Source organism: Agelaius phoeniceus, chromosome 7, assembly GCF_051311805.1.
Source record: "Agelaius phoeniceus isolate bAgePho1 chromosome 7, bAgePho1.hap1, whole genome shotgun sequence".
Taxonomy (NCBI): Eukaryota; Metazoa; Chordata; class Aves; order Passeriformes; family Icteridae; genus Agelaius; species Agelaius phoeniceus.
The window spans coordinates 37,126,814-37,198,902 of record NC_135271.1 but is presented as its reverse complement, the minus strand read 5'-3'; the positions used below and the strand labels follow the sequence as shown (position 1 = coordinate 37,198,902).

General features: G+C 40.3%; 1 protein-coding gene across 1 annotated transcript; it reads left to right on the top strand.

The window, feature by feature from the left end:
• Positions 1-24,121: 24,121 nt before the first annotated feature.
• GYPC (glycophorin C (Gerbich blood group)) lies at positions 24,122-57,548 on the top strand. The gene is made up of 3 exons (XM_077181610.1): positions 24,122-24,421; positions 49,354-49,404; positions 51,642-57,548. The coding sequence occupies exons 1-3, from the start codon at positions 24,388-24,390 to the stop codon at positions 51,836-51,838; spliced, it is 282 nt and encodes a 93-aa protein (XP_077037725.1). The 5' UTR covers positions 24,122-24,387; the 3' UTR covers positions 51,839-57,548.
• The last annotated feature ends 14,541 nt before the right edge of the window (positions 57,549-72,089 follow it).

Sequence of the window (72,089 nt, the reverse complement as noted above, 5' to 3'; positions counted from 1 at the left end):
TCTTATGAGAGTACAGTTTCTGTCTCCCTTTGTTTAACTTTATTTTAAAAAGAGCTTTCTGTGATTTGCACTTAATGGTGATTTCTTTCAAATCAGTGAGATTATGGGCAGCTCATTTCATTGATTCCTTTTATTCATTAGGTTTAGGTCTGATGAGTGAAGAGGAAACTTTATTTTGCCTACATAGACTTTGGTTCTTTTCATCCTTCTGTTGAACACAAAAGGTTTTTATCAGTTTTTTGTTGTTTTTTGTTTGTTTGTTTGTTGTTTTTTGTTTTTTTTTAAATTTAGTACTACAATTGAGACCCTTGAATAAGGGAACTGAGCATCACTGGTTGTGACAGTTCTGAAGTCCTGGCTGCCGGATGCACCCCTTGGCTCTCTCCCCTGCTGCACACAGAGACAAAATTCTATCTTTCATTGCCTGGATTCCTCTAGAAGGACATCCCAACATGGGCACAGACAGGACCAGGAGTCAAAGACTCCTGTCCACTGTAGACATAGCTGTGGTCTCCCCATTACTGCCCTGAGTCCCAGCACCACTGAAGCATCACCACATCACTCAGACAGGAAGGTGATGCTCAGCTTTGGTACCCTGAAACACCACCTGGGAACACCTGTCAGCATAAACATGCCCAAAATATCCTTGTGAGGAAGCTCCTGTGGGCACAAGCCTCTCCCTGTGACTTTGTACTTCATAGGGGCCACAAGATAAGGATACAAAACTATGTTTCTGTGGCTCAGTGTGGTGTCTAAACATTTGGTACTTGCCAGAAATTCTCTCTACAAACAGCTCTTGAGCCTTCACATTGTGACTTTATGAACTTTTTCTGTATTTCTTTACAGTTTTCTTTGAAGTGCAATTTACATCACAGACAGCAGTGGGAAGCTAAGAACTCATGGATCCCACAATTTAATGTTAGTTTGCTTAGGAAAGGATGGAGGAAAAATTGCCTAAAAACTAAATAAGCACTTTGAGAATAATAAATATTAATAGCAGAGCTTTCTGCTTATAGAGCAGCTTCCATCTGGAGGTCTTGCCTGGCTTCATAAATATTAAAAATCTAGTTCCATCAAAATCTATCAGAATATTTCCACTGGGAGTCCATGAAAATGGGTCTTGGTGATAGGTTTTTATGGTGATTATCATTTTTTACCACTTCTGATTTCGTAATCCTGTTCCTCCTTGGATTTTGTCAGACATCGTAGCATGTTCCCTAAACAAGCCTCAGCCAGAACATGTATCTTTGATTTGGGAACTTAATTACCCCTGAAGTGATATTTTTTCAAGAGGTGGTGGCTTCCTATGCGTCTGTTTTTCCCTTCCTCTTCAAGCAGGAGGTAAAGCTGGTCAGAAAAGTGTTATCAGGAGCAAGCATATCTGCCTCAGATGGAAGTACAGGCTACTCCTGAAAAAAGGATCCAAAGTCCTTCTCTTATTTTTTGAAGTCCCTATCTCTTGAGTATTTCTCTGTTGCCAGTGGTTCCTGTGTTACAGAAGGGCTCTGGTCAGTAGCAGCAGTAACAGGAATAGGGGGCAGATCTTCATTAAAAAGTGCTCAGAATGAGAAGGTAGAAGGTGTTGCAGCACCTTGAAAGGAATCATATTTGTCAGAATTGGGCTTTTGCTTCTGAAGGATTTTTTTCCCTTGACTTTTCCCAACAGCAGCTCTTTCATAAAGGGTCAGAGCTCTGCAGAGTGAGGTGGCTGATGTGCACCTCTGGGACAGCCACAAGATCCTGGATAGTCCCAGAGGCAGAATATCTGCTTCCCATGACACAAGGTGACATCTGAGTTGTGAAGTCACCAAGAGCCCAGAGTTGCCACCGCACACAGAAGACAAATTTAGTCATTCAAATAACATTTGTTTTCTGATTAAGGTACATTTTGTTTCTTGTGCAGGTAATTATCTTGTTTTAGTCTCTCTTGCCTTTTTCCTTGCTTCCTCAAATATTAATTCACTGAATAATTTCTCTCAGGGTATCCACAGTGCCACAAGACTAACATAACTCTGTGGAGCAGGAATTTTCTGCAGTCTGGCTTGCTGCTGATGAAGGGTTTGCTTTGTTTTCATTTCATGGACTCAATGACTGCTCTAGAGTGTGACACACTGCTGGACACTTTCCTGTTTTTGCAGTTTCCAGTGGAAAGTATCTGGGTTTTAAATATTTTTTTAAGACTTTTGAGGGTTTTGCTACTAATTTTAAACAATTTGGTCCTTTCATGCTTGATTTACTTTACAGCAAAACAAATATTTGAGAGTGGATGTTAGCAGGGAAGACTGTGAGACTGTTTTCGCTTTTCCCACTTCCTTCATCATCTCTAAATGAACAAACACACGGTCAAGTAACAAGTTCACAGGATGACTTGGCACTTATTTTGGAAAAGAGGGCAATAATGAACAAAGTAGCATATTGGTTAAAAAGGTCAAACAAATCATGACTTGTGCATTCAAACAGGAATCTAAGAGTCAACACTGATTTAAACAAACATGCTAAAAAATGTTCTGAAGTAGTCTGATTCATCATGCTTTTAAAACAGAAAAACTCAGAGAAAAATTAATAAAAATCTTTTTTTAAAAAAATCACTTCTGGAGCACAAAAGCCAGAATGTTAGTACTGTCTGCAAGGTATTCAAGTTTGGAATGGGTTTCAGAAGCCAATATACTCGCCAGTAGGGAGGTAGTGCAACAATAATTTCAGTTCCCTTTTACTCAGTGCTTTGTGTTATTGTTTTGTCCTGAATAAATGGTTCCACAAGTGAGCTGGTGAAATAAATTGCCTTTAATTTGATTCACAGAAAATGAATTGAGAACAAAAGGACCTTCACAGTTTAAAGGAGAAACATTAGGTTCTGATCTTTCCTTCTTGTATGTGAAAGTCCTGAATATCTTGTAGAAAAACACATACAATATAAATGCTGCAGCAGATTTGTTTGCTCAGAGAATTTGCAGATTGACTCAGTATAAAGTGAATCCATTCTCAGCTAATACTCCAGCTGAGCCCAGGGGGTGAAATTATGTGATAACTTTGTAAAGTGCCTTCCATGGGTGAGTCTTGCCTTCCAAATCTAAGCATTTTACTATCATGTATCAGAAATTATATTTTATGAAGTGGTAGCTAAAACCAAGCCACCTGTGGCTCCCAGAACAGTGAACTGAAGCACAGAATGTTCAAAGAGGGGTTAAAGGATTTGTGCTTGTTTAGTGAAGCAAAAATGAGGCTAGGATTCTTGCTGGCAGTGGCTGCTGTAGGCTCTTATGATGCCTGTGCTGTGTCTTTTGAACAGGGGAACAGCAGCACACACTGGGACCAGGGGCCAATTGCTCAGGTAAGTGTCAGAGATCCAGAGGCACAGACAGCACAACTCAGCCAACCTGACCTCTCTGTTCCTTCTGCTGACTGAAACTGCCAACTTTAATTCACCCACAGAGCAGTCAGAGCAAGGAGGTCATTGCACAGACACTGGCCATCAGCTGCCAGGCACTGGCAGTTCTTCATTTCTACCCAACCCAACTCATTTCCTAGATGTGAAAGAGCCTGCACTTCACTGACTCTTCTGTGGGCAAGCCACTCCTGCCTTGCAAGCCTGCCTGGAAATATAAAGGCTTTAAAGTAACATACTTCTTTTAACTGCTCAAGATTTGACCTCTGACAGTAATAAGAGAGGCAACCTTACATGAAAGTAAACAGCCTGAACCTTATGAAGAGGGAATTCAATGTTGAAATTTCACTGTCAAGTTTCATACCACAAAAAAACCCCAGTTTATGTACCTCCCTCTGCTCTCAGAAGAACATTTTCCTCATCCTACCCAGTGTCCTGGTCATTTGGTAGAGTTTCCTCCTCAAGAATCACTTTTTTCCTTTTTTTTTCTTTCTCCTTTTTCTTAATTTTTTATTTCAGATTAAAGCAAGGAAAACACAAATCAGCTGAATGGCATTCAGACTGCAGGACCTCTCCTTTAGTCCCCCAGTGGGACATTTATACCAACATTCCTCCCTGGACTTCCTTTTTCTGCATCTTTGAAGGTTCTTCTAGCCCCAATAAACACATTGTGTCCCAAAGCATGGATTTGCAGCGCTTTGGGGCAGCAGCACGAACATCCACCCCTGGCACTCAGGATATCCTTCCCTCCCACTCAGGGCTACTGACAGCAGAGTGCTGTGCCACTCAATTGCTGTGGCAGAAGCAAGGCAAAGAGAAAAAGGAGGGTGTCAGAACCAAGGTTTTGCTGGAATGTATTTTCCTTCCTGGAGACCAGAGCTCCTCCTCCTCTGCTGTATTTACGCAGGGCTGACTCAGCTCTGTGGACGTAAGAATGGAAATCTCCCCTCACAAGACTTCGTGCTGAGCCACCCACCTACTCAGATGTGCATCCAGGGCTCCCTGAAGGTCTCCCATGTAGTAGAGAAACAAGTTTATTTTCTGTTTCTGGCCTTTGGGCTGGCAGGGTATCTTATGCTACCTCACAGTGTCAGAGGGACGTGCTTCCCCCAGCGCACCTCTGACCCACGAGAAGTCTGTGCCACAGAAGCTGAGGGCCTGAGCAATCCCTTTTGCCTTGCTGGTGACCAGAGCTCTTGTTTTACAGCTGCTCACAGATAGTGTCTTATCTTTAATCCATAAAGGAAACTGTTTGAGCTGCATCTGGGAGTTGTGGAGATGAATAGATGTTTATCTGAGTCTTCCTCTTTCAGGATGCCTTAGCTCAGAGATAGGGGAAGGATGCTAAACCTATTGTTTGTTTTCTAATGTAAAAAAAAAAAAATGCTCTGGGGGGGTTGAGAGACTTTAAACAAGAAGTAAGGAGGCTTGAGTGAATGCAAGGAGTTCTTCCATTTTTCTTGAAAACAAGAAATCAGAAACTGAAAGAAGCGGAGCAGGGTGAAAAGAGTAAACAGGTATGATAGGCAATGGAGAGAAGTAATGAACAAGACCAAAGCTAGACATAAAAAAAAAAAAGGAAAAAGTAATGATTTTTCAAAATGGAAACACAGTTCTACATTCTTCAAGCCATTATCTTTCTGAAGGGGAATACTTGAACAGCAAACAAAAAACAAAGATACTGGGATATCTCCCTTAGGATGTCTTCCAGCATATGACTGTGCAGCTCCATCAGTGGACTGTTGCCCTGTATGGACAGGGTATCCCTAGAAAGGAAGGATGACTGCCCATCTTCTCACCCTGGGAGTTTGGCTCTCATACAGGCTGGGGTTCCAGAGCTGCATAGGGAAGAAACTGGGATGACAAAATGGTAAGGATATTTTGGGCTGCCTGTCTTATTAACTATCCAGGCATTGCTCTATCCTTCCTCTTGCTCTTCCTCAGGAGCAAAGCAGCGGCTGCCAAACTCTCCTTCCTGCCCCAGTGACTGCAAAGCTCCTCTCAGTGGAATCTAAGAGGAGACCAGGAAGCCAGTGCAAGTGTTAGGGATCCCAGGACTTCATCCTGACCCCTTCCTTTCCTTTCCCATAGAAATGATTCCAGCAGCTCGTTTTGTGCTTCAGCTTCAGGGTCTTTGTGTTTGTACTCACCATGATAAAAATTAGCTCTTCAAGTACAAAGAAGAGAAGGGGAAGATAGTAATACTAGCAATACTAACAACAACAATAATAATCATCATCATAATTTGGAATATGTTATATTGCAAAATTTTTCAGAGATAAGACAGCTGGCGATGGAAAAAAGGTCAGGAAAATATTCTGGTGTGCTTTTAAATACCAAGACCTAAGATAACCAGAGTTTTTCCCAGGGAAAAAAACTTTCTACTTCAGTTGCATTGTGTTTTCTTCTCAATGCAAATAAAAAACCCCAGAGCTCCAGATGACACCAAGAGATTCTTCAAAACAAATGCTAATATGATGTTCCTCACTTCCCAGAGACAGGTTTAATTTTGAACAGAGTTTGTGAGTGTTCCCAGTTTCACCCCCTCAAACTCCAGAAGAAATTAATCCAAGCTACAGTCTGGAAAGACAAACACCCACTTTAAATTAAGGCTTTAAAATTATTCTCTGTGAGTACTCAAAATGAAACAGAGGATTTGTATTATTGTGATTATATGACTTGAAACATAGCTGGAAAATCTAATCTAATATGCCACACTGCCTTGCAATGCTGAAGTCCATTAAACCAAATTAATTAACCAAGGGGAATTAATTAATTCCTTTTGATACTACTAAGTTTGAGAATAAGTGTTTGGAGTTGTTTTTAAACCTTCAAATAGGCAGCTGAGAGAAATTATTGCTTTTAAACAAACATGAAATTTAAAAATATGCATGCTGAAAATAATGTTTTCTCTGTATTGATCTAAGACTACTTAGGTTTCTTCCTCATGTTGCAATTTTTCCTACTATTATCTTTTTCCCTCTACCATTCCAGATGTTGGGGTAGAATATAAACATTATTTTTATTGCCTTGCCCCAAAGTGAGCCAAGGCAATAAAATGTTTAGCACAGAACCTAGGTGTGAAAGCCTGTATGGAAGCAGTGAACTAAGGAGCCCTTTTCTTCTCCATTAACACTGACTGATACAAGACTACCTTTACAGCATTTTGCTTCTGTTACTTCTTGTCTTGGCCCTGCAGTCATGAAAAACAGCATCCCTCTATAAATTTGTATATTTGTGATTGTTTCTGCGCTCCATCTTTTCTTTAGCCCAAGGGCCTAAACCACCAATTTGTTTTGACCAACATTTAATTACAGGTTGTGTTTATTAGAGTAATGATCATTCATCCAATCTCCCCTGCAGTTTTCAGTTGCTTCACATCTTTTCTATAATGTAGTATAGAAAGCTCTGCATTGCAGTTCATGTGAAGCCTTGTCAATGCTCACATAACTCTGTATTTTATCAGTGATACCTCTGCTTATATGTTTGCTTTTCCCATGACATCATGAATACAACATGATTTGTTCAATTGTTATAACTCTTCATCTGTCTGAAGAACCTATTACGTATTCTCCACCTTGTCTTTGTGCTCTTAATTTTTGCTTTCTCATTCTGGCATCTCATTTCTACTCTTTTTATGTTGTGTCATTAGAGATTTTTCCCAACCATGTCACCAACATACCAGAATTAGTTTGAATTCTTATCTTCTTCTCTGGTATCTTTGCAAGTGCCTCTACAGTTTTAATAAACATAGATTCTATTGCACTAGGAAGGTTATTCATGAAAAATATTAAATGATCTGGGTGATACGCCTGCAGAATTACAGGCAAAATGTTATTCTTTTTGAAGATGGAATCACTGAATCACTACATTTCTCTCCCTTGATACCCACTGGATATGTTTCATCACAGAAGCCTCCCTCTCTCCCTTCATTTTCTTTTGCTATTTCACAAAGTCCCTGTGCATCCCTTTCTCTCTCTCATGTTTTTTTTTTTTTTTTTTCACAACTGAGGACAGAGGATAGGAACAGGAAAATGCCCTGTGAGGTTTGACTGTTCAGTGTTTCTCACTGCCTGCCTGAAAGTCTGCTGGACCTCGTTTCTCCTGCTTCTTTGCTTTGCTGCTAAGCTGATACAAAGTGCACAAAGCAGCATCTTATTTTTTCCTGGGGCCTGGTAAAATGCATTTTCTTATTAAAGAACATAAATAGTCTCCTAGTATTGTCCCACCAATGATGAACCCAGTCATTTCCTTCTTCCTGGATGTACAAAATAATTTGTCCAGCCATGCCAGCCTCCCCTTGTCTCATTATTTAGAGATTATGGGGACATGCTACTTGAGGGGGAGAACAAAACAAAAAATCTAGTCCAGATTTATTAGGAAAATTTATCAGAATAAAGAACTGAAGTCTAGGCTGTTCAAAGGCACTAATGCAGTAAAATCCCTTTTTTATTGTTGTGTGCCATTCACTGTGGTTTCCTTGTGACTGATATATTTTGTGTGTATATACTTGTGATTCCTAGCTAACATTTCCAGACCACATTTAGACCATGTACTGCAGCACTAATGCAGATTCAGTCCACATTATTACATCTCTTGCCAAAAAACAACCAGCAATATAAACACAGGTGAGAAGAGTCTCATCACAGATGAGATGCACATCAACTAACTTGTAAAGTCTTCAGGGTTTACACCCATGGCTGAGGTTTTCTAGACTCCCCTTAGAGACAGTAGACAAAAATAGGAATTTCTCAGTGGTGTTTTGTCACAGCTAAATTACATGTTTCAGAAGGACTAGATGAATCATGGCTTGCAAACACCTCTTGCTTTCCCTTAGCCATAAAATGAATCAATGTGATTGGTACGTGCATCAATATCCAGACCCTTCCTCAGCCTCACTGCCCTTCTTTGGAACTGCTCCAACACCTGAGCGTCCTCCTTGTGGGGAGGGGCCCAAAACTGAACTCAGTGTCCGAGTCACATCTTGTCCTACTTTTGTTTGCTGACCTCATGGGCATAAACACACTCCTGGAAGTGTCACCATTCCCTGGAGGCTGCATTAAGTGCTTAAGCCCCTTCCCTTCATGCTAAATGTCAGCAGAAGGGTAAGACCTAGCTGGATAATGTCAGATAACTCTGACTTTCAAAACTGGGTCACAGAGGACAAAAAATTAGTTATAAGTTTATTTGGCTAACTTTACTATAAGTGGCAGCATTCTGAGTTGCTCACTTAAGTTGGAGCAATGTTTTACCAGGAAAGTGAAGACATTTATCAGGCAAGGAAAAGTAAATCACTTGAAAATATCATAAAGCATGTCTTTGAAGGCATAATACAGCATCCTTGGAAATTCAGGGTAGTGGATGTGACTTACACAGTTTTCAGCAGGATTTAATACGTTGTTGTGCATGGGCAGGTAGAGAATGAGATCAGTGAAGGCAGAGAAAAGAGCTAGGAACTTGGTATGAAGAAGTCCAAAGAGGTAACATTCAGGCATTGCAAGGACACAGAAATCATTGCTGGCAAACACAGCATGAGAATCTGAAGAAAGGAAGGGTCTGTTGTTATTTATCCATGCCTTTCTTGGGCTTGGTTCTCGATTGGTACAATAAATGGTAGCACTGGAAAAAATGAGATTTGGTCAGGATACACAGGGTCAGACCCTCAGTTTGGAGCAGTCAAACTTTAATTGTACTAGTTGAAACAAAATATCATAAAATTGCAAATCATATTTGCTAGCTGGGGAATAACAAACTGATGAGGGGACAGATTTCCAAGATTTCAGAAAGCTGAAAAACAAACCCTCAATTAAGCAGAAACCCTCAATTTCTTTTAAAGGAACTGGTGGGGCTGTGAACGAGCAATTCAATAACTACATCCATGTATATTACTCAGTATTTTTCTGTTACAGACATCCAGAACCATTAACAGTGTCCAGCACAGAGCCAGGCCTCAGTAACAGCCCCTGGCAGATGAATGGATAGAGGGTGAACAGCCTCTCAAATGAGGAGAGGCCACAGAAAGCTCAGGAAAATAAATATGCTGAATATAGGGAAGAAATCTGCTAGGTGATTTCACTACCATTTCAGACACCCTAAGAGAAAGTGCAGCTCTTCAGAGTGACCCAGCTGGTTTGCCTCTGAGAATCCCCTTGGTCCTGCCTTTCATGGATCAGCTCCAAAAATAGAACGGGAAGGAAAGATCTGCTGGTTTTAAACAGGAAAAAACAGTGAGGACAACCTGAAAGCAGGCAGCAAGCACTCAGCTTGCTTCTCTAAGTGGACAACACGTCAGAGAGACCAGAAGAGGCATAAAAGAAACTCCTGTCATTTTGGGACATATTGTTTAGAAACATTTCCTTTCTGTCTGGACATTTAACGTTGTTCTGTATGAAGTGGCTGCATACTCTGCAGTGTTAAGGGGCACAGACTCTTCAGCTTCTGTAAACTTTAATGGCTGCTAGCAGGGTCTCAGCCAGCACAGTGCAAATGTGGGACTGAAGACATGACCACTTTGCAGCCAGTCACGAGACACAAGCGGGCAGATTCCATCAGTCCTCAGCACCTGGAGGGGTTGAGCTGTGTGGGACACGCTGAGAGAGGCTGCCTTCCCTTCTGGCCTTGGATTGTGACACCACAACAGAGAACAATGCCCCAGAGCTGGGACTTGGTCCCACTGTGAATGTGGTGTGTAGGACCCACACATGCTGAGAAGTAGAAGGAATAGTTGGATGGCTGGTGTGCAAATGCCACCATTTTTCACATGTAATAAGTGTGTAATTACACTCACTTTGTCTCCACATTATATCCTAATTGACTTATGTATCAGCAAAACTCAAAGATAAAATGATGAATTTCTGCCATAACATTCCCCTCAAAGTTTTCAGTCATTGGAGATCTTGTTATTTATTTCTTTTGTCTTCAGATATTTCTACATAGACAGGAATAACAGGAATTTCCACATGTTTGGTATAGAATTATCTAGACATAAGAGTTTTAAAATTATGAAAAATATTCATCACAGCAAAAGGAGTAATAAAAGGCATCTCAAAAGGCAAATTATGATCCAAGATTTTTTGTCAAGACAGTTTTTACTGCTACATTTAGATAAGCAATGGCATATCTATATATGAAAAACTATAGCAGGTTCCTCTGCATAAAGGAATAATAAAAAAAGTGCTCAGACATCAACAAAGCAGCCTTTTTCTAGTGAAAACATCCACCAGCACTAGTCTGGAGAATGAGTACTAAGATTCATCATTGGGACTGCTGGTTTGGAGCCCTCCTTTCTGTCAAAAGCCTTTCAGTGACAGTGCATCAGCACTGGTCTCCATCTTTTTCTTCATTGTCTCCCAAGGATATATTTTCTTCCTGAAGAAATGCACACAGACCTTTGAAGTCTGCTGGCAAATCATCAACTGCACTATGATAAAGGAGTTTTCAAAGGGGCTGCCATTTGTTTCCAGAGTCTGCAGCCCCATCCCAAGGCATATGGACCCACTTTGATACAAGCTCCTTCCAGAAACTTCAGTGGAATTGCACATCCTTTAATTCAAACTGAGGAAATTTAGGGACAGGTGCCCTCAGCTTTGAAAACAGATGCCTCATAAATAGCATTCAGATGTTAAAAATCCCAGGGACTCCAGAGGACTTCATAGAGCATAAAAGGAAGAAACATTATTACATTGTTTGGAGGAATCTGGTGTCAAAAAAGAGTAGATATTAAAAGCAAACATGAAAAAGAAATAAGAGCTGTTTTGAAGAGCTGCTATAGTGTTAAGCATTGGGAAGCTGTAAAAACACCTCAGTCATTCTTGTTTCTTCATTTTCCTACATTGTTACTAATATCCAAGCTACTATAGTGGTTTAATTTTACTTTATTGCACTGCTTTTCCAGCTCTTCTAATGAGATAAACATTTCTGACAGTGTTGAAAATTGAGGTGACAACAATTTTCAAGACAGACCAGACACAGAATATGAACCACACATATTATGAAGTTATAAAAAAGAAGGAGGAGGACAGGAAAAAAGAAGTATATTTTGCATTCCTTGGAGTCATACCAGGGAAGAAGGACTCCAGTTCTCACTGCTGAGAAGCATTTGAGGCAGTGGGGAGTAGGCTCGGTGCATGACTATCCATAAATTTGGCCCCAACACAAAACTGGCTTTCTGATTACATTAAACAAGAGGGTGGAAGCCTTTGTGGTTCATGTCCTTGAACTCTGTTCAGGAAGATGACCACACTGAACCTCCTGGTCAGCCCTTTACAGAGCACATAGAAGAGGCTTGCTTTGTGTGGGGAGGGCATGTCATGAAAATCTCATTCATTTAGTAGAGCTAGATCCAGCAGCAATAGGAGTGCAGAGCTCTGCCAGGGCTGCTTTCCTTTCCAGAACTCCCCATGGTATTGGCCCACCTACCCTGGTTCCTGAATGCTAAAGGACAGAGACAGACAGATCATCTCATTCAGATGTAGCCTTTAGTACACTCCTACACTGAACAGAATGGAAATAATCTCTCTCTTTTCCTCCTTTGACTGTTTCTAAAAGGAGAATTTATTCTCCATTCCTTTTTCTTCCCCTTTGCATCTTCCGAATCAGTTTACAACAATTTCATATGCTAAAATACTTCAACTACTACTATTTTTTATCTTGTTACCTTCCACTAAATCTCCTACTTCTCACTTTCAGGCACCAAACCGCCCCTGACCCCCTTGTTTGCCACATGTTTTGTCAATATAACCTTTGCAGGTAACACCACATCCGAGAGCGTTTTGGGAAAGGAACAACAAGCAGGTTATTTTTGGTAGAGCACATTTCATCACACCAGGAAAGAAGAGGTTGCACTGCAAGGACAAATATTTCATGATTTCCAGGGGACACCAGTCTGTTTAGGAGCTGTAGCTGCAGGTGCAAAGAGAGCCCATGGCATCGTCCCCAGCAGGGTAGCAGAGAGAGCCTGTAGTGAATGACTCTGCAGTGTGAAACTTTGATGACTTGGGCTCAAGCTGAAAAAAGCAGTTGTACTGAAAGCATGGAATAAAGCAGAAAACAATATATCTTCCTACTCAGTTCTCTCTGGGTAGTTTCTAAGTATTCTGAATACCAGGTCAGAATCTCTTTTATTTGCAAGTGAGTCCCTATTGCTTTAATATTAACAGAGAATTTGGCCCTCTCTTTCACACGGGGATGGGTGATATTAAATCTAACACCTAATATCACTCTTGGTTGCACAGTGATAAATCTGAAGTTACTCTACTCTTGAGCTTAGAGTACTGAGCGCAAATCCAACAGGTTTATCCCACTTTTACAGGGAGATAACAGAAAATAAGCTGAGCTTTGGTGCATTAAGAACAGATGAAAAATACTGCAAAATTACTAACTTTGGACATAAATTATTTGGATTATACAAATATAAGAAATTAAAATTTTCAAAGGCAAGGAAAGAAGAGTTAAGGCACTCTGCCCGGAATTGCAATCTATTTTCTTTTCCCAGTAGAAGCTGCCCTGGACCTGATATGCCAGCTGCTGTCTGATATATGTCTCCTGCCTCCCCATATGCTTCATGTATATGCTTACATATCACTTTGCAGTCAGCCAGCAGCTTGAAAATGTCACAATGATAGCTTGCTTGGTGACACCCCGCACCCTCTGTGCTCATGACTGAATGTGTAGGTCCCAAATCTACTTATATGCACAAAAAAGCAGAACAAAGAGGGTGATTTACAGTGAGATTCTTGAGCAGTGAGCTCTGGAGTGAGCCAACACAGATGGTTTCACCTGCCTGGGGCCTGTATGGAAGAGGAGACATCACGATTGTGTTGTTGGATACTCTGCCCTTTACAGGCCAGATTTTCAGCCAGATTTTCAGCCAGATTTTCACTGGCTGATTCACAGATTAATATCTTCAAGGCCACTCCGGCCACAGAATGATATTGAACTAATAACTTATGTTTGACTCATAAATCTTTCAGGAAGGTGTCTGTAAGACTTCAAGAAATAGAAAAATTCACCCTTTTTCTCAGTGCTTTCTTCCAAATCTTGATTGCTAAAAATTGTCTCTTTTTTATCCCTTGCATTGTTACAGAGTAATTGCACAATTGTTAACATTCATTAAAATTTACTCCACTAGATTAAAAACCTCTTTTAGTACCTGATTTTTGCTTCTCATTGAGATTCTTGTGAGTAATAAACATATTGCTTCTTTCTGATAAGGTAAACAGAGACATTTCTGCAGCAAGGCCCTGGCCTTGCATGACTCATGAGCCCAATATACTTTAAGATATTTATCTTCCATGCTTTAAAGATGGAAAAGAGAGAGGTCTTCCATGCTGTTGCTTCTTCTTCTTCAAATGTAGACAAGATCACAGAAGTTAGCTCAAGCCACCAGTTTCCAGAATAAGTGAGGTCAGCCATGGGTTGTCCATCACAGACTTTTTACAAAGAATTTCAGCTGATGAGAGATATTTGTAGGAGTGGAAAGACACATTCAGTTTCAGGGAGTCAAATGGCCTAGCCAGGAATTTCAGCCAGTATATGAAAGGGAGCTAAAGTCCCTGTACAGTCAACAGAGGAAAATTAAATGACACCAAAAGGCAAGTTAGTGAGCCTAAGAAACATATTCCTGTTCTCTCCTTAACCTCTGTTTCTCCATGGGGTTATCAGACCCTCTAACACTACATGGGTTCCCACATGGACCTCCCAGCCTGGAAACAGTGGGGCTCAGAGAAACTCCAAATAGGAATCCAAGGAAATCCTGTGCAGCAAACATTCTACCTTCACAATGATTAATGCACAACTCAAAACAGATGCCTGATAGTGGAAAAATCAGCAAAGAATGAGCTCTAACCACAGCACTATGCCATGACCCCAGTGGAAGGTTAACTTCTCAGCAGAGAGTTATCAATATCTATCTATGGCAAAGACATCAGTTAAGAATAAAGTGGACATGATCTTAATTCTCATTGTACTTGTACATATTTACAAGGAGACAGACCATGTTGGTAAACTTTTTATTCTGACATAAATTTTTTTACTTTATTTATGTCAAACTAATGTGACTTCTAAATGGAGAAAAGCCCTTTATAGTTCAATATTGCAGGTGTATTTCTCTTTATAGATAATATTTGCAGTGCAAGATGTTTTTAAATCTTTTTTTTCCCCAGTGATCAAAAAACTCAGCATTTCCAACCTTTTCTGGCAGTACATTTTAGATGATGTTTTGCTCCTCTAAGGGATCCAAATAATAAGTCTCTGCCTATGGCAATTTTGAAATATCAGCATACTGGCAGAGTACAGAGAATTGTTAGAAACACATAATCACAGAATCACAGAATATTTGGGATTGGAAGAGACCTCTGGAGATCATCCAGTCCAAGCTCCCTGCCAAGGCAAGGGTCACCTAGAGCATATTAGACAGGACCTTATCCAGGTGTGTTTTGAATGTCTCCAGAGAGGGAGGCTTCACAACCTCCCTGGGCAGCCTGTTCCAGGGCTTTTCCACCTCCAGTGTAAGGAAGTTCTTATTCATGTAGAGGTGGAACTTGCTTGCTTGTGTTTAAGTTCATGGCCATTGCTCCTCATGCTGTCACTGGTCACCACTGAAAAGAGTCTGGCACCATTCTCTTGCACTCAGTTTTGAGATATTTATATGTCTTGATGAGGTCCCCTCTCCTCTTCTCCAGACTAAACAAGCCCAGCTCCTGCAGCTTCTCGTCCGACCCCACACTGGAGCAGGAGTGAGGAGCCCTCCCCCTGAGGAGGAAGGAGCAGCAGTGATAGCATCTGATGGACTGACACCATTCCCTGTCCCCCTGTGCCACTGGTGGGGAAGAGAGAGGAAAAATCAGTAGTGAAGCTGTGCCCTGGGAAGAAGGGTGGTGTGGGTAGAAGGTGGTTTAAGATTTGGATTTATTTCTTAATATCCTAGTCTGATTTAATTGGCAAGATTTTTTTTTCCTGAATTTTTTTTTTTTTTTTGCCCATGACAGTAACTGATGAGTGATCCTACCCTGCCCTTATCTTGATGCACAAACCTTCCATTATATTTTCTCTCTGACCAGCTGAGGAGGGAGGGCTGGATCAGGTTTGCTGGGCACCTGGAGTCTATCCAGGGCTAACCCACCAGAGCAAGACATTTCAGAGGACATCTGAGAATCAGTTTTTGAACTTAAAAAAAAGCAGAAGATTGTGGCAGGTGAAAATTCAAATGGTGGAATATTGATAGAGAGTGTTAATTAACACAGAGTGTTTATTTGTGCTACATAGTGCATGTAATCAGTTACACTCACTAAATGAGGATTTGATTGCCCACTGCTCCAAAGCATACCAGCACTTTCACATCATAAAGACAGGGATTCTGCCCATTTGTATTTGCTAAGTACAAGCAGAATGGCCTCTGGGAGGAGCACAAAACAGTACCAGAATAGAAACAGCAAATTTAAATATTCGTAGAAATGCTACAACATCCTTTATGTCTGGATCTCAGCAAAGAAGGGTGTTGGCTTTTTCTTAGAGGAGAGATAAAACTTTTGAATGTGATGTAATCCATTGCACCCAATTTTAGCCAGAGAATGAATAATCTTCTGGAAAGCACAATCTCCTCCTTTGACTCCAGAGGGTATGCAGAAGACTAGGATAGATTATGTGACTAATATTTCAAACACAAAATTGACATAAAATGACACAACCTCCTTATCTTTAGAAAGTTTCTTCAATAGACTGACTCATTGTAGAGTCTAATTAGGAAATTTAATTTGGGCGATGTTGTAGATGAAGAGTCCATATATGAATATTTGTAGGAAGCCTTTGGTAATCAGAAAAATCTTTCAGCATGCTTTCAGCTTGTAACAAGACCTAATCATGTGTTTAAAACTTAGAGGAATCTTTGTGTTTTCTTAAATCTTGGTGGCCATAAGGGCATTCTTCAGTGCTTCCCCAATAAAGTTTGAGCTCCCAGAGATGAATCAGTAGTGCAGCACTGTGCTACACAGCATTGCTCCAGCTCTTATTTCAATGTTTGAAAAAGCTGACAGGATCCAGGGATCCTAAAGATGTCTGAACTAAGTTTTTTCTCAAGACTGCCTGATATAAACCAATTCCATTCCTGAATTCTCCCTGAAACACTTTTTTCAGCCTGACTTCACAAGAGAGAATTCATATTTATCTCCCTCGTAGAGAAAAGATATGTTTAGATTATTCAGATATTTTCCCTGTAGTTATGTTTATTGTTCTGAATTATAACTTCCTGGGCAGCTCTTTGATTTAATAAGGAAGAAAACTATTTCCAAATAAAGCATTGCGTATTTCATAGTGAAGTATATATATTTATCTCAGTTGAGTTTGCTTGTAGCTCACTTCAAGAAAGGAGTAATTTCTATACATTGTCTTTCAGCATCTCATCTTTCCCTTGCAGTTTAACATTTACCATGTCTAACAGGAACACAAGGACAATAAAAAGTAGATCTGTGTGAGTGTTGCTGAATTGACAGCTGAAATCTTCAACCACGTTTGTACATGCCATTTAAATAAGGTTCAAGGAAGTCCATGACATTGCACCCAGAGGGAAACCATTGTGCCCATTTGGACTCTGCATGAAAAGAAAACAAAACTCATTGTGCAATTTTGCCAGCAAAAGCATTCATTGTGTGTCCCAGTGCCCGAGTCGCTGCGAGCGTGAGCTGTTGCAGTTGGGCTTGCTGCCATCCCAGCATGTGCACTTTGAGATTTTTTAGCATTGTTTTGTTTCTTGCAGCTGTATATTCTCCTGCTGAACATCAAAAATCTTGAACTAGTGCCAATCAGATACAGCTGAATTGCCTTGACTGCAGTAAGAAAAATTATCAGCATGCAATTTATTATTAGAACAGACCATTCTAAACTTTTACTTCCATCACAGCAGACAGCTATATCCATTTTTGTATAAAAACTCACTCAGCACAAATAGAAGGAGCAGCAGATTAGCTGGCTTTAAAACCATATCCTATTTTCAACTGGACTCACTGGAGAGTGGACCTCAAGGATAGCCATGTCCAGGGCATTTAGTTGCACTTGGGGAGCTCTTTCTCTCCCACACCCTGTATAAGACCAATAAAACAAACTTATTATCTGTAGCTTAGGAACCTCACTTCGGTGAGATTAATATTTTATTATTTGAGAGAACTACAGCCACCCATTTAGCAGGGGTAAGCAGAAAACAAAAACTTATTTCTACTGTAGCTGTAAGTTTACCCCAGGGCTATGTGGATCCTATACCAATGGCATTTTAGGAGCAAAACAAACAGACAAAAACACCACCAAAAACAAACTAATAAAAAAAGCCAAACCAACACTACCAACACAAAAGTATTGATGCTCTGCATGCAGGATATGATAACCACTTGCCACTTCGGGAATTATCTCCAAGAGCCTAAGGATTTGCAAGTGTTACAGTCAGGAAGCAGAGGAGAAAACACCCTCAGGGACCTTGGGAGGACCAAGGTCTGTTCTAATCTCTTGTAAGCCCTTTCTTCCCCCCCTCCCCCCACAGGGCCAAGTTATTTGTGGGATTCTGAAGAACTCCATTAGGATTGCTGACTGCATCTTCTAGTTCTTTAATCACTTAACAAAGGAAGCAACCTAGGTCAGTAAACACAAACAAGTTGCAGAACTAAAGAAAAAATTATTGAAGTTTAAGGTTCTTTTAAAGTAAAACCAACACAAGTCACATTATTTATGAGAAAAATGAAGTTCGAGCCTCCCTTGGGCTAATAATTTTGCAGTTATTTTTAAAGCAGTGATAGGAGCAGCGCTAAGCAACAGGTCTTGGGGTCATCACACATATCCTCATGGAGCCCGAGTTTCATTCAGTGTAACTGTGACTTTACCACATGCCAGCTTTTTGCCCAGACAGAGGGTTGAAAAAGTAAACTTCACTGAAGTATCTCTGAAGAGAAGCACAATGTTTTTGCTCTTGCACTTATAGAAGAAAGTAATCTTAAACTGATGCCTTTTTCTCTGGAGAGAATAGTACATGCAGGCTAAAAGAGAAAATGCCTCAGTGTTATTATATTTTAGGAAATACCATCAGCCAAGTCGGCTGAGTCTGTTTGGCTAAGTGTTGCTGCAAGGGGGGAAGCAGACTCAGGAATGGATTTTAAGCCCACACCCTTAGCTGGATGTAACCCAGTTCGCACTGTGATTAGGAAGATCTCTGCTTTGGATGTATCACCTCTGTGCCTGATACATCCAGGCTAGAAAAGGGTAGAAAAGGGGCCAAAGCCCTTGCTAAAGTACAGGAGATCCAATCTCCCAGAGAGCTCAGACTGAGACAAGGCCATCATTATGTTACATGAGGACAGGCCAGATGCTGTACTAACAGCCTTTGAGAGTATTTTCACCTGCACTTAAATAGCCACGAAAGCAAAATTTAACACTTAGATAACAAAACACAGCAAGCTCCACAATCATCAGAACTCTTGACTTTCAATTTTCTGGCCTTCGGAGTTATCACAGAATCACAGAGCATGCTGAGTTGGAAGTATCATCAAGACCAACTCCTGACCCTGCAGAGCAGCATCCCCAAGAGTCACACCCTGTGCCCAAGAGCATTGTCCAAACACTTCCTGAACCCTGTCAGGCTTGGTGCTATGGCGACTTCCTAGGGAGCCTGTTCCAGTGCCCAGCCACACTCTGGGTGAAGAACCTTTTTCTAATATCCAACCTAAACCTCCCCTGACACAACTTCAGGCCATTCCCTTGGGTTCTGTCACTAAAGAATGATCAGTGCCTCTCCTCTTCCCCTCACTAGAAGCTGACTGCAGTGAGGTCTCTCTGCAGTCTCCTCTTCTCCAGGCTGAACAGACCAAGTGATCTCGGCCACTCCTCACTTGGCTTCCCCTCAAGACTCTTCCCCATCTTGGCTGCCCTCCTTTGAATGCTCTCTAATATGCAGCCACTAAAAAACCCAACTTATTTAAATTATGCTACAGTAACACTCCCATCTATGCAAGGAAGAGTAAAGATTTTCAGTCAAACTGAAGGTCCAACTACACCAGATCCTCCAGGAATTACGACTTTCAATGTTTAAATCTTCTTTGTGTGAGCAAGTCTTCCCTTTTGTTTTAAATTGCAGAATGATTCACTTTATTTATCATTCTGTTCTTTTGTTATGATAAATCCATGTGCCAAAGCCTGCTCTGATTTCTTAACTCAGCAAGAGCTGATAGTATGATTCACCCTCTCCACACCTACCCAGATGACATTACCACTGTTCCAAAAATGCACCATCAAACTGCATGTCAACATCCTGTTGACTGGTCTAGAGTGCGAGCAGATGTGCTTTCCAGTGGTGTTGGAAATTAGATTAGAGAGGAGACAGTGGCTCAAAGACATTCTGTGTGACCTTTATGATGACACTATAGAGTTACAGAGACTCTGCACCACTGTCTACTGAACTCCTGACCTTCCACATCTTCCCTCTATGGTGTCATTAAATGAACCACAGTTCATGGAAAGCAAGCACCAGGCTACAGGGAAGATGTAGAGCCTCCTTATATTTCCATTTCACAGAGAGATGGCACATTTTGAGAAGTATTTGCATTGTAGTGACACTGGAGATTCCCCCGAGTACAGACACAAATGGAGAAGAGTTTGGCCCAAACAAACTAATAGATTAAGTGGAAACTTAAACACAAACAGGCACACTACATCCTTTATCTGCAATAATTGTGCAATAAGGTAAAGCAGGGGATATATGTGTTCCAGGGATAAGAATATATTCCAAAGGTTCAAGCAGAAGTCAGGGGAGTGGTAAAAATAAAGAGAAATGCTTGGGATGCAAAGTAGGAAGGAGTTGATCTCTTATCTCCAGGGTAAACTCTTCTCTTCTGGCCTTGTATGAGGGTCAAGAACTAGTTCAGTGTTATGAATGCAGACAGAAAATTCCTCCTCTGGGTTCCAAGGATTTCACAATCTTGTTGCACTTAAAGTCACAGGCTGCATAGGCACCACATAAAACATGAGTTACACCAGCATCACAGTCCATCCTGGGTAATAAGTCTCTATTGATCCCTTTTGCATCACAAAGGTTTCATTCTCCATGACTTTACACCAGATCTGAGATGGTCCACACAGTCTATGGTAAATATTCCTTGCCCTTTCAGCACAAAAATAGATGGGAAACAGAAAGGAAACAAGGTGGGGGAGAACCCCACACACAAGGTAACAAATAAATAAACTATTATTCCTTACAGAGATGGACAGGAAGATAATCAGCAGAAAACAGTATTTCATGGGATGCCCAGAGCCAAATGCTTTCCTATGAAGAACCACTCCTTCAGGACCCAGCCTAGCAGTTAAATCCCTGATTGTGCTTGACCTGCACGAAGTCTTCAAAATTTGGGATTCCACCCAACCTCACCTAGCTCAGCAGCTTGGCATGTTTAAGACAGCCTGAAGTGTGTAGCCAGGAAAGGAGAGGAGGAAGCCAACCCCACCTGTCCTGCCAGCTGGCCAGGTGACCATGGCATGCAGCCCAGTGGTGCACCAAGCCTCTGGTTCATGTGAATGTGCCCACCAGTGCTGCCCATCTTGAGCTCACAGCCAGGCACAACTGCTGCTAAATCCTCTCCTCAAATGTCCAGGTGATGGATCCAAACACCTTCTCTGAAGCTTGCAGGCTGTGCAGGGTGGGCAGTGAAGGATATAACTGGTAGCTTTCCACTCAGCCTCTTTCAATCTTGCCATTGCCTTTACAGGATGAGATTACAGATTTTGCATTATGTTTTGCCATGAAAATCCATCAGATAGAGGGATTTCTAGTGTGATGTCCTGTTGTTGCAAAGCATAACTTCCTGGAGAGAGCCTCCTTCCTTTGTTTTATTTATTTATTTTCCTCCGAGTGCAGCCTAAACCCTCCCTTCCTGTTTGGAACAACAGCTGCTGCCTGCAGCATCAGCTTGCCAAGCCTGAATGACTGTGAAATATCATTTATCTTGGAGCAAGATAGCATCAAAGAGAACAACTATGTGGGCCTGACCATGCATTCACTACATAGCTGTACTTAGGAGGAGTAGGATAAATTGCAGTATCAGAGGCAAAAGAGGTCCCACTTCTGAGCTAACACTCCTGGACCTGAAAGTGCTGTCAAATCTGAAAGCACTACTGAGAAAAAAAGGGAATTTTCATTTCCTTATTCAGAAAAAGACTCTTTCAAAGGCTGGAGATGCAAAAGTATTCACCAGGGCAGGAAAGCAATACTTCATCTGTAGGTTAATGGGAACACTGTGGCCTCAGGATCAAGTAATTGGCTGATGAAAACCACAGAGCTGACACAGATTTCCTAACATACCTGTGTTATCCCACAGACCTGGTGAATCCTCTATGAATGCCACAATCCTTAGATAAAAATTACTTTCAGATACCCTTCTGTTACCTTCTCCTTTTAACCCTTTAGGGGAGCTTTCTTTTTTTGCCAGAAGCAACTGCTTTTTAAAGGTTAGGAGAGAATTCAGTCAAATTGAAAATTAATGATTAATCACACATTTTCCCTACCAGCACTCTACTCCCATCTTTTGCTCTGGGTTTCTTTGTGGCCTCCTGTCCCACGTGATCAGTTGGCTGAGAGCACTGAGATGCTTTTTGTTCAGTGCCCAGTCTCAAGGCTCCCCTGGAAGCATGCTGGGCTGCATGGTGCTTCCCTTGACAACATCACATATTTCCCATTAATGATGAGTGGAAAAGGTCAGGCAGGTCTCTTTAATGGCCTGTTTGAGAGCAAACAGCCTTGGGAAATGGCTCTCTGATTTCTGGGAACCCCAGCCTATTCAATAAGCAAAGACAGAAGTCCCAAGAAAAGTGAAGATAACAACATATTAAAGGGGACTTTCCCATGTGAGTTTGGATCTGCCAGAATCCTCCTACATAACTTGGGTATAACTCTTCCAGTGATTTTGGTGGGGAGAGAGCAGCTTTAATAAGAACACAGACAGATGCAGGAAGTGTTGCACAGATGCAGAGGGGTTGAGCACCAGGATCTAACAGTGCATGCCGTTTTGAGTAGTTTTCCATATAATTCCTAAGACAGTCCAGACCACTGTAACATGGTTGTAACATAAAGCCATCACAACTACCATCCTTCACATCATCTGCAGCCGCTAGGGAATCTTTTCTCAATAGAAGATCTGAAATTCCTTAGGGATCACAGAATCGTAGAATCATACAATGGTTTGGATTAGATCATCTAGTTACAACCCTCCTGACTAGACAAGGTTGCTCCAAGGCCACCCAACTTGTCCTTGATCATGATGATGAAAGATTAAAATGTAAAAACTTCACATGACAACAATTCTCATGCCTCAGATCAGAAAGCCCCTATTTTACCTGTGCACATTGGGTTTCTTACACAGAAGAAGCAGTAATCAAAAACACACCCATCAGTATTTTCATAGAGAATCTATCGAGTGTAAATGAATGTCACGCTGTGGAGCTGAAGCCAGTGCAGCAACGTCAGGAGTTTTTCCTATTATTTCCCTGTCTTTGTTTTGTGCCTTGCTTTGCTCTAGCACTAAATGTTCCAGAGATCTCTACCACAAGCCCAGAGTGTGGGAATGCTGACTGAAGTAATTTACTGCATCCATGTTCACAAACAAGCTGTTAGTTGCTGTTGGCATGTAAATAAGCCACTGTTCTTTCCATCCTATAGCTGTTAAATAAATACTGTGAGCCAAGTTCGTGGCACTGATTTCTTGTAGGAGGTCACTGAGATGATTTCACAGAAGTATCCTGTGACAATTTTGCAAAACAGGATGGTCCCAGCCTGAATTTCATTGCTCTGTTTTTTTCCACTTCCATCCTGGTGGTGACTGTGTTTCTGCTGTCACAGTCAGGCTGTTAATTCATCCTGACTCCATAACAGACACCAGGAAAATGGAAAATTTGTCCACTCTCCTTAGTGTTTAAGGCATAGGCATTAAAAATTGCTTGTATTCTGGTATAACCTAGAAGTCCTAGTCCATGTCAGCTACAGACAGGCTGTGTATGCACACTTACAGTGACTACATGCCACTGACTGCAGCACAGCATGCACACAGCCAAACAGATAGCTTTAAATGGCAGCTATATAAACAAGCCTAGTCCAGGCTGAAAAACTCACAGTGGAGTATGCAAATTAACCTCTGCAGCCCAATAAATACATCTTATTTACAAGTAACACCTGCCTGTACATTAAAATAAAAATACCAAGACTAGGGAGAAACCAGGTGTCTCATCTTTATTCTACCAATGGCAAACTGGAGCAGAAATTAAATATTTTGCCAAAGGTGCCATGGGAAGCCTGTGTCAGAGCCATGACTGGAGTCACTTGTGCTTCAGCCTGTGCTGTAGCCACAGGTTCCTGCTTGTTTTGAGCACAGTGTAGATTCATGGTACATGCTGACATAGCTACTTTGACCCAGTAAAAGCCATCCTCAATTTTCACCTGTTAAAAGGACAGAATCAGTGAGACTGTGAGGGTTAAGGGGGATGAAGAGCAACAAAAATTGAAAGTCCTGAAAGTCCTACTTTCAATCTTAACCACTAATGGTACATGTTTTGGGAAAAGGAGTCAGCAGCAAGTTTTGCACTTAAAAGAAATAACATCAACAGCAGTGGATAGGAGTTTGGGAAGTGGATTTAATAGGTGTGTCTAGATTTGGCTAAGAATGAAAAGAGCATTTTCTTTCCACTGGTTGCTGGCTAATAAAAGCAGAGGGGTGGAATACATCCAACTTGCAAAACTTGAATACAGTTACTGCTATCTGCAAATGGGTGCCCCTCCCCGCTCATGTGAGCTACACAGGCAAAAGAGAATGACACATGTGCTGTTTCCTTTTCCAGTTGCAAAGGGGTCAGGAGCCAGGCAAGGAGAGCCCGAACAAGAGGAGCATTTTCCTGGGTTCTTCCAGCTGTTCTGTTCAATCCCGCCGTCAGTTCTGAGCAGGGAAGAGAGGCTGTCAACACAAATAAGGCATTTTTCAAAGGCGTAAATTATGAGTTCCCCAAACAATGCGACATCTCAACCACGTGAGTACCCTTACCCCCCTCCCCCCTTACTATAAGAGTGGATTTATCAGCCTGCCGCTTAAGGAACAGATTGTCTAATGCATTTCGTATGGGGGGAAAAAAAATAAGGAATGCCTAAGACTAATCCTGAAGGAAAAAAAAGTTGGGAAGAAGCTGTTTTCTTTCTTAATTCTTTGTGTTTGTGTGTGCGCGTGTGTGAGGGAAGGACTGGAACAGGCTCTGCAAACTCTGGCTCCTGAACAGGACCAAGCAAAGTTAGCAACGTTTCCGCCTAAACCCCAGCTTAGAAAAGTTTCATTTGAATGTTTTTCCCTCCCCCTGCCTTCAGGAGTGAAGTTACAGAGTATTTTGAAAGCGTGCTGACGCTTTTCTAAGATAGTAATGGTGCTGCCCAGCCTGCGTTTGGAGTCTCAAGCTGTCTGTGTGTAACATGAGACCCAAGCCACAAACTGCCAGTCTATATTTAAAGCCACAATGTGTTTCTGCTCCTGGAAATTTAGAAACACGGGCTTAAGGACAAGCAAATTGGTTTTTCAGCAAGAGAGGGTACAGGAGGGCAAGTCCTGTGTTTGTGTAACACTGCATATTTCAATAAATTTTAAAAGAGAGAATTTGGCCCGAACAGTCAAGGGAGCACAGAGCCTCAGCTGCACTATAGCAGTGTTCATTTTGGGACAGTCTTAAAAAGAAAGGTGCAGGAAGAGATGGATTATGATTTGATAAGCTGTAAAAAACTCTTGAGTTTTTGGTGCTGCAATATATTTTTTTTTCTTATGGCTTCTGTATGATCCTTCTTGGTTTAATTCAAGAAAGTTTGTTTTATTTTAAATAAATAAACTGCCAATAGCAGAATTGTTTATCGTACTGTGGCATCAATAATGAAGGCAGAAAGTACAGACAGCACTGCTGGGAGCAGCCTGCAATTCAGGGTTTGATCCAGATACTGCTGTAAGGATATTTGTTCTGTATGGCTGTAGACACTGACAATGCTTCCCAAGCTTTGAATGAGGCAGGCTGATCCAGCGGAAAGGACACAGCAAGCAGAATCTCTGGAATCCCAACCGGCAATTTCCATTTACCCTTTAGTCCTTTTTGCAGATTCTAACCAACAAGAAAGATTAGATGTTACCTTCATTCTGCAGTTTAGAATATTATAGCTTGTTGTCCATTGCAGTTTGCTTTCTGTTATAGCCAGGAAAGATACAGGCAGGCTAATTCAGCATTCTGAGAGCTTGGGTTTGGCACAGCTTGTGTAAATTACCGCTATTGGTGCTCTCCAAGCATGTCCAGGAGGGTTGTCATGACTCGCTGAGGTTCTTCTTGTGTATTGTGAAATATCAGCAAGGGTCCAGACCCAGTGTTGTATATTTAGTGACAGGCTTGGCCAAGTGACACATCCAGGACCAGCTCTGCAGTTCTGAATACATTACAGACAACCTCTCTGGCAGACCCAGGTTGTCAGACCCCACAGAAAGCCCTGGGGGGACGCCGGATGAGGAGTTAGTGCCCCTTGGGCCTTTTGTCTGCTCATAATGAAAAAAGACAGATGCATCAGGTTCTCCTGTTTTTTTTTTTTTTCCAAAATGTGGACAGGAATTCTCAACTTGAATTATTTTAAGATTATATGAAGCTCTCCATGAAAATAAATTGCTTGCAATCCAGCTAGGAGTATTTTGGCTGAAAAATAGTCATAATATATTGTCTTTGGTTGGCTGTTTTGGTTTTGTTTTGTTGGGTTTTTTAATTAGATGGATAAAATTTATAGATTAGGAACAAAAGTTAAAGGGAAGTCTGATAGTACCGTATTTCTGTATAGGGCACGTTTAGTGCATTGATAATGGTTGAAGTTATGGGGGAAAGTCTTTGGGAAAAGGATCTTATTTCCTAGTAAAATTCCTGCTAATTTTGCAAGAAACAAGACAAGAAACAATTGAAAGTTCAGTGTATTGACAGGCACTGCGCAGCATGGACAGCAGATGTTTGCTAGAGAAGCAGAATAATTGGGAAAACAAATTTGCTTCATAGCCACAGTGAAAATCTTTGAAATGGGTGTGAAAATGCATAAAATAATAATCAAAAACTTTTTGATACATATTCTGAACATATGAATTCTTTGCTGAATACCTGCAGGTGAGACCACAGAGCAGCTGCCATCTGATGTAAACTGAACAGTGTTAAGTTTCCTAATTGCTCATGTACTTTGCTTATCTCCTTGCGTTTACCCATGGCTGATAAGGAATTTTATTTATGCTATAAATGCAGTATGATCCTGTCAATCCAGGGGGGAGCACACACTGTTTCAGATTTTAAGTATTCAACTCTGTGGAGTCTGTAAATGTCTTCTGCCCCTATATGGGGATGCCCCACCATCTCACCTTGGGCACTTCCCATGCCCAGCTCAGATATCCCCCAGATATCTGAGTGGGCCCTCTGTACCCATACCAGAGGTGAGGGAGACAGCAACTCTGTGATGCGTTTGCTTCCTGCTCACATGTACAATCAGTAGCTGCCGGACTTCACTATGAAACCTGAGAAACTCCACAGGTTTGGCAGTCTCAATTCAGCTGGCAGCTTTTGCCCTCTTCCTGTTAGACTGCAATGACCCTATTTTGAGGCAGTGGGACAGCTCAGATGAGGTGAAGGATTAGGACAATGAACGTCACCAAGTCAAAGGTTCAACCTGGGCAGGCAGTGATCCATGCAAAGACATCTTTATGGGTCAGAGGTGTTCACCCCTTTGGAGAAGGTGTTCTGCGATTTACAGGATTTCATCTGTACCCAGCAGTCTGGGAATGTTTATCTGGGCTCTCTTATACTCCAAATGCCAGCTGTCAAAGGAGTTAGTGGTTAAGGAGAACAGTTTGTGGAGGCTTTTCTTCCTCATCACCCATCCACAGATAAGGTCCCCGTCCTGGGGGGATAGGGAAGCAGTGTGATGTGTGCAACGCAGAAGAATTGGCCCAAAAGGAAACCAAGAAGCAAGGCTGGTCCTCAGGCCATGCCCCAGCTGCAGAGGGAGGAAGAGGGCGAGGAAGAGGGTGAATCAAAGCCTCCTTGAGCTGTATGCCCTCCCTCTGCATTGCCAGCTGTCCTCCAGCAGTAACCCAGGCGCTGCCCTGCTCAGGGGAGCAGAGTGTGGTGCTGCCTCTGTTCTACAAGCAGGAGGTCTTGGCTCCATCAACCCACACTTCTCCACCTGCCCCAATGACAGTCAGAGCTGCTGGTAAAGTGAGTCACATATGTATCTGTCCCTTCAGAGAGGCCACCTTGCAAAGGTGGCCTCAGATAAAGGCAGATAGACTCTGGCTGAGAATGGGGAGTGTGGTTCTGGGAACAGCCTTGCCACATCTTCAGCTCATAATGAGATATATTTTGGGGCTGCAGACTGGTTATTTTGTATGTTCCTGGAGCAATACCACTTGCCTTTCACACAGGGCTTGTGAAAAGCCTTGAATGAACCCTTCAGGTTTGAAACTGTGTTATTCACACCTTGGCAATATATGTGATTTCATTGCCCTTAATCAACAGAAGTGCTTGCCTCTGACAATAAGTGATAAACAAAAACAGGGGCTTTTGATTAATAAAATCTGGTCTTCACTGGTAAACCTGTGAGCATTTATACACAAGGAAACCTACAGATTATAATAACATCTCATTTTTAGCACAGAAATCTCAAAACATAACCTACAAGCATTGATGTAAATTGAATGTCTCTGCTTGTATGTTTGTTTCCCACCACTATGCATATGAATTGGAAAATTTGGCTTTATACCCCAGGGCTCTCCTGATGCCCTCATTGTCTGACATATTTCTGTGAAAGTCTGGGAATTGAAAGGCTCAGAATGCACCTAAAATTTCAGTAATTAACAGCAGAACTGTTGGCAAACCGCTGAGCTGGAGAGAATAGGGAGGATGTTGACCCAAATAGGAGTCTGCTTGTTTAAAATACACAATTTCAGCATTGCTGGGCATAATTTAAGAAAAAATACACAGTAGATGTTAAAGTAGATGTTAAAGATTCAGGTTGTGGCTAGTTGTGTGCTTAAGCCTGTTAATATTATACAATTATGCAGTGTCTGCATCTCATTGCTGCTACTGCTGCACCTTTTCTTTCTAGGCTCTTGTGTAATATACCCTGTATGCATAGCTGTTCAAATGACTGAGTCCAATCAGCAAAGTCTTTTGTAAAACAGGCTTTCAGAACTGCATTGTCTAATGAAAGTCTGTTTGTGTGTGTGCTCTGTGCAGTGCCTGCCTCTATTGTTGGGGAGGGATCAGTATTCCTATAGCGTAGAGAAATTCAAGCCAACAGAGGGATCTGATTGTGCTAGGTGCTGTACAGTCACCTCTTCTTCAAAAGGCTGGTAAAGAAGAGAGATTACAGGTGGGAGAGAAATGCCTGCTCTCCATGGACACTGCTGGTGAGGCAGCTTTTAGCTGGGAAAAGCTGGGGGGAAGGAGTTGGTTTGATTCCAGCAGAATCACTGCTGCAACAGCTCTTTGCTTCCCACTGCCTAATTCTGTCATGCATGCTCAGGGAAAAAAACATAGCTCAGAAGTTAGTTAGCAACTGGCCTGCTTGCTTCCCACAAAAAGATCAGAAAACTACTGAAAACAGCATTTGACATGAGTAGGAAGTTTGTTTACAATTTTTTGCTTCACATACAAGTTGTGATAGAAAATGTATGAAAAACCCAGATGCCACAGTGACAAGAATATAGAAACACCTTAGGAAATATAGAAACACCTTAGGGCAAGTATTCAGTCAGGAGACAATTGTGTTTTACTTCCTTAATTTTCGAAGTTAGATGAATTTGACAGCATTACCCCAATAATGAGTAGATTAAAAATTCACCAGCTGCTAAGCATTCTGAAAAACTACTTGGAGAATGGAGAAAAGTGTCACTTGGAGAAATCAGGCCTTGTTTGCCAACAATTTATGAACACAAATGGAGGAAAAGCCTCTCACCTCTGGATAATTTATTTGTAACTGGTAACTGCATCAAGTACCAACACTGCCATGCTACAGCAACAGACATGCAGCTCATAATTTCATGCTGAAATAAGATCTGGACTCCTCTGTTTCTTGAAGAGTCAGCACAATCTAATTCACACCAGATTCCTATCTCTGCTATGTTAGCATGGAAATCAAATGCACTGCCTGTGCTAAACTGATCCCTTATTGCAGATGTACCTTGCACGTGTAGTTTCACCAATGAGACAGCTGGCTGAGTGATTTTCCTCTTAATTAATCATCTCATATGCAAAGGATGCCAGTTTCTCATATCTTCTTCTCTTCTGACATATGTTTCACCACAGGGTTCTTCCTGATGAAGCAGAAAACTTCACTAAAAATCTCAATGGGTTAAACTTGTTCTGCTGCATTAGAGTTTTAAAGTGATTTTTTCTTTCCTTTTCTCTGCGTCTCTTTTTCATCTTAAGAGGAAAAAAGAATTCAGTTATTTCATGAGGGTCTCTACCTCTTTTTTCTCCAGATAAGCCCTGGAACTGAGTTAAGCTTTTTATCAGTAAGTTGCAGGGGGGCATTTGAACACACCCTGAGACAGTTCTTTGTTATTGTGAGTGATAAATGCCTATTTTACTGGGGACCACATGTTTAAAATACCTAGTTTTATGAGATAGTTCACATCATACAGGACGTGTGTGACTAGTTCGCAGCCATACAGAATCAGACATCAAGTCATTACATATGTGCAGGTGTTTATAGTTGTGAGCAGAGATTCTTTCAGTAACACCAGACCTAAAAAACTGGTTTGAATTCTGTTCACACATCTATACACACACACACAGAGTGTGTGTATATACAATATACCTTATATCTGTATGCATACATTTACAAAGACGTGCATTTATACCCACCATCCTTTCCACTACTTATATGGCTTTATTTGTTCAGGTTTATATTCCTCTTCTAGCTTATCTGTGCTGGGAGAATTTGGTAGTTGCATCTTTAGGACAGTTTTCTAGAATGGCTGATCATATTAGTATATTCATACCAAAATTATTCTTTAAAAAAACTAACCTCCTTCGGAAACAAAATACTTATTCAAGAATCAATTCAATCCTATTACATAATTCTGTGACAACCCCCCCCCCAACAGCTGAGAAGATTAATTTATGCTGGAAGAGATTTTACAGAATTGTTATTCCAGTTTGACTTTTTTTTGTAGGCAAACTTCTCTGTGGTTCATCTCATTTTCTTTGAAAAGTGTTCTTACTAAGACAAAAGTAAGATGCTTCTTGTCTGCTAATTGGATGATTCAAAAATTTCAGTCACTTAAGAAGGGATGAAAAAGCAGGTCTTCATGGCTGACTTTAGATAAACCAAATAATCCTTAGGTGAGACAAATAGACCACAAATCACTTAAACACAAGTGATTAAAGAGTTATCTGCCTGAATGAGTAGAGGGAAGAAATATTTCTAGTGGATGGTGAAGAGTTACCATAAAATTTAGACATCCAAGGGTGCAGGAAACTTTGTACGTTTTCAAAAATTCTGATGTTTAAAACGACATGCATTTATATTTTATTTCTGTTTTCTAGAATATATTGTTGAATTCTGCTTTCAGGATTTTCTTAGCATGCATTAGGGCTAGAAGTTTACCAATTTATTATTAAATAGTCTAGTCTTTCATTTTCTGAAACTTTAAAAGGAGCACTCATGAGCTGAGGTTGCTCTTCCAACTGTCAGTGGTTCATGCCAGTGTAATGAGCACACTCCCAGTCCCATCCAACAAAGCAAGCAGGAAATTTAAATCTTTGATGTATCTGTGGCCTCTCTCACACCTGCTCTCTCACGCTGTCTAGTTCAGATACCCTCTGCACCTCCTAATCCTACCTGTCTGTCCCTTTCTTAGCCCACAAGTAAATGGCCCTCTCTGAACGTACGAGAGGCACACAGGTCCCAGCTGGTAAATGCTATTTCCCCCCTTCTCTCAAGGACCCTCTACAGTCCTGCCAGTGGGAAGGAAGAAAAGAACAGGTCAGGAAAACATAGATCTTTCCCTGTCACCATCTGGCTGAGGCTTTGTTTCCTTTGGGAGTTGCCCTTTCTTCCACTCTCCCTCTTCTCTGCTGATTTCTCCTTGCTCTCTCATCTTCACAGCTTGCTATGAAACAACACCTCCCCTCTCCAGATCTTTCCTGTCATCACATAGCAATTTTTATTTACAACTAGGACATGCTTTTTACATTTTTTATGATTGGGAGAGATGATTATTGTCTATCTCTCTTGAATTTCCATAATTACATCAATGGCCTTTGATTTTTGGACTCTATTGCATAAAAATCCAGTTTTCCCCACACTGAACTCATAGGGACCTTTTTTTTTTGGTTTAAAGAAACCGTGCTACCAGTTTTTAATGGCAATTGATGGAAAGAGGGGCTATACATAAAATTAGGCTGTATCTCTCTCTACAGAAAACCCTGCATGATGTATTGTGTACACCAGGAAACAAATCTGTAGTTGGGAACCAAGTCCCAGCTTCCCCTTTGCTTTGGGAAAAAGGACGTTTTTCACTCTTTTGCAAAACCACTCAGTGTGCTCTGAACACTGTCATTTTTCCTGCTACTCAACCTATCCCTGCTCCAGTCATGAAGAAGAGTGGAGTGAACAACTTCTGCTAACATCACCAAAGCCAGGAAGATCACCACCAGGTCAGGGAGAAGAGGGCCAGGTTGGCTGGGACTTTGACCAATGTGGTCTAGTGGAAGATGAAGCTGACCATGGGGGTGTGGTTAGAAACAGATGCTCTTTAAGGCCCCTTCCAACCCAGCCCATTCCATGATACTATGATTCAAAGGCAGCTTGGTAGGTCCTTCTTGTGAAGGCTGTTTCCACCTAATGTGAAGAAATGAATTCTTTTGACACCTTGCTGATTGCCTTTGGCACTTTACCATCTCCCTCTAAGAGCTGTGTACCTATCATACCTACAACTCAGGCAATAGGTAGTGACTGGACCCACAAACATCCTTTAAAAAGGGAAAAATACCCTTATATCTTATCTTTTCTATAACTGAATGGATCTGGTTCCTCACAACACCTCTTCCCAAGTTAACCATCCCACATCCTGACCCAAGAACTCAGATCGGATTTGTACTTGCTGTACAGGGGACAATTTGAAATTACTACAAATCCAAGCCATTACCACATGGTGAATTGGCATGGTGAGAGATGGAAAAGCTGGTGTTGTACAGCCCCCAAAATAAGCTGTTTTTTTAATACCATTGGTTATCTGAGTCTTTCCTCTGTCTCCAGCTCTCCAGTTAATGTCTCCTTCCTTCTCATGATTAATAGCAAGCTTTCCACTCACATCCTTCCCATTTGTTCTTCACAAAATACAATATTCTTCATTGCAAAAGTGTATTCTTTTTACTTTGTTCAGTCTGTAAATTTCTCAGGGCAGAATGATCTTTCCCTCCATCTCCTTTCTAAACAAGAATCACCAAATAATTATTTGGCACTTAGGTGCTCATGTGGTGCTGACCACATCTGTCTTCCCAGGTTACCTCATCAAGTTGCTGATTCTGGGTAGAGATTTCAGCCTCCTGAAGCATGAAGATAAAATGCAAAAAAACAACCTTAGGTATGACATCAACTGGTAATACATATCAAGCTGGAAGGATTTTAGGGGTTTCTCCTTGAAAATATTTTTCCCCTAAACACATTTATTTGTATTCTCTGAGATAGTCTCTAGACTGTGGAGATCAAAGAGAGCAGAAATCCAGCAGGGTTTTTAAGTGCATTAAAAGTACCGTGTTTCAAAGCCACATGCCTGAACATTTAAGCACCATGGAAGAAATGAAGTAGCAGGTGGTAATACCTGTAAACATGATTGTTCTAATCTTAATACTTTTCAATTTGTCAAAGCCTAACTGTGTGACAAAGAGCCAAAATAAAGGATGCTGTGTGCACATGTAGACACACACAAGAGCATAAAACCCAAGGACACCAGCCAGCTTTGGGTTTTCCCTTTCAGCCACATTTCTGATCTTGTAAGTAATTTCCAGTAACAAGGGCGTGTATTTACCAGACTTATGTGGAACCTGGCAAATCTAAGTATGGAGTGCTTCTTGAGAGATTTGAATACAGAAGTGTAATTCCCTGCTGCACTTCTGTTTTGCTGAGGTAAAAAATATAAAATGCCATCCACACAGAACAGTGGCATATTGTAAATGTCTGCATATTGTGAATATATAGAGAGAAACACAGTCTATAATGTTCCTCACTTAGCAACTGAGACATTATATAAATATTTTCAGGTGCTTTCACAGAGTCAAAGTGAGACAAAATGATGAGACTATTTTTCTTTTCATTACTCCTAAAGAAATGAGAAAATATTAACAAGTGGTGTCCACCAGATCTAATCCCTTTCCTACCATAAGTTTTTGTGCATGTTTTCTGTACAGCTCTAGCTGTAAGTTGAAAACTTCATCACCTGAGGCCGCCTGATGTCCTGGCCTGTAACAAATACACAACTAGTTGTGTGTCCTTCCTGTTTCTGCAGAATTTCTTGGGAATACCTTACTTACTGCAAGCTGCCATTGCAGTGCTGAAATCTGCTGTTGAGATACTTGTGCCCTGGAATTTGAGATTGCTCATATTGATTTTATTGGACTTCGTATCAGAATTTGCTGATTTCAGATCCAAAGTTTTTAATACTGCTCTGCTTGGTTTAGCTCACAGCAGCCTTGTCTACTATCACCACAGATTTCATTGAAGGCAAAGTGATTTATGAATGGTAACTAGTGCTCTTGTAGGAAACACTATTGAAGACTGGGGGTAGTGGTGAGCAAATAAAGATAAACTGATCCTGTATGCTCCTAAAGAAAACTTCCTGCTGACTCAAGGTTCTTGCACATTAAGAAAAGATGTCTGCAGCTCCTGAGCTCATTCCCCCTGTGGATTAATGATCCATAAGGGATTCTTTGTACCAAGGAGGAGTAAATCACCCCTCCTGCTTTTGGCAGGCAGGAACATAACTGGGGAGATAAATGCTTTTACATTTCTCTGAACTTTCCTGTTGCTCCTGGGTAAAGGATTTCCCTTCTGGAATCCATTAAAATCTGTGAATCTCAGACAAAGACTCTTCTTCCTCCTCCCACGTTCTGTGTGAGATGCTTAATCTCAGCTTCCTGGGGACATAACCATTTGTGAGCTGGAAGCAGAGCATGAGCTGAGCCCTTCTGCTCTCAAGGTACCTCCTCTGGCTTCCTTTGCTTGCAATGAATGAAACTTTTCATTGTGACAGCCTGTGACTTGTGTCAGAAGGTTCATGACTGACTGGAGCAACAATGGCTTGGCAGAGACGTATGAAACTCTTTAAAATGTGGCATCGTTTAATAAATAAAGATCAGCTCTGAACACAGGGGAGAAAGTGAGATGAGGTACAGCTGCATGACACTGCTTCTAAGAAAAAAATGCAGCCTGGGCTTTTCCTCCCTCTCCACAAATTGCATTTCCTTTAAGGAAAAGGTCATGCCTTCTTTCCCAGGCTGCTACAAGCCCTCCCCAGACAGGAAGCATATCCTGTGTCCTGTTTTCTCCAGAGTCCAGCAGCAGAACAGACAGCAGTGTAACTTCCATGCTGCTGCTCCCACTGTGCTGTGTTTAAGTGACCTGAGTACCAAATCTCTGGCTGAATCTTCCCCCACCTCAATCGTGGTGCAGCCCCAGGGCCTTGCAGAGCTGGCAGCTGCTGAAGATGGCCAGAGGGAGAAATACAAGCTTCTCTCTTTGGAGGTCTGGATGGCTATTTTTGCCAGATATGAAACTGCAGCAGTCATTGGGGGGAGATGTGGGAGGGGGAAAAGCACATATTCTGTAATTGAAGATTGTGTCTGTGATTTATTCCAGAAGAGAAAGGTAGATTTTCATCATTGAATGAGAAAAAGAGACTTGGAAACCGGAACAAGTAGCACATGCCCTTTTCCACCCAAGTGATTTCCCTCCCAGCTCACACCTGAGAAGAAGCTGGGCACCAACCCTCCCCAGTCATGCCCTGCTGCCTGCAGCACAGAGCAAGGTCCAGGACTTGTGGGTGGCCGCGGGAAGTTCGCCAGGGAAATACAGATAAATGTGGGTGTTCAGCTTTGCAATTGATTTTGTTTTCCACTACTTGGCACTTCAGGGCGCCAGCTTGCTGTCTGTGGACATGAGCATCCATATCCCTTAGAGGATAATTTCCTCCCACTCCCCCCTCCACTGAAAATATCCTTGGTGAGAGGAGATGTAGCAAGAAATGCAAACTCCGTCCCTTAACAGGCACAAAGCCATGGCATGTCAGCTGGGGCCCAGGGTTATATGTCTCTCCAGACTCCCAGGGCCACACACATCTGTCTTTTCCATTCCCCAACCTTGCTGGGATATTCCCAATCCATCTTCTAGCTAATGGGATTTGGTACCAATTTTCCCTGTCCTTTGTTTCACTGCCATTGCACAATGAAGTGATGCTGTAGCATTAGCAGAGCTGCCTGTGTCTCCCTTAGCCCTCACCAGCTGTCAGGTTACACCAGCATTAAGGAAAAGAGACTTCCTTTCCCAGGGACAATGCCACCTCTTCCCATCTGCTGCAGAGTCCATGACAAGTGATGGCCAATGTGGGTTTGGTCCTGATGGTGCTGGGTTTTCTTGACTAACCAGGACTTAAAATCTTTTTAATCTCTGCCCATGGAAGTGCTGCATGGAGCTGATGGGCTGTCTTACCCACTAGAGCCAGTAGCAGATGCTTAATGGAGAGTTAAAGCACAGGCCAACCATCAAGGGATCTGAGGAATGGGAAAGTTTTGAGCCAGAATTAGTAATTCAGTGTTTAAATGGGTGCCTTGGGGTATAAAAGCTTTTGCATTTACCAGAGTTTCTCATATGGAGTACTTTTAACCTCCTGCTCACATCCAGACTTGGCGCTTGGCGGGACTGAGCCTTGTCTGCTGCTCTTCTTGAACAAGATCTTTTAACTTGGAGTTGAAAGAATTCAGCCTTTGAAGCTCAGCATTACTGAATGCACAGCTGGTGGCAGGGAGCAGGGAACTCCTCTGTCCAGTGCTTCCAGGCAACTCCAGTGCCTGCAGGGCTGTGTGACCATGACTTTATCATTTTGTCCCCTCCATCTGTGCAGCAGCTGCCCACCCCAGTAATGATAAAGGCTTTTGTCTGAAGCCAGCTGTGCAACCCTGCACGGCACAGAGGTGCTGGTAAGCCTAGTCCCTGTCTTGGAATGCAGCCAGGGTAGGGAATATCTCTGCCACCCCTTCTTCCCTCCTCATTAGTCAGGCCTCCTCCTTCTCAGGCAGAAATATCCAGTGTGAGGTCTTAAAGAGTTAAAGGCAGACTGCTGTGTATGACCCTTCTTTATAAAGCATGTGCATCTCCTAGGGAGCACTTCCTGCTGGCTGTCTCCTAAAGGGACTCTCAAGAGCAAAGAAGCTACAAGGACAGTCCTTGGAGCTCCATGCAGCTTGTGTGTTTAACACTCCTGGGCAAAGCAGGGGAAGAGGGAAAGACTACCACATCCCTTGAAAGGAGCTGGGTGGATTTAGAAAGGCAGACATTCAGGTCCTGTGGAAGAAGGAATTAAAATTGACAGAGAGGCCCTGTGAAGCTGGGGCCTGAGGCCTGTTTTATCCACTCCTTTAAGTTTTCTATTTGATCTATGCAGACAGAACAAAAAAATGCAAAAAGGAAGTGGGCTTTTCTCCTCTCTTGTAACAGATACATACTTGTGTCCGAGCCCTGCCATGGCATGAAGTACAGCACAGCTCCCCCTGAAATAAACTGCAGCTCACACATATCTCAGGGTGGAACTTGGCTCTTAAACAAAATTTAATGGGAGTCTGCTCTGGCTGAACTCTACTTATGACTTCATATTTTCCAGGGCTGTGCTGCTGCTGTTGGCTTGTTCGTTTTTCTTTATTTTTTTCTTTTCATTCTCTTTATAGTAATAGGTGTTTCAGTGGGATAACTTGACCTTATGAGACTGTTCCAAAGCATTCTTCTCTGGAGGCAGTGGTAAATAGTTTTGATATATTATAAAAGAGCTTTGAGAAATTTTCAGGCTGTCTCATGACTGCTTGAGAAGGCAGACTTCTGCAACCTGTTAGGCAGCATCAATTGGTGAATTAAACTAGGAAGTTGGAAAGCACAGAAGGTGTACAGAGGCTATATATATTATGTTTCTGGCTTGATTCTATCATGTTTCTCACACTTATAAAATGGAGTTTTCAAAACTTCCACCACCAGCCCAACTGAGCAGGTGGAATATGTGAGAGAACGGATTTCAAAGGAAGCAGAAGCAGTTTAGCAGCGAGAGCTCTTGCAAATCCCACCTTGGGTGTGAACCGCTCGGTGTTTCCCTTGGTGTGTTGGGAAAGTGCCCTGCTTTGAGCCAGCAGGGCCGGCAGTGAGTGCTGCTGCTGCTGCCTGGCCACAGAGCCCCACGGCTGCTGATGCGGCTGTGGAGGAGCAGCACCTCTGAAGGGAGGATGGCACAGGGTGACAGCTCTGCTCTAGGGTCCCCATCTGACAGCTGAGAGAGGGGCCTGACTGCTTAGTGCATTCCAATATAATCTTATATAGGAAATACCAAGCCCAACTCTTTCCATGGCCTTCTAGAGCTCCTGTAGCTCAAAGGAGTCACTGGACTCTGAATGTCCAGAGTTCTCTGCTCTGCTCAGAGCACTCTAGAAAAGAAGCCTCCAGCTTTAACCAGCTGCTTTTGTCTTTATGCTTTTCTTCTGGGGAACTTGTTTTTCCTGCAGGTAGATTTATGATGTACTTCAACCACTCAAAAGAGCATTCCTGTTTTTTGCCCTCTCTGTCTGCACCTAGCAAACCTCTCCCTGTTAATGACAGTCAGACTACAGATTGACTTGGATCAATTTGCCAATAAGTAAATAGACTTCTAAGAGTAAATATGAATAAATAAATCAATATTAAATGGGGGAAGAGGCTTTCCTTTTGATGAGCTGGTTTTCTGCTTGGAAGGAAAATGTTTAGGAACAAGAATGCCCTTTGCTGCAGGAATGTAGTGGCCAGCTCAAATCACAATTCACTGTCAGCTTTCCTCCATGGATATTTCATACACTTGGAGCAGCCCAAAGGCTTTACAGTAAGTGAAAATTATGTTGATCAGAGAAATACCATAGCAAGCATTTGTTGCTATTGAAAACTACTAGACCATATTTCTTTGCTTAATGACACACATTAATCCTCTATTGAAATTTCTAGGGCTGTCCAAGCTGAATTTGGCTTTAAAGGCTTAAAATGCAATCCAAACTATAAAAAAATGTAGCATTCTGACCAAAAAAAAAAGGAGCTGGAAAAAAGTCTCAGCAATGTTCCTTTGTTTTTCCATTTGCTGTTTAAACGACTAAGGATGTCATCTACAAGCTTTGAAATGGTTTCAAAAACATGGCATTTTTTAAATTGGTGACCAGAATATGAATATTATCCAAGTACCCACTGCTACTTCTGTTTTTAGTCCAGTTTCCTAATGAGATGAGTCTTATGTGTTCCTGCTGTCTATCTGTGTGCCTAATCATCTGCTCATCCATCTGCCAGTTCTCATCAGGAACTTTTGGGTCCACTGACCAGTCTCAACCAGATTTGAAAGAGAAACAAGAGCCTTGGAAATTAATGTAATTTTCCATGTTGCGTGAAAGTCAACACTGTCTACAGAAAGCCATTCAAGTGAACAGTAAAAAGGACTCCTTATTGGGGGATTAAACTAAGTTAAGTTCTTTTCTAATTAAGAATGTAGCAGCATCAAGTTTTGGCATGATTAGTTTCCTTCCATAAACATGACTCCACATTAACAGGCAAAACACAGAGGGTAAGACCCCATTTAAGCACCTACAGGAGATATCAGGCCCTTCTGACCGGGGCATGTTGAAAGTTCTGCAACAAAAAATGGGTCTCGCTACCTCATAGCAAGGTTAAGCCCTCAGCACAAGCTTTGGAGAGGGATGGTTAAGAGGTGTTAACAATAATGTTTTCCCTAATTATAGACTCTAGAAATCTAGGCTTCTTTAAGCTATTCTAAGTTTGCTTATTGGTTGATGGGAAGGAAATTCCCACACCATACTCCTGGATTCCCCACACTGTGTGGAGGCTGAATAGATCTTCTTGGAAGAAGGCATGTCAGAACAGAACAGGACGGAATAGCTCCAGTTGAAGAGACACACAGCTATCATCTCGACCAGCTGCCTATCAGGATCCTCCTGTAGCACCTGTGGAGACAGCTGAGCTCACACAGACTCCTTTCCAGCATCAAACATCTCATCAGGCTGGTTATTAGCCTCCCACCTACATGGTCCTTGACATTAGCAATAAACTGTTAATGAACTTCACAACGTAGATCTGTGCTGAACAACATTCAGTACATGGCTTCAGTGCAGGTCTTTTCATGCTTAGCTCTGTTAATGTGTTCAATATGCTATTTTCCAAATAATTCCAGACAGTTGTCCAAAAATAATACACAAATGATCCTTTTTCCTTTTTTCCCCAACAATTATTGCACAATTTGTCTAGAATAGCTCAGATGAATGATAGATCATAAAGAAGTTTTGCTAAAATTCCTCAACTCTGTTCAGACAGCTGCACTGATACGTAAATGCTTTTCAGATAATAATGTGGCCTTTGTCTTTAGAGCAAATACGCAGAAGAAATCTCCATATTCATTGAAGAAACCTTGGGAAATAAGAAATATTGTTGCCCTGAGCTACTATTTGCCTTGCAAGTTTCTAAGGTGTTTCAATATGTTTTATTTTCTTTGTTTAATATGCTCAATATTCAAAGCATTTGGAAGATTGTTTCCACTACAGATATCTCCATTAATAATATTAATCTCATCTGTGCTCCAGGAAAGATCTCTGTGTCCCTGAAGAACATATGCTAAACAACCTGACATTTCCACTTGCAATGCACAGTAGACAGCCTTAGGCAAGCACTGGTGTATGAGCTGGATGGAGCTGAATACAATTCATATCAAATAAGCCAGGGGACAGAGCACAGAGAATTCCCATTTCCAAGAATTATCACCTGTTGGACTGCTTTGCTACAAAATATTGACAGTGGGAATGAGCATAAATGAAGAAACCTGCCCATGTTGGGAAAATTATTATACTTTTTTAAGGATAGGAGCCTGGTGCTACATTCTTTGAACTCTTACAATATTACTTATCAGGCTTTCACCAGTTTCTAGGTGGTTTCTAGGTGACATTATGTGTAGTTTGATCATATCAGCTCTAGTTTAAGCACAAGGTCAAGCTTTTGCATCTCAATGAGAAATAGGCATTTATCAGCCTCAATAGAATAGTGGCCATGTTTCTATCTCAGCATGTCTGTGTTTATTAAAATCAGTTTTCTGCCAGCAACAGAGTCAGTGGAACACTCTTGCTTTTGGATCTATGCCCCCTAAATCCCACCCCCAGTATATGGAGGCTCCCTCCCTCAGCAGCTCCCCATGGGGAGGGGCAGCTGCAGGGTCTCTGGATCCGTGTCCCTGATGGCTGGAAAGCTCGAGGTTACTGCACTACTGACTGCTGCTAAACAGAGCTTAAAAATGCTGAGTCCTCACTGCCTTTCCTTCAGTGCTGGGCTACTCTGGTCTCCCTTTTCTCTACAGTCTACAGTTTTCATGAAAATTGAAGCAGTCCTTATCTTTGCCTGCTTTTCCTTTAAAAACAGTTGGAGTTGAATAATGGAGTCAAAATTTGTGAAGGATAAAAGGACAGTCAGGCAGATAGCAGGAACAGAGAAAATCAGTGCAAAAATGCTATTGAATGTGTTTGATGAAAATGTTTCAAATTCTAGCAAGTAGTTCTGACTGTCTTAGTTAAGGGGACTAATTTTAACTAATGTTTGTCTTCGTGCCAAATCCATAAATGCTTAGTGCCATGTCCATAAAAGAGGGTATGTTTCAAATGTAAACCAAAACCTAATCTTTAGAAGTTATTTCGGTCATAAAATCAAGCACAACAACATTAAGAAACAGAGATCACCTTATCCTCTTAAGAAACAATCAAAAGGCTTGAAAGTCTGGTCTGAGGCTGCTAGACCTGTGAGGTACAAATTAAAAGCTTGTCTTGGTAAATAATTACAAGCAGTTTAGCAGTTAAGTTGTTTTACTGTTTCATGTAACCACTTACACAAGGGACTGGGAAGGAATAATCACCTATCCAAGATCCCTTGCCTCTGACTGTTCATTAAAAACTTCTGACTCAAATTTTTATGCTTATGTTTTTAACATGAAAAGTTAAGATCAGCGGGGTATGGTGTTTTCATTAACTGTTTCTTGAGAATTAGAAGATAAATATCAGCTGCAGGTCATGAGATGGGCTTTCACTATGTCTGTGGTCAGCTGCTTGGATTACCTATGGTCATCTCCAAGTTTGCAATGATTAATCAGTTAAGCCAGCAACTCCTGTCTTTTCAGCTTTGACCTCAGTGAAGGAGCAAATGGCTGGTTTGTTCCCATTTTGGTTCAACAAAAATGAATAGAACTTAAAATTGTTGACTTTGGAGGAAAGTCAGGCAGAAATTAGCAAGAATCATCAGATTCACTGGATATTTAGTGTTTCTTTCAAAACCTTCTCAATTATAAAGCCTTCAAAAGGAGTACTCTGCTCTGATGAAGAGGGAAAAGGTCGGAGGAGGAGAGGCAAAGGCAGGAAAATGTCCTGATCATGGACTGTATGTGAGAGATTGATTCATACTCCATTTGTCACTCCTTTCTCAATGAAACAATTCCAGGTCAATTTATCTTCTCCAGGAAGATGTTGTATATGAGCTGGCTGTGACAGCTATAGAGGAAAAATGTAAATGATGGCCTGGTTACATCAACTTATTTCCATGGAAGAGTAAGGAAATTTTGCAGTGATGTAACTGTACATATGAAACAGACAAAACAGGACACAACTTCCAGATAGCCACATGCAGCATTTTTTCAACAGATTGGACTTCCTTCCAGGTTCTCACACTTCATGCAGCTTTGTATGATAAGAAGGCAACATTTGGTCTTCAGACATTGAGCAGCTTTCCCTTAGAAGCACAGCAAACACTGGTCACTGCAACGTTATAGTACTTCTAAGGGGGTGTTGACCATTTAAATACACTTGCCAGATGGACTTAATTGCCATCAGAATTGGTGGCAATTCTCAGGGTTCAACAACCCTGAGCAATGAAGTTAAAGTCTCCAGTAACTTCAAACTAAAAAAAAAAAAAAATAAGAATCCAGTACATGGTTCAAACTGTTCAAACTGAAAGGGGAATTTGAGGGCACTGTCAGTTCTTTTTCAGTTCTTTTGGGGGATAAATGAAAAATTTAGTTTAAAAAAATCTGTATACTTTTTTAGTTTATATACTCCTTTAAAACAATTTTTTCCTCTTTTTAAATTTGATACGTGTTTGTTTTTTTTTTTTAATTTAAAAATAAAGAATATCTTCCTTTTAAAATATCCTTATTATTTTTAACCTAAAATAGGTTCCCATTTCATTAATATTTTCTCCTTTTCCCTCTTATCATTTAGGGATATCATATGATTATTTTTTGACAAGATGACTTTTAGTGTATCTCTCCATCTCTGCTTTTCCCAAGACCCAATGGCAATTCAGCTTCACCTAAGGAGAAACTGTGTGTAAATTAAACCATTATTTCCACAAACTTTGTAAAACAGATTTTCTCTTATTTACTCCATAACATTCTAGAATGGTGAAAAACTATTTTGCTAACACTGTATACTAAAATCAAATGAGATTAAAATTATGTGACAATCTAATTAAACTAATTTGATCCATGCTTTTTATCCTTTCTATGTTATAAAGTGTCAAAAATCTTGAACAGACCTTTATTTGAATGAAACTGTACTTAGTCTGCTTAGAATTAATGACAAAGTGCTTTTTAGCTGGAGTAACAAGAGAATTGGACCCAGTACAAAAATAACCCTTAATTTCATAGGTATTTTTAATCTGCATGATGTAACTTTCATTTTCAACACAACCCATTTACTTGTCCAAAAGATCATGGGATTGTTGTTGTTACATGACACCATTATTTTCCTTATAATAATTTGGTATACAAGTGGCAGCCAAATTATTCTGTCTCTTTTCCAGATTGACAGATGAGAAACTGTTCCTTAATTTTGAAAGAGCAGCCTTAATGTGTTTCATAGTCTAATGGGAGATGGTGATGACTTTTTCAGCTGAATATGTCAAACTGATGGGTTCAGGCTGATGACCCTTAGGGACAAGAGATGCCAGCTCTAGCAGGGCACAGCACACTTACTGGCAAATATTAAAATAGGTAATGACTTTTTTTTCACTCAGAATGGCCTCAGTGTGATGCATCTGATATTGTAACGGGCCAGAGAGCAGCTTGAGCAATTAACATATTTCTAACATGAAGTTTTCAGAAGTTGGTTCGACTCATTTTTACAGACGCAGCTGCAGTGAACCAGTTCTAACTATAGCTTGTAAATTAAATTGGTGTGCTGAGGTTAATAGATTAATGATTTTCTCATGAATGCAGTGTGTTGGGAAGGCACAAATATAAACCAAAGGGCAAGGAGGACATACCATAGTTGCATAAACAATGGAGGTGTTAAGACTTCATTAGTTTTTCTATACTAAGTGTGTGATAAGAAAAGTCCTGCGTCAGTGGAGAAAACAGAGACACATTAGGACTTGCTTTTCCAGTCAAGAGGAACCATGACTGCAGAAGAGCATACAAAGAACAAAAAGAGCCCCTTGGAAAAGAACAGTTATGATAAATACATTTTTATATAAAGAATATTTTAAAAAATTAAATTGCAGTAGTTACAGAAAAGGTTTTTAACAACTGCAAAAGCTGCCTGGTGGACTCCATATACTCCTCAGTGCTTTCAGAAGTTTGTAATGTTTTACTGAACCCAGTCAAATACCTTAGTATCATCTTGAGTGGAGACAATTAGAACCTCACCTAAATTCTTTACATAAAAAGGCAGTCCTCTTTTAAAATTAAGCTTTTTAAAAATAAGGCAGGATTAGTATGGTATGTTGTGCTAGATCAATTGATACAAGCCAAAAAATAGAGAAAAATTTACTAGACTCTGTATTACTGAGTAAACTGCATTTCATTTGTCTTGTTATTGTAACCAAAGTTATTTTTCAAATGTATGGAAGAAGCAAAGAACAATCAATACTGAGGTAAAACCCTCCTCTGAATTCCATCTCTATCTGGCCTGAACCATAAACTGGATTCATGAACTATCATTCAATTTGAACATCTCCCTTGTTTACTGGACATGCATGGATAGATAGTAGGATTGTTTAAGACAAAACAATTAAACACTTAATAGCCAAATTCTAAAGACACATTTCAGCCTACAGATAGAGACTGCTTACACACCACTGCCTGCAACAACTCAGCCAGTATTTGGGGTGGTATCCCTGGATACACTGAGGTAAGGGTGGGTTGTTCCTCACCTGGGAAGTCCCATTAGCAGCAGATTTTCATAAAGTGATTAGGTGAGCTGATTCAAGTTGAAATCTTCCTGTGTGTTTCCTAATCTGCATGCCTAGGAAAGCCCTGAGAAGGAAATGACTGCCTGAAGGATTTCAACCCATCATTCACATGGATTGAATGAATTTCAACCACTTCTCATGCAATGAACAGGAACATCGAGAGAGAACGGGTTGCACAAGAAAGCACTTAAAGACCTACTTGAGTGTAATTTAGCAGCCAAGGCTTTGTCTGAGATTGTAACCTAGCAGTCAGCAATGGAGCATGGTGATAAGAGATGCTGGGGTTGTTAAGAATCAAAAGCACAAGCATGTGGGTAGGAAGATCCTGAAAGACAGGAGCAGGAGCAGTGCTGCCTGACTGCTGTCAAGTGGCTTTGAAACCTGTGTTGTCAGAGCTGCTTATCACACACAGGTATCTGTATATTCACTTAGCCTGACAAACTCCCAAATGCAGGATCACCCACAGCTGCATGGGAACCATGACAATGGGAGTTGTAATCTTGGGCTTTTCATTCTCTACTCAACACTGCCAGCTTCAGTCTGGAACTTTATTTTAGGAAATTGGAGAGGCCTTGAGAAGGCTGGGGTAAGGTCCACAGTTACACCATCAAATTGTCCTTGTGGATTGCACAGTAGTGATTTGGCAGTTCACACCAGTAGATTAGATCTATCCTGTAGGGTCATTCCCATGCACTCCTGTCAAATGTGCCAAATGGGGATCCCCTTGCAGGTATGGTTTTCCTTTCATGCTTTTCCCATGTGTAAATCCATAGCAATCAAACATGTAGGTGCTTAAATTGTTAACTAAGGTCCTGAATGCAGAACCACTAAGAGTAAAAATACTGGATTTTTTTTCTGGAAATTTAGCAGGCAAAAATGATGCCTGAAAATTAGAAAGCTTGAAGCTTTCTACAAGTTTATTCCATGTGTCACTGATAGTAGCCACAGAATCACTTAAAAGTATTGTTTCCTGCAAGGAGAAAAATCTAAACTCTGAGCTTTCTATGCTGAATGGGAGAAAGTACTTGGGGGATGAATATGCCCTTCCCACCACCATATAAGTTGAACAGCTTGTCAGTTGGAATGTCTTAACATGGTTAGGCTTCTAAAGTAGAAGTCTTGCTCACTGATAAGGACTGCCATTATACTTTGTGTTTTCCTTAAAGACCTGTTCTCTGGTGTCACAAAATCATGCCAAAACTTCACTTTCTGTCCACAAAGCACATTTAGTCCTTGGCATTGTAAAGGCATTGTAAAGAAGGACTGGAAAGGTCTACTTGAATGAAGCTCAGATATAAAGCAAGTGTAAGTGTTAAAAAAATAATTGCTTTAAAGCTAGTGTCAGAATTTTGGGGCAGGAAGTGATTTATGGCTTTTAGTGGTTCAGATTTGCAATTTATAGAACAAAAGAAATCATTATAACTGTCAGAAAAGTGCATCATGAGAATAGGAGAGTGCTGAACCTCAAGCAAAGGTTTTCACTGCTGGACCTGCCCACTTCAAACAAGTGTTCCTTAGCCAAAATGGAAGGGGATAGATTAAATCAAAGGGGAGGGGGAGAACTACTAAAATTCATAAAAATCAAGTTTTATTAGAAATTGCACCTGAAGGAGGTAGTTTAACAAATTTACCGACAAATTAGCAGGAATAAGTCACCACTGGCTATGTTAACATACAAGTCAGTTGCACTGGTGTGCCACCTGTGAAGAACAAAGCAGAGATCTGCCTGCAGTATTTAAGTCAGGAATATTTCTGGGAGTTTCAGAGGCTGCTGCCTTCTCAGCAGGATGTGATTGATGAGAATGAGACAGGTAGCAATTGTCATTCTATTGCAAAAATTTCTTATCTGTAAGTTTATGAGCAAAACTGGAATTTGATGAATGTCAGGTCATGACACAAAAGCATTTCTTTCTTATCATTCTGGCTTTTAGAAACATACTTTCCAGCAACAGACAATTTGATTTGTGTGTTCTATTCTTGATTTGGTCAACTCATTCTGATGGCCAGAAATTTTATGAAAAACATGTTTCCCCACACTCTTTTGATTTCTGTGTGTCATGGTAACCAGTGGCAGTAAATAACAAAAATGTTCAAGCACTTTCAGAACCAGATTGTAGCTGGACAAGGGCCAATATAAGAGGGAGAGGAAGTTTTGCCATGACAATATAGCAACACATAACACAAAAGATGTCCTTGAAACAAAGGGAAACAGTCAAAACAGGTGCAACAGCAGCTATTGAAACACAGACCTCTGAGGACTCTACATGTGAAGAAGAGCAGAATAAAGAAGGTACAAGAAGGCCAAAGCCATTGCTGAGCTAAAGGTTCCTTCAGGAAGCTGGATGTCTTTTTTGCCTCAGAAAGTGAAGACAGTCCTCAGTAGTGCAGTAATGCAGTGTATTTCTCACACAGACTGAGTGTAGAGAGGCCATGCTGAGGTTCCTGGGCAAGCACGGCTTCCCTTCTGGACAGCAGCCACTGTTTAACTCCTGCTCAGGGAAGATGGTCCCATTCCATCACACATGCCTTGCGTGCTCCTCAGCCATATTTCAGGAAGGACGACACTGCTTGAACCTCAAACAACGCCAGTACTTTCACACCTGCCTAGCAATACTGTAATACTGCCATGAATCACATAGCTATTTTTGGGCAAAGGGAAATTTCAGAGACAGTGAAACAGGGATTAAGGGTGTCTCTGTGCTCTACATCAACGTTGCTCCAGAACTGGTCTGGGGAGCAGACCTTGACTGTCTGGTCATTGGTGGTAGCTGCAATGTTCTGGCACTCCAAGTGATGCAGCAAAAGTCAGTCTGGGAGGACAGCAAGCCTGTTCTCTGGCCAAAAGGAGACACGCACAAAGGAGTAGTCAGGCTCTGGTTCTTGCACTTAAGTGGGAGCTGTGGTAAGAGAAGCCACATCAGGGTGTCAGCTGGAGGTCACAGCACTGCCAGTTTGGCAGATTAGTGCCAGCTGTACCATAGCTCAAGATGAGTCCTGCATTCTGTTGCAAACTTAGAAAGATGGAAATGAAGACTTTTCTGCAAAGTGATGATACTGTAATCCATTATCAAAAAGCACTGTGATGGTAAGTCCTAGAGATAAGGCACCTGCTTGTTATCTGAATCTGAGAGGCACCTAAGAATGCCAGGTATGAGCAGAGAGTTACTCATAAACCTTTTTTTAATTAAGGGGATAATAATTTGATCTGGAATTAATGTTTGGCAGCAAGCTGTGTGGCTTGGGAAGCACTTTGGAATTCACACCTTCAAGTGTTTGATTGCTGCAGAGGAGCCTGCTTTTTTGGCATGCAGCATGTATTTGGTGTGTGAAGAAATACAGAGCATTTTGACCTTGAGGCAATTAATCTTTTCTGAGCACGTGGATTTTGAATAGACATAGACATAATAAGAGTTTTTAAATTACAGAAGATGTGCTCAATCTTTCCATCAGTATATAGATGGAAGAAAATGTGGGAAGGATCTCTGGGGGAGAGAAAAGCGCTCTTACTTTCTAAAAAAAAAAGCACCTCCCATGTTTGAGAAGAGGTGGATGCTTTGAATCTCAGCTCTTCTCAGTTTGTTGCAAACTGATGTTAGAGACTGGAATGAGCAAGGAGAGTTCTGCTGATAGTGTTTTGTCCTTGAATCATATATACAGATACAGCAAAAAGCAACCCAGGTATCAACTATAGTGTCACTTTAGAGAAGGATTTGGAGTTACATTTTCACCTTTTCCAGAGAAAGTTTCTATGTACTGCATTTACCAAAGGGAATTTTCAAATAAAATTTCTAATAAGTTATAATGCAATTATGTTATTTGATTTATCAGCACTGAATTCAGACTTACTCTGTGTTGGGGCTATGTTTTATACCACACACATGAGAGGCTTGCCGTGATTTCAAATGTGAGCTGAAAAGAAAACAAATGCAAACATTAAAAACAGGACATTGCACATAAATAAATACTAATTGAAATCAATACACATAGATTAATTTGCACCAAATCAAGATCCAGACCATGCTCTGAAGAGCCATAAATGGGAAAATAAATAGACATCAACCCTTTTTTTCCCAAAACTACCTTTCTGAGAATAATCACAGTACCTAAATGCTCTTAATTTAAACATTCACTGGAGGATGTTACAGGTAAGTGCTCATAATACACAGTAGGTGTTTCCCTGGGGGCCATGATAGTTTGCAGAATGTGCTAGCTATTTCTTTTCCAGTACTGTGATGGCAGAAAACTGTTACAGTAAGGCTAACTCTAATGTGAACTTTCATAAATGTCTTTTGCTAACAAGAGATATTAAGTTCCACGTTTCACAGGTTAAAATAATACAAAACTGCCAGTACAGTCACTGCTCCTCCAATTTCTTTTTTATGATTAATTCTTTTATGTTCTATTCTATTTATAGATGGAGAAGTGGAGAGCCCCACAGCTGGAGCAGATGTGGCTGTTATTGGAGGTGAGTAGCAGCACCATAAGAATTAAAACAGCAGGTTTGTTGATTTCTTGCATTTTGCAAAACCCCTACTTCCCTGACAAGACAACAGGAGCGGCACAATTAGAGTTAATTAGGCCAGTGGGAAATCTGCTCCCAGAGGGGCTGTTGGCAAGATAACAAGATGAGATAATGAGCACAAACCATATACTGAGCAGCATCACCCCCATCCATTCCCCATTTTAGGACAAAATACCAAGCAGTCCAGCAGAAAAGTCAGTCTCTGATTTCCCTCCGTATTCACTGGATCAAGCTTGTCCTTTAGCACAGAACTGGTGCAGCACCTTTGATATGAGGGATGTTAGCTTATACCAGCTGACCCTTTATTGTTGCAGAATTCACCACACTCTATTTCCTGGTGTTCCATTAAAGCTCTCTCATGCATTTAAACTAAATACAGTTGTCAGAATAAATGAGCAAAGTTACGTTCACGGAGTGAACCTGTCTTTTTATTTTTATTGTGTTTGTTCATTTCCATGCTAACACACTAATTTCAGTCATTCACAAGGGGCTATACCAATCATTAGTGCAAATTGGTGAGGTTCTGCTATATTTCCCTCAGGTCCCATCTCCTGTAACTTTAATTTCAGCTTTCTATGAACAAGTAGCAGGTAAATTGATTTGTACTTAGTCCCCTAGGCTTATTAATATTGTGCTACATCTAAAGCCTGTTAGAGCCTCTTGTGTCAAGGGATACCACTGAGGTCCTAAAAATTGATGAAGCCTATGGTGCAACCATGATATTATTTTCAACTTGAAGTTCTTTGTATAAGCGATTTCATTTCTGCTAGCAGTAACTTTACCTTGCAGAACCAAGCACCATGAAATCTGGGGGATAATGTTAAGGCATTATATATACTATATTTTTAAAGACAGAGTTATAATCTTTATTTACCCTGCTAATATTCTGTCTGTTCCTATGGTTTTATGCCAGTAGGGTATCCACACTCAGTTTACTGATGCTGATAAACCTAAAGCTTTGGAGATACCCACTCTTGCCACTTATCTTGAATATAAGAAGTAGAAAAGAGGTACTCTCCACCTTCCCCTCCTTGTCTCTGCAAAGTAGTATGCATTTCCAGGGAAGAATTCTTATGAGAAAACATAAAATTCACTTCTAGAAAAAATGACCCCCCACACACTGACAGCAGAGGAAGCCCTAGGAATGTTCTGTTCAAGTTCTTTTTATTGTGTATTTCTTTAATATTTGGCTTATTCCTGGATTCATATGAATATAGAATCAGCTCAGTATCATGTACTCATACAGAATCACAGTAAAAACGTTTATAAGCACATCCTGGATCCATGCAAAAAATCATGTTAAAAAAACTAAAAGTCACACAAGTTGAATAAACTTCAAAATACTTAATTTTGTCAGAATTTTTAAGTCAATAATTTGATCTGGGAGGAAAGGGATAGAGTTTGTAGGTCTTTTAAGAATGGACTTGTCATGAACTTGTCTCTTTTATGGACTTCTACCTTTCACAATGGAAAAGGATCATGAATTTACTTTTTTTCACTAGGAGTGTTTCCATTCACCATTTAGTCCTATGCACATTGAGGTCATCTATTGAAATTTTTGTCCAGTCAACACATAGCTGGAAATTAGTTCAGGAGACAAGAAAGATCTACCCAGAACCTCTTCCTTCTGCCAGGTGTCACTTTCACATTCATTACAATCAAACTTTCTTAATTAGAGCACAGAATGAAGTGGCAGCTTGCAAATACAGAGCAGTTCCAGTCACACAGCTCCTGCTATTTGTTGAATGTCCCCTATGAAATGCTCAGTGCCCTGAACATTTCCTGAAATTGAGAACACTTGAGAAGGCAGTGTTGGGTTGTCTGCAGCACCCCCCACCCCGGGTTTATGTTACTTACCAGAAGGATGAAAGAAACCTATTGGTTTTCCTTTATGTTCTTTTATTTCTCCTCATTCTGAAATGAACTTTTAGCTCCAATATGTTCAATCAAATCAAGCCATTGATTTAAAAGAAAGCTAGTGAGAATTTTTCCAGTATTCCTACAGTATCTACATCCCATCTTGTTTTTGCAGCACGTTCTGACTCTGGCCACTGCAGCATACAAACCCTTATGACACATGGGCTTTTCCCTACCCAGCGACTCAGGTCATGATGTCTTGCTGTGCAACACTTCTCATGGTTTACCACTGGTGATAGATTTAAGTGGTTTCTTTCCCCTAGGTGTGATTGCTGCCGTGGTATTCGTCCTCATTTGCCTGCTGGTGGTGATGGTGCGCTACATGTACAGGCACAAGGGCACCTACCACACCAACGAGGCCAAGGGAACCGAGTTCGCCGAGAGCGCCGACGCCGCTCTGAAAAACGACCCCGCTCTCCAGGAAGCAGTGGATGAGAGCAAGAAGGAATATTTCATCTGAGAGGCAAGGATTTCCATGGAGACTTCCCCGAGGGAATCAATCAGAAATGTAACATCAACAGAAGTACTAAGAGGTGGATAATACGAGGATACAGGCGAGCATCCTAATTGAAAAGTATCTCTCTACTTTTTTTTTGTCACTGGGTTGTTTCTTTTCCTCTAGCAGTGAAGAACTAAATGCCAGATACTTGCCTGTTGATTTTATTAGCAACACAGCTGGTCACAGTTGAAATCAATATCAGATAAGAAGAAACAAAATCTCAGTATGAGTGATACACCAAAACCAGATAAAGATAGCAAATGTCAAGCCTTGACATTTGGTGAAAATAGCAGATGCCAAATGAAAACATCCTCTTAGAGTTAATGATGCATCCTATTCTGATATGATGAAGAACTACCTGAAATTGAATTTTAAATGGTAACAGAACAAACATTAAACTAGATAAAGATGATCTAGCTTGAAAAAAAATAAATCTATAGCCCAGATATCCCCGCCCATCCCCTTAAATGTGCATTTTTATTGGCACAGGGGAGTTTATGTTGGTTTATGGGAGGGATTTACACTGGGATTTCTTTTTTTAATATTTGAATTTTATACATACATAAAAATCAAAGACACTTCAAAGAAATAAAACTCTTGGAAAACATGGAAAAGGTAAGAGTGAAGGATTTATTACTGACTTTCTCTGCATGGCAGCTTGAGAACTGCGAAATGTTGGAATTTACAATATAGTATACAATAGTCAGTAGATATACAAATATGATTCCAATTAGTTTGTAGGTTTTCTGCACACATGCATAAATAGATAGATATTAAAAGATAAAGCATCCTGGTTTGAGCAGGCCTTTTGAAACAATGGAGCTCAGCTATATTTTTTTCATGTAAGATATTTTTGCCTGAATATTTATTTATTTATTTTGCATTAGAAAATTCTCTGAGTGCCCACCAGCAGGATTGTAGATTTTTGCAGGGAGAGGAATTCAGTTCTGGTGCAGATATGAGTACATCTTTCACAAATGCAACTTTATGACTGTCACTATAAAGAAGCTTGTTCATCTGCATCCCACTGGCTTTATTTCTCACTCTGTATGGCTTCTGTGTATCCTTTGCAGTGTGCTAGACCAGAGAATTACACTGACATCAATGCTTTATTATAAATAAATAAATAAATAAATAGAATATTCTTGGTGGGTCACATGAAAAGATCTTATTCCTCACCTGAGAATCAACAGTGATGAGTTTCTTTACCCCAGTAAGTTGGCTTCCTAATTGAAGCCCACAATTACCTCCAGAAATAGGATAATTGTTCTCTGCACCTGCTCATCCACAGCTGTCATGGTGCCCTGGACTACTGAAAATAGAGGTGGAGAAATGCAAGATAACAAACAAGATACTGATGAGCTCTGCTCAAGTTGATAAATTTTTTCCTATGCTTTGATCTATATATGTGTGTACATATATATAAAGTCATCTACAGCTGTCCTTTCAAGACACTGTTGCTGATCACTTGTGCTCGCTTCTTGGCACCAAAGCTTGGGAAGCTCCTGGACTCTGGTGTTCATTACTGACATTGGCCTCAAAAATGCTGTAAGAGATCTGAGCAAGGTAAGACTCTGAGGACCCAGCTGAAGAAACAAGATATTTTTGTCTTTCAATCACAGTCTGAGTTCTTGGTCAGTACTTGAAGAAGATGGACTCTGAATTGTTTTTAGAATCCCAGTACCTTTAATTTTGAATCTTAAATCCACATGTGTTAGCATTTTAACCAAAGAATGTGAAACTCGTGCCAAATTTATTAAATGCTTAAGATACTTTCTGTAACATACCATTGCAGAACCACATTTTATTCCATGGCTAGTGCAGTAGAAAATGCACAAAACACAGATCTGAAATTTTTGATATTATGCACCTGTCTCCTTCTTAGACCCATTAATATTTTAATCATTTTAACATATTAATAATTTTTAAATAATTTTACTTCTGAAATAGGAACTATTTTATTTCTCTAGGACAAGTGTTAGAAAAAAATCACTGATCTTAACTGTAAGACTGAGTTTATAAAACTGAAGACCCTTGATCCTCCAGTTCAATAAAAATGTAAATATTTCCTTCGGGAAAAAGATAACTGGAGTGACTTGAGCTCTGCTGTATCTCCCACAAAAAGTGTGGGAGCACCAAAGAATTTTCCTCCAGCCCTAGCAGGACCTATAGAGGATGACCAGCCTTTTGTCCTCTTTCATTCATTCAGAACATGTAACATTATCATAACTGTTAAAGAAAATTGACTTTACAGAAAAGTGTGATGGACATAGGGAATAAATTCCTGCCTCTCCTCAGTCATGAAATTCTGGCTTTTGCAAGTTGAGCTTGCAGATTTTAATTAGACACCTGTGTCGTACCTGTGACACACAGGAACCTGACTTTGTGTTTCTTTTGGTGTGGGTGTGAGCTTTTAAATTATGATTTAGACAAAATGCCACACTGGAATTGTAGAGGCCAGATTTTCTGTTGTTATAGCATGAGCTCAGAGGAGCTCAGGCAATTCTTACCAGGTCAGTCAACTTCAGACTTTGTGTCATAGCTTCCCTTAAATCTCAACTGAATGCAACTTCTGCTCTCTGACTATATCTCTTCTTTGTAGCCTAGTTAACAATCTTTATCCCATTTTCCCTATTTATCTAGGCTGACAAACAGTCCAAGCATTCAGGAACAGCTTCCCTGTTGGTAACAAGCCCAACAAGAATAGTTGGGCAGCAGCATTTCTGTCATGAGCTGTGGTTTCAGTGACTTTATTTCTTCACTGTGTCCTTCTGGGTTTCAGGGCCTTGTGTATTTAGAAATTACTCAAGCTCACTCAACAGAGAGAAGAAATGGTTTGTGGAGATATTCTGTTTGTTTTCTTCAGGAAAAACTTGGTTTTATAATGAAGAAATCTCATGATATCAGGTGACTGGCACATTCTAATGGCCTCATCCTGCTGTTTTTTACTCATACAATAACTCTACTGTCTTGAGTCATTCAATTTAGTTGTGAAAAGAGTGCATTACAAACTCCCTATAACTTTAACAACTAATTAGCAAAACATCCCTCTGCAAGCAGCATGCTGTGCTAAAACAAACGTTGTGTACAGCTCTGACACATCTCAGTTGGCAGCCATAGCTTTTCATCACTGATGGTTAAATGATTTTTACAGTTCGCTTCCTGAATAGAATAATTAATGAAACAGATTTTTCTTCCCCCACATGTGGGGTCCCTCTAATGCTGTGGCCTGTTGTCCTGCAGCTCTTTGGTGCCTCATTTTCTCAGCTGTGGCTGCTGTTCTTGCTTGCACTCCCTCAGCTCCCATCTGGATCCCTACTGCCTTCTCTATGGCAAAGGATTAGTCATTTACTTATGGAGTTATTTACCTGTTTTTATCTATGAAGTTGCTCTGCTCCTCTGTGCTAGCAAATAAAAATTTTCAGAAAGATTTTAGGTTTGGATTGCCAAGCCTACATCAAATTTGAGCAAACGTGACTAATCTGACCCGAGACACATTTACAGAGTGATCACATATGCCACATTTTTACAGACAACAGGTCTGAAAATAGCATTGTAAGTTCTGTAGTCATGAAATACAGTGCTATAAATCTGCTATAACATCTTCAATGTTTCTCCCTAAACAAGGCATCATTATGGTGATCCCTCAAGCCACTAGATTTTGTCCTCATGCCTTAATGCCCTGTGAAAACTTGTTGAATCCCACTTTGCATAGGAAGTCACAGGTCCACATTTACAAGTATAAGTCATTTTTTCAATGATGTATGGGAAAGCAGTGCACCAAAATGACCAATATTTGCTGAAGTTGGCAGGCAGAAAATAAATATAATCCTGTAGGAACACATGATATTTTTTTTAAGATATATGGAAATTACAAACATTAAACATAGTATTTCTGGTGACATTAGTGAGCTTTAAGAGCAGGTTCATGAAGCTTTCAAATTCTTTCACTGATAAAAATAATCCCTTGCAAAGGGAAATTAATCTCCTTTAAACCATTTCTTTTTGTCAGTCTTTGAAAAAAGTTTTCACAGATTCAGTATTCTGGCATTCCGTCTTAACATCTCGAGCTCAATTTCTTCAATAACTTTATGAGCATAACTGACAGTTCCTTCCTGTACAAAAATGACTGTTTGCCCATCTCAGCCTCTGAAGCATCATTACAGTTCAGCAGAGTAATTCTGTCCAAAAGAAGTCAGTCCCAATTGTGTGTCTGGCCAACCAGACCAGGGACCTGGTGTGCATTTTTCTGGGGCTTGGCCTCTATTTTTCCAGGTTTTCCCCAGTTCCAATATGCCACTGCACATTAATACCTGAGGAGAATTTAGTCAGCCACTTGTCAAGGAAACAAGACATACAGAGATATACAGATGTGTAATTTTTTTCTTTTTAGAATACCAAGACCAAATCACTTTAGGATACTATTAAAAATAGGACTATGGGATTTCTCAGAACATCAAGTTTTCTCTTAAATGAAATCTAGGGATCACAGGGAAACACCAGTACATGGAAATAAAAAGGACTATTTTCTTTCAACAAGGAATGTAGACAAAGTGCTGAAACATTTATAGTCCCAGGATAACCAGAAAAGGACTGCACTAGTTAAAGCCTGCACAAATTCCTTACAGAACAGAGGAAACACTGAGACAAGATGCTGAGAAAATCAGTAAAAAGGTGCAGAGCAAGAGAAGGTAATCTGATGCCAATAGGGATGGAGAGAAGTTTTTCTTCAAACAAAATAGATATTGCTGTTTGGATAAATCAGTGTATTTGCTCACTGTAACTGCTGACAACAAATTTCTTTGAATTTTATGAGATGTTTTCTTTGAATTAAATGAGATGTTTGGATACTTGTGTGTGCAAGTCCAATCAAAAAATGATGGTACATACACACTAACAGGACACTCCCATTAAATGTATTAAAAGATGTTTATTGCATTTTCTAAAATCTCTCATTCTTCACATAAGAAAGCTTTGTATGTTTAGAAAGTGCAGAAGCCTCACAGCAGCAGCTCAGGACAGAATACTAAATACTTGAACAAGCAATGGACCCACATCTAATGTCTGGAAATTTGGGTAAATAAAGGAAGGCAACAATACCAAAATAAAACATAGATGGTGAGCAAAAATTCCAACCATATTACAAAGAAGTTAGATATTTGTTGTAATAGAGAGCCTTCTCTAATTAAAGACAGTAGTATTGTAAGTGAATTTAAATAGGGAATCTATTCTATGTGCGCATTCCCTGTGTGGTTGGGACAGAATCCCACTGCATTCAGTGGGACAAGCATTTTATTGATCATATTTATCCTCCGTGCAAAAAATTGTATTTCCACACAGGTCGGAAAGAAACACATTAAATCAAAATGCAATCTTTATAAGTGCTGATCTTTCAGCATAACTTCTTTAAGCCTTTTCTGTTGTTTCAAACTGTATGTATGATGGAAAATATCTGATATGTTGTACTAAAGTCTGTTTGGATTGCAGCATTGCTATGAAAAGAACGGGAAAAAAGAGCATCCAAAGCTTACTGCTGATTTTATGTTAAAGCTGACTATAATGTTTGTATTTACCAAAGCTATTAATACACTGATGGTGTAAATCTACTATATTTTGAATGGAAAGAAAATGAAGAAATTAATAACTTTATAATTAAAGTTCTAATTTTCAGCATTTAAAAGGCTCTTGTCGTATTTGTCTTCCTTTTCAAAACATCATAAACTTTTAGAATTGCCAATTATGTTACTTTCATGTGAATGGAGATCAAAAAGGAATAGTCAGCTAGAATTTTCCTTAATAGAGCATACAAACCGTAAAAGATATACTGCTGGTGTTTGCCTTAAAAGCCAGAGAAGCTTTTGATAGATCTAAGAAGGAGTCAACCTTCAAATGAGAAATCAAACAATTGTTCTCTCTGAAGAAACAATACCCTGTGGATGTCGGTTTGGACCTGTGCACTGCTCTGTGATCTAAAGCATGGTATTCTTAAAAATTCTGGACAGATTATAAACATCTAATGGCTATTTGCTGTTGGCTGACCTGCCTTCCACCCAGCTGGTACCAAATGTGAATACTTCTGCTTTGTTCTTCATGCTTTCCATTCAAATTATCTTCTATCTTTATACATCCCCAGTTAAAGAGTATTGAGAGGATATGCCTGGTATAACAAGTATTGTAACAGAATCATAGAATTGTTAAAGCTGAAGAAACCCTGCTGGATCATCAAGTCCAACCATTAGCAATCTTGCCCCTGCCAAGCCCTTTTTCAAAGATCACTCCTGTCAGTGAGAAAAACTCTTCAGGTAATTTGTTATTGGGTCAAGATGGTACCTCAAAGTGGTCAAACCTGGAGGGTCCAGAAGAACAGTGGATCACCTCCATCTGTGGAGAAACTGTTCCAATGAGTCTTTAATGTGCCATGGTATTTGATGTGTAGACTGGAGGCCAGCACCAGCCAAATGGTTCATCAGCAATGTTCTAATGCTGAAGCAAAGATAAGCAGAGAAGAAATGCTCCTGAAGACTACAAACCAGATCCTTCATTATTAGCCAGCACACTGTGGAAACTGGACCCTGGTACCACATCAGACAACAGGATCCAGTGTTACTGGAGGTGCTTCCAACTTGGCAGCCCAAATCTATGGTGTCTTTTACAGTTACCAGTGACCCTGCATGGCAATTCCATGGAGACTGGCCACAGGCTAAACTGCCAAGGAATTGTCAAAGTGTGTTCACACCAAATGAATCCTTTATGGATGGCCAGTAGTTGACAAGTTTACAGCAGAAACAAAGAGGTGAATAAAGAAAAGATTAGCAAATAAAGGGCAGTACATGAAAATAAGAGCTTTCAGAATGAAGTACCATCATATAGCATGACCTTACACATGCATATGATTTGCTTCATACCTATTCTATCAACCTAAAGCTTCAGCACAAAATATTTTGACTACGCCAAGAAAGACCTTGAAGTAATAAATCTGTTTCTCAGCAAATATTTTGATTAACATTTCTATTTCAGCTTCAAAAGAAAGGTTTCACACCTTAGCTACTAATCTTGCTAGAACTATACACAGAGATGTTTCTTAATTTCTGATGTTTGCTTAATGACCAGGAACACCTGAATGGTCACTCACTTACCAGTACCTTGTAAAGAAAGTATTTAATCTCCCTGAGGGATTGCTACCAAATTCACTGCGAAGGATTTCTCCGTGTGACATATGAGTATGTTGATGAAATGCAACTCAGCATCACATTCTTAGTTACTGGAAACAATCACCTTTATTCATTCTACCACCTAATGGAGTGATCAATAGCATTTTAATAAAGCCCCCTGTTATTCATATTTAACATAAATAAGATTTTATATTGTATTTCAATTAAATTACACTTTCTGCCATTCTTTACTGTCAATTTTTTGCCTTCTTCTCCATTCATCGGTTTTTTGTTTCACAAATGCATGTGAGACCCTCAGGGCTCTCCATACCTTTTCTCATATTTCTGTAATGTTCTGCATAAATGGAGCCTTGTGCTCAGAATTTCTTCCATAGAGCAGAAATACCTCTATTCCCTTCTGTTCAGCAGCAGCACAACTTACCCAGCAGAACAAAAGTTGAAGAATCAGAGATTATTACATCTCTCAGTTTTCTGGTAAAGAGATAAAGACCCTTGTTCCGTGAAGGGAGCTCAGGACTCTCTCAGTCTTTCTTCATGCATGACATGAGTGATGCTTCTGACACCAGGATGCAAGAAAGCAAAATGAAAAATGGAAGGCAGAGCACAGAGTCAGGAGCAAGTGCATTCCCCTGAACAGCAAGATGCTGAGCACTTGCCAAAAGCCCCCACAGAATTATTTCTCTTTTTCTTTTCATTCAATACCTCTCTCACCTTCTTCCCTGCAAAGAAACATCTGGCAGCTGTGCTTAACTTTAACCAGATCTCTCATCTCTGCAGCTTCACTGACTGCAATGAAAAATGGATTACAGGCACAAGGATAAGAGCAAATAGTTCAGGATCAGATTACTTCAAACCTTATCAGACCCACCAAGTCAGCTCACTCCTAGCCTTACTCACAGGTATAAGTCACATGAGCTTTGAAAACCTGTCCTCATTTTTTCATTTTGTTCCAGCCCTCAAGTCCTGTTTTCATCCTCTCCTGCTGTAGGATTAGGAATTTTCTTATTAGACTCTGGCTGACCTTTTCATGGACACAGTCTTCAGGGGAGAGAAGAGACTGCTGTTGTATTTGTTGTGGCAGGGTTTTTTCCCATACAAAAAAACTTAAAACTTGAAAAAAATGTTTTGTTAAACTCCAGTCGGTCAGGCTTTTTGGTAAGGAACATAATGGAATAGTTGTGAGTGAAGGTCATATTCCCAAAGATCAACCTGCCTCCCCAAAGCATAGGGGCATTGAAGATTTAAAAGAAAACAGTACCAGAATATTTTTCTGACATGGATCAAAGAATATATTTCTATAAACTAAATTCTTGGCCAAAGTTCAATTGTTTCTGAAAAAAAATAAATCTCAGAACTCCTCATAATTGTCTTTTCTCTTAAATAAAGAGTAAATAAATAATCAGTCTGAAGAAAAAGTATTTTTAATCAACCAGATGAATAAGAGGTCATTATTCACTAAAACAATTTCTTTTGCAGCAGTTCTATATTGTACAGTAAAATTTGTTTAGACTGCACAAAGAAACTAATACTTTGTTTCATCTTCCCTCTGCAGGAACATTCATGAAATGTGTTTGTGTCATTTTAGCTAATAAACATTTTTTTTGTGCAGTGTCTTCCAGGGTCTTGCCCTTTCTCTCTCTATGAATTGTATTTAAGGTGGAGATGAGAAAATATATATAATCATTCACTGTCTAGCTGCAAGTCCAGGCAAAAGTTTGCACCTTCTAAGTGCTCTTTTTCATTTTATTGATATTATTATGGCAAATTAAACTGCTGAGAAAATTCTATACAGTTTCCTAAAATTGTATATTTAGCATGTATCTCTCTCAAGTTGGAATTCCCAGCCAAAAAGACAGCAGAGTCTACAATGAATTGGGAAAACAGGAGTGAGAAACTCCATTAGTCCCATGAGGAATGCCTTTGCATGTGCCTAGGTTTGCTCTGGATTTCAATAAAGAGGGGGAGGTTATGGGGTTTTTTGCCTGTTTCTTTGCTGTTTTTTGAGGTTTTTCCTAACAGCAGTATAGCCTGCCTGGCAAAATTCCTGATAGGAGTAAAATAAGATAATCCCTCCAAAGACACAGAGCCTTCTCCTCCAGCTGTTGGGATGCAGAACCTACACATGTCCATTCTTAAGGTCTAATGCTAAGCCCATATAGAGAAAATTAAGCTTTGCTCCACTGTTCCCAGTAACACCATTCTGAACAAGATCAGGGAATTATTTTTATCATTATTTTTTCCATTTATTTTTGTTATCAGGGAATTAATACACGCCCCAGGCGTGTATGCCCTAATTTTGGATTGTTTGAGAGCCATTAGCTCTGTAACAGAGCAGCTGCTTCATCCCATCTCTATCACAAGGAGCTCTGATGTTTCGTGTGTCTCAGATATCAGTAACCTCCACACCAACATCTGCCACCAACTTGTGAGGGCCATCAGCTATGACAAAATGCTTTCCAGAGGGTCTTATTACCTGCAACTGAAACGGAAAAATGGACTCTGCATTAGCTTTGGCAATAGCTGAAAGAGGCCACAGATGCTGGCCAGAGTCCATAACTTGTAGGAGCAATTGGATTAGAAGTGGTAAAACCAGAGCAATGTCTGACCTTGAAATGCTGTGTTTGTGGGTGAGCACACCAACACATGGACCTGGGAAAGCAATGAGTTCTCCCCTGGTATCTTGGGAATGGTGAAAAGTGAATTCTTGCTGCCTAGCACCTCACTGTGTAAACACAGCTATATCCCTGTATTCAAGAGCAGTATGGCCACAAAGACAGGCTGAATTAACCCAGCCCCCTTTATCTGTGGTTGTTCAAACTCAGCTACAACAAAATCTAAGAGAAATCTTTTCTGACAGCTGAGTCAGAAAGCAGCAGGAATTGATGGCAGTCACTTGCTGTGAAGATCAAGCTGTGGTTCTCACAAATATTTTATCACCATAGAGCACAGAAAACCTCTCCATGAAATTCTCTGCACCTGCACACTGACAAGCAAAGTCCAAGCAAGATGTCCCTGTAAAAGCTTTGTTTTCTTATTTGTGTCCAGAGGTTTGACTCAGCCCACAAGCAGCTTGTATAAATTAACACAAGTCCTTTCACTTCAATACCATTCACTTCAGCTACTTGGACTCAAAAAAACATACCACAAACAGAACCAAAACCAAGAAAACAAAAAAAAAAACCTTCATGTAAATTTGTCAAGGACCAATGAACACATTGAAAAAGTAGATCTGCATGAAGAGAAGTTATGAAAAGGCTTGAATCCAGCACTTAGGGCTAAAGTGTACATTTTGTTAGGCTTCCAGGAAAAATTAATGTTGCAATAGGTAAACTGGAGAATGAAAATGACCTTAAACACAGCAAAAAAACAGCATCTTTGAAAGCAGAGGGTTCTGATCCTTTCTAAATTATGTTGGCAGAGTCTTAATTTTGCAGAACTGATGGCTTTTGTTTTATCTCCTCACTACAGTTAATCTGACAATGTGCCACTGTAATTATAAGCCAAGACAAACTTGCATGCATTCTAGGGAAACCATCATGAAAAAAAAAAAAGGAAGAAATATGCTATTGTGCATTAATGACTTCATTAAACAAAATTTTCATGATTTTGTGATGGAGGACTGAAATGATGGGCAAGAATTATCTTCTTCAAACATCTGGGAGCAAAGCACAGCTGGCTCTCTATTGGAGCTTGGCACTCAGCGTGCTATGAGACATACTTCAGTACATAAGAGAGGCTCTTATAAAGCTGAATCATTTGGGCAATTAACACTCAAAGCAATTTTCACACAAGCTCTTGATACATGAAATTTGAGTTTTCCATAAGTGACAGGCAGGCTGCTGCATGCAGACAGAGCCAGCTTTGCTGTAGCACTTCAAGGTTTATGAGGGGGAAAATGCATTCAGAGATGGAAGGTGCTTTAAACAAGTTTTTCTGCTCATTTGAAAAGGAAGACTTACTGACAATGTTTTACTGTTATGGGCCTGTGCAAAGTTAGTTACCTCACAGGAATATTCAGATCAAGGGAAAAATTCTGTAAGTTTTACATCACAAGAGTTTAATGTCTTAGGAGGACCAAAAAAAAAAAATTTAATTGATTTTTCACCTCTTGCACAAAATCTTGCATTAGGTTTAAGCTGAAGAGTTTCTCTTAAGAAGGCAATTGGTCATGTTTTCTGTGAAGAGTAACAGCATAAGTTAGTGGCAAGAATTTGAAACAGATGAAAAAAAATTTGGATTTATAAGTGCAATTACTTTTGATCAAAATTCCTAGAAAGTCATTGATTTAGAAAAAAATACATTTCAAAAAGCCAACTATATTTAAGTTTCCTATTACTGTTAAAAGGCCACATACAATATAGTTTCTGACTCAGAATTCCCAGTGATCTGGGAGTTGACTGATGGATTTATCATGCTTCAAACAGTTAATCCTGTTCATATGGCAGCCAGGAATTACCACACATAGAAAAGTATGGTAAAATGTTGAGTTAGTCACAGATAAAATTAGAAATGGAAAATAAAATTTGTTCTACCATCATACATAGCCCAAGCACTTTGCAAAGATAACACCCTAAAATTTAAATCATAAAATGAAAGGAAAATCAACATTCTTCTCCCACATCAATCTGTGAACCGGAAGTGAAAGTCTGATATTCAAAAAATTAGTTTTGTTTATTTTTGAATGATTAGGTTATTTTTTTCTTCTTCTTTTTAATTAAGCGCAGGATGAGTAAAACACAATCCAGAAGAATACTTTGAATTTTGCTGCTCCTTTGGTTCTGCAGAGCAGTGATTTCAGGTACTCTTTGAACTGGAATACAGTGATTTAGTAGCAGTACAAGGAAGGTTATTTAGAAGACAAAGTTACATAGAGCAGTTGCTGCCCACCATTCTGCTCTTAAACTATCAGCTGGTTTTGATAAAGCTGCTCAATTTCCACAGAGATAACTGAGAACAGAAGCTCTCTGAAGACCCCTGACTTGATTAGGGTTTTTAAGTCAGAGTTGAACCCTATCTTCAGAAGCAGCCTTCCTATCAGTAGCTGCTTCAGAGTAAGCAATAGAGATACACAGCTGGATCCTCTAGACCTAAGAGAAAATTGAACAGAGGTGCATTCAAGAGCTAACCTCTGCACCTGAGGTATCTCAGCCTGGATTTACTGACAAGTAGGGTGAATACCCAAAAATTTATTTATGCATTGCTGCTAAGACTGACAATAGCACTTTGCCATTAAGTGCCTCAAACTCATTTCGCCTAAACTCATATTCCACCAAAGCTATTTTAGGCTTCAATGACCAGAAGCATTTTATCAATGACTCAGAGCTCCCAGCACACCTTGCTTCTTAACACTGACTCAATTGCTGCACACCTGGACTTCATTCCCCAAAATGCTGCTATTATCCAAGAGTCACGAATCCTAGGAGTCACCCAGGGTTTGCAATCTAGCACAGCAACTGGGTGTAGTTAACTTTCTGCGCTTGCTTCCACTAGGGAGCAAATCCTCTCTTATTTAGCAAATAGTCACAGCTGGGAAAAAGATTTTATAAGGAAGTTTTTCAGTCATCCTTTGATTTGACTAGAGGGGTGCAAAACAGCATGGTTTTCATTTGGGTTTCAGAATGTATTTGTAGCCAAAGATGAAGTATGGAGAAAAGATTGAAGGAAGAAAAACTGTAGTGTGAAAATACAGTTATGTTTAGTGAAGAGCACCTAAAAATAGCTCTTGGAGAACAGAGCACTGAATTAAAAGAGCAAGTCCATAATTCTATATAATTCTCAATGGCTTTTCTGTGTAAGGCTGATTTTCTGGCAGACCAGGATACTTAGAGGGAGAGCAATTTCTTCCACCCTTCTCTTCTCTCTGTGCTCACCTCATCCAGTGTGGAGTGGACTTTTCAGTCAGACCTCAGCATTGCACCATTCCCCTTGAGGAATGAACAGCCCACACACTCTGGTGTGTGCTGGGCAGTGCCTCTCCAACCCTGCTCTCCTGTTGTTACCTGCAACAATATCTTGATTTTGTCCACCCCTTGTTTCTTTGCTACCAGAGTGGTTGCTTCCCACCAGTGAATACTGAGTCTGCTTCCCTGTGTGGTGAGCTTTTCTTTGAGCTTATTTTGTCTCTAATTACTCAGGTCAGCAAATCGCTCCCACCTTCCTCCTAGTGACATCTGAGTAAACTTCAGAAGCAGTTATAGGCTGACTGGTAATGTAGGGAATGGGTGTAGCCCTGTAAGACAGCTGTAGTGGGACACAAAAAAAGGTCCACATAACCTGGTACCTCATCTCCAAATCTTTACTGATAGCAGGTCTATAAGGAAAGGCTACAAAAACAAGTGCAATTTCTCTAAAATATACTCTGAATATTTATGATATAGAGATGTCTCATATCAGAGTAAGGTTTTATTTTCAGATTGTTTTTTCCTCCATTAATTTTTAATTCATTAATAATAGGTTATGTTTTGAATTAACATCATTCTTTTTTGTGTCTCAGACATGCTGAAGCAATAAGCTACAGAATTTTATTTATTTAATAAAGCAGTGCTTTCTTTTCTTTGTTCTGAACCTTTCCCTAAGTTTCTCACCAGACTCCTGATAGTCTTTGCATCAGAACAGATGAGGAAGAGTTATTTCCATTAACTTCCTTGGTGGTCCTTACATCACTTGGAAGCCCTGTCGACCCTCGACAAAGCTATTTAAAACAGCAGCAGTAACATGACATGTCTTGTGTGAGGAAAACCACAGCAGCAGTTTCAAAAAATGTTAAATTAGCTGGAAAGTTACGTTCTTTAGATTTTTTTTGTATTGCTCTCAATTTCTGTTCAATGAGTCTTTTAAAGCTTGACATCCATTCTCTGCATAATACAGTCAGCAAGACACCACCTTTGTGGCAGCAGCTTTATTCTAGAATATAATGCTCTGCAATCCATGGCTTCTATGCAACAGACAGCATTTTAATCTTCATGTTATTATAGACCACTAGAGGGTTTTCAGGACTGTCTTCTCGTGTAGTTTTGATAGTAAAAAAAAAAGAAATTTGGCTTCCACACTTTGTAGTAAAGCTGTTCTCTTTCCCAGATAATGAGCAGAACTCATTGGACTGAACTGAGATAATTTGCAAGGCAAAGCACTGATGGGTACATGAGAAACTTGAGCCCTAAGTTTGTCTTATTTTGGATGGGTTTGGTTATGGTATCCAGATAAATGAGTGGCAGGAATCTCTGCTAACACAAAGCAGTTGCAGGCTGCAGGTGGGGTAAATTCTAGTTATGGAGGTAGCAAATTTCCCACTAGCTGACAGCATGGGAATATTATCAGAATGTTTTACCCATTGGAGTTTCACACATCAATCTCCAGTTTCTTTTCACAATCATAAAGCTGTTCTTTGACAATGTTAAATACAACTTCTCTTGTGTTTTTATGAACCATGAATCAGCTCTGCATTAGAACCAGGGAATTTCAAGCCTGTAGAAGTCCTAGTCCACCTTCCCATGGGATATCACATCAGTGAGTGGGAGGTAAATAAAGAATTGCTCCTCATCAGTGATTTGATGAATATAGATCAATAAGGATAGTTACAGATTTTACATTTAAAGTTTGGTCCATCTCACAAAGTCCATTTTCATTAAGTGAAATGTAATATTACTGATCTAAAGTGAGGAACAGAATGCTAATAGCCATCATGAACTATATTTATAGTTCATAACAACGAAACAACTCAACATACTTTGCAAGGGTGATATAAAGAGTGAGCACCTTGCTTGGATGCACCAGCAGACAAGAACTGCAATGATTTTTTTCCCTATTTGGCCCTGCTCACCTGATGCTAACACATTTCCTGCATAGTGGAATGACATGTCCAGTTCTGGTGTTGACATTTTAAAGAGGATGTTGAAAAACTACAGGGTGCGTAGGGAGGAGTCACAAACTTAACTCAAGGGATGGAGAGAAATATTTATGGGAAGCGAATTTGATCTTATCTCAAAGAGGTACTGAGACAACCATGACTGGTGCATTAGTAACTTCCCTCAGGAGAAAACAGAATATACAAAATCATCTTTTAATCTTGCAGAGAAAGGCATAACAGAAAATTTACGGAAATTGAAATTGAGCAAATTCATATTCAGCATTTTTAATGACCGTGATTAACCACTGAAATACACAGAATCAGAGCATAGCAAGTTCTTCATCTCTGTGCCTGTGCCTGTGTTAATACTTAAAAAAAAAAATGGGCTCTCATCAGCAAAGTTATATTCTTTCAGCCTAGATGTGGACTTAAATGGATCACAGTCACACTTTTATGGATTCAGGTCAAGACTGGCTGTCTTACATATTTCTGAAGCAATATGTAAGCCAAACACAGTTCAGGCTGTTGGACTCCATCCAGGAATAAAAGTGGCCAAGCACTTGGTCTTTTCCATCCAAGGGTGATATTTTGTTACCAGATATACAAATCTGGACAACCTTCCCTGTTCACAAAATGTCTTGAATACCCACAGTTGCCCAAAGCAAGCCTGATTGCAAAAATCACTTTCCTTCAGAGAGGGCAAGTACCACAAGAAGTAATACAACCAGCATCATAGCTGTGCCTCTTGAATGAGTGAAGCCAGTAGCTATTGCCTCCTGGAAATAAAAGTGTAGGAGGCCTCTCAGCTTCTCAGGTGCTGTTTAACCTGCAGGTATTGTTGTTTGTGTTGCTTAACACAAAAACACGTTACAGTGTTATCGCTCACTCCAGCAGATAAAGCATTGCTAATTATCCCATCATGAGCTACTTTGCAGTGACATAAATAGCCCAGTTAGTGTCATTTTACATTATCCAGCAAAGAGCCTCCGTAGCCCGAGTAGGGAGTAGAACTGCTTGAAAAGAAAAGCAGGTCACTTTAAAGACAGATGCTGTAATTTCTCTGCACATGCTTCAGATGCTATGGTTTGCTTGAATCAGTTCAGTAGAGAAGGAAAAGGGAAATGACAAATAGGGTGATGAAAGAGATTAATTAATGAATAGTCTTACTGTTGAGAATTCACCTAAAGCAGAGATGTAGAAGCTGATGCAAATACCGTTTGCCTCAGATTCCCCCAGATACAATACTTCACAGATCACCCCTCCAAATTAAATCCATAACCTGGATCCCTTTTCCCTGCCTGCAAAAAGGTCATGTTTCATTGTTGCCAACAGAATGGCTTCTTCTAGAGCCCTGCCTTAGGCACTTCTTGTGTGTACACCTGAGCTCTACCCCACACCTGAGAAATTCTGCTCTATCTGATCTGGGCTGCTTACTCAGTTTTGGTGCAATGGCAGACTCTATATGGGAGATTATGCCTGATCAATAGGACTCCTAAATTTCAAGCTGAGATTTCCAGGCTATAAATAGATAAAATCAGGAATAAACTGTGAAAGACAGGATGGTTTGGGTCATTTGTGCTCATGCATATGTATAGTACAGCTAGAAATTCTGGACAAATGTCCTGCATCCTCAAATTCTGTCTAGGTAAGATTTCCAGGCAGTAAACATATCTAAATGGCAAAATAAGTTTTAAAGAGTATCATTATTAATCTAAGCATCTATAAGAAAATATTAGAAAAACTGGGACATGTAGACCTATCTCTTGGGGAGGAAATTGACTGAGAAAGTTAGTAAAACCAAGCTGAGGGAAGGAAAATTCATTCTTAATGAAAATTTGCTGATAGTGAGATATTGTGCTGCATAGTTGAATCACTGAAAGGAGGCAGTGTGGGCCTCATTTCACAGCTGAAGAATGAGCATAATCCCAGTTAGATACTGGGAAAAGGAGGTGACTCAGGGGTCTGAAATTTGTTTAATCTGTTTCCAAGTTCCATAATCACTTTTGCCATCGCAGTCATTTATCTGCAGTACATCTTGCTTGTGCTGTGTGTCTGGTATGCAAGGAGGAATTATTTACTGGGAGCCACAGGGGTTATTACCATAGCCAGCTTGGTTCCAGGAACACCATGTGGCTACCTTATGGCAAAAGGCTGGAAGTTCTTCCAGGCAGGTTTTCATGCATGAATTTAGGTAGCACAGGTCAGTGAAATGAGGTCTGTGATCTTCCAAGGATACTTCATTCTGAGATTGGCTTCTGCTCGTTCTCAGGTAGCTAAATTTCCTTTAAGACACTGAAAGAATAAATATTTTCCTGGTGTTTCTTTTCCAGTTGAGCAGCCATGTGGATTGCCACGGGGAGAGTTGGCTGACAGCAGGAGAGAGGACAGCTCAGAGTGCATCAAAGGGTGGTTCCTCTCCTCCAGGGTGTCATCCACACTCTGGAAACCTGAGATCTTCTGCCAATGGCAACCACAGGAATTAGTCAGAATGTAATAAAGGCATCTTGACAAGGAAGTGTGGCATCACTAATTAAGCGGATTAAGGGGAATCTGGATGAACACCTCTTCAAATTTACTCATGGAAAGGATGACACTTCCATAGAAGGAAGCACTTCTATACAGGAATAAAATTTCTGTAGTGTTGGATGTGAAGATTCTCCCCAGATTTGCACTGAAGTTACCTACACTTTGTGTCATAAATTCTTTAAGCTGAGGGAGCTCCAAAACAACCTTAGCCTATTATTTTCTGAGCAAACACCTGTAAAAGGAATGTTGTAAATCTCATCCTTTCCTTGAGATTACACTCAGGCACCTGCATATCTAAAGAAGGCAGAACCAAAGTTTCAAAAAGCTAGTGTGCACTTGTTCAGGGAATTTTTCATTCATGTCTCAGGCTCTATTTGCTATGCAAATTGGATAGCAGCACGCCCAAAATAACTTACATGTGTCTGCCTATTTGCAAATTGAACTATGTAAGTTAATAGGCAGGAGAAAGCTGGGTCCCCACAGCAAAGTACAGAGATCTACAACTTATAAATCAGCAGGACCTCTCTGTTGCTATCTCATAACTCAGTTGCCCAGTGAAATTACCTCCCATCTTAGATACCTCTAGCAAATTTGGTTTTCATCTACCTTTCTTTCTAACACCACCATTTGCAAGTGTGCCACCCCTGCACAGGCTGGCTCCAGAGCCCAAGGTCATCAATAGAAAACCTCTCATTTATTTCAGCAGCCCTTAGAGTAGGCAGGAAATAAATAGGCATATTGTACACATTGTCCTAAAGAGGCTTTTCTTCCTACCAAATTAGTCCAGGTATGTTTGTGAGGAGTTCAAAAGTGTTTTGAGGGAAATTAATATGTGTCCTGAAAAATCAAGAGAGCTGGAGGTGAAGTCCAGGAACTCCAAACGTAGCATGTACTCTGTGGGGTTTTTTCGACAGATTAATTTACAGCACTTCTCAGGAGACTCAGCCTAAGTAGTTGTGACAGACCAGACGGAATAACCTTTTTATGCACATTACCTTGACTTCTAGCAACACTTCTGTGATGTTCTTCTTAAGTTTTTGGTGTTTTAAAGAGAGATGGAAATTCTATTACCAAAAAGTTTTAGCTTTCAAAAAAAGGCTGCTGTCTTTGAAAGAAAAGCTTTCAGCAAGAATTAGTCTATCTAGATGAAACTCCTACATGAAAAGCCTTCTTTGTTGAAAAAAAATAAAAGTTTAAATTACCTATTTTGATGTACCTGACTTAAAATTTTATTGGCCACTCCATCAAAATTCTATTTGCAGATTGATTTTTAGTAAAATAAGTAAAACTGAACTAACAGATGCTGCTTTGAAATTGCAGTTGTGAATTTTTTTCCCACACTAGTTCACAATCATAATTGTTTCTATTAATCAGGTTTTGCACCTCTCACCTGATTTGTGCACTGAAAACATGACAAGATTATCCTTCCTTCCCACCTCCTGCTAAGCTTCCTGGAGTTGGGAGAGCAAGGTTTTGACCACTTGTGTTAGCAGCTCTTCCCTGATACCTTCTTTTGTTCTGTGTCCAAGCAGGCTGCTGCATTTTTAAATCCTTTTCCCAAGAACTTATCTCTCATATATCCTAGATCACTCTTGCCTAGAGCAATGCTTCAATGGATCCCTGCCCTTTTCTTGGACAAAGTGCTCACTGCAGCACTGGGAGCTCTCACCATGCCTTGGACACAAAGCATTCTAAGCATTTTGCAACCCTAAATTTAGCTTTTGCTGGGCTGTGAACTCAGCCCAATGGGCAGTACATGCCAAAAGTCCTGGCACACTTCCTGCAAGGCAACACTACAGGAGAAATAAGTGAAGGAGGTATTTCTATACTTCCTCTGTGTAATTTTTCAGAAGCTTTTATTCAGCATGAGTGCAAACAGGAGGACATGGACTCGGGGGTGGCTTTTGCAGCCACCCCTCCCTACCCAGCATAAATAAATTTCTTTTTATCTCAGTGTGACTTTATGACAACTGAGACATTAAGATTCAAGTGACTAAAAGGTGATAGAAATAGCATAGGCCATGCATATCAACATAATCAGATTTTAGACCTGCTGACCTCCTCCTGCAAGGGAATTAAACACAGTTGTCTGATACCTGATCATTAAGTTTCATTCCAGCATAGCAGGGTTGCTTTTATTTATTGCATAAATCACTTATGATCATAGGATACTTGGTAAAATACAGATGAACTGCTCTGAAGTAGGCACCTACAGACAGTTGGATTTTGGGAAACCCAGGAGGTCTTACCTCTCTCTGAAAACTCTTACTTCTTCTTGTCATTTGGGATTTTGAAAGAGGAATAAAAGGAGTGAGCTTTCAGCCACCCCCAGTGTAAATCAGCATATTCCTTTTTGCTGCTGGGAGCTCATGTTGTGACAGGTCATTGTAAGCCCTGTAAATGCAAAGATTAAAGTAATTGAACCTCTTGAGGGAAAGGCAGAGAGGTTAAAGCTGGAGGTAGCAGCAGGATGCCACAAGGTGGGAGGGGAAGTCTAGAAAGAAACCTTGAGATTTGCTTTTCCCTGCATGGCAGGGTTTGAGCTGCTCTTGTCTCCCCTGAGAGATCTTGCTGTTTCTCTAAAGGGGTTGTTGTAATTTGAAGACTAATTGTCCTTCCCTGAAAAAACAGAAAAAACTGGAGGTGTTGAGAGAGGAGGAAGCTCTAA

Excerpts from the sequence above, each read along its gene's own strand:
- GYPC (XM_077181610.1), top strand. The coding sequence starts at position 24,388 with ATGAGTTCCCCAAACAATGCGACATCTCAACCAC. Across the intron at positions 24,422-49,353 it reads CAATGCGACATCTCAACCAC|ATGGAGAAGTGGAGAGCCCC; the intron begins GTGAGTACCCTT and ends TTCTATTTATAG. Across the intron at positions 49,405-51,641 it reads AGATGTGGCTGTTATTGGAG|GTGTGATTGCTGCCGTGGTA; the intron begins GTGAGTAGCAGC and ends TCTTTCCCCTAG.